This window comes from Ornithorhynchus anatinus, chromosome 2, assembly GCF_004115215.2.
Source record: "Ornithorhynchus anatinus isolate Pmale09 chromosome 2, mOrnAna1.pri.v4, whole genome shotgun sequence".
NCBI lineage: Eukaryota > Metazoa > Chordata > Mammalia > Monotremata > Ornithorhynchidae > Ornithorhynchus > Ornithorhynchus anatinus.
Genome location: NC_041729.1, coordinates 15,504,078 through 15,576,166, shown reverse-complemented (window position 1 = coordinate 15,576,166; position 72,089 = coordinate 15,504,078). Strand labels below are relative to the sequence as shown.

General features: G+C 45.8%; 1 non-coding gene across 1 annotated transcript; it reads right to left on the bottom strand.

Moving 5' to 3' along the window:
• Positions 1-37,900: 37,900 nt before the first annotated feature.
• LOC114809745 lies at positions 37,901-38,037 on the bottom strand. The gene has a single exon (XR_003757523.1). It is a non-coding gene; the product is annotated as a small nucleolar RNA SNORA7 (small nucleolar RNA).
• Positions 38,038-72,089: the final 34,052 nt, after the last annotated feature.

Here is a 72,089-nt window from a genome sequence, read left to right as displayed (position 1 = left end):
GGCTCGTATCTCCTCCTGTCTCCAGGAGGTCTCCACCTGGATGTCTGCCCGCCACCTAAAACTCAACATGTCCAAAACTGAGCTCCTTATCTTCCCTCCCAAACCCTGTCCTCTCCCTGACTTCCCTGTCACTGTGGACGGCACAACCATCCTTCCTGGCTCATAGGCCTGCAACCTTGGTGTCATCCTTGACTCAGCTCTCTCATTCACCCCACACATCCAATCCGTCACCAATGCCTGCCGGTCTCACCTTTACAATATCACCAAGATTGGCCCTTTCCTCTTCATCCAAACAGCTATCATGCTGGTACAAGCTCTCATAATATCCTAACTGGATTATTGTGTCAGCCTTCTCTCTGATCTCCTTTCCTCCTGTCTCTCCCCGCTCCAGTCTATTCTTCATTCCACTACCCGGATCATCTTCCTATAGAAACGCTCTGGGCATGTCACTCCCCCTCCCTAAAAACCTCCAGTGGTTGCCTATCAACCTCCGCATGAAACAAAAACTCCTCACTCTTGGCTTCAAAGCTCTCCATCACCTTGCCCCCTCCTACCTCCCCTCCCTTCTCTCTTTCTACTGCCCACTCTGTACACTCCGCTCCTCTGCTGTTCACCTCCTCACCTTCCCCCGTTCATGCCTATCCCGCCGTCGACCTCTGGCCCACGTCCTACCACTGCCCTGGAATTCCCTCCCTCCTCAAATCCACAAAACTAACTTCCTTCCCCTCTTCAAAGCCCTACTGAGAGCTCACCTCCTTCAAGAGGCCTTCCCAAACTGAGCTCCCTCCTTTTCCCTCTGCTCCCCCTCCATCCTCTGCTCTTCCCCCTTCCTCCTTCACCTCCCCTCAAGTAAGCCTCCTTTCCCTCTGCTCCCCCTCCCCTCCCCTCCCCACCCCACCTTTTGCTCCTCCATCCTTCCCCTTCCCTCAGCACTGTGCTCATTTGTATATATTATCTATTACCCTACTTATTTTGTTAATGAGGTGTATATCCCCTTGATTCTATTTATCGTGATAATGTTGTCTTGTTTTTGTTTCGTTTTATTTTGCTTTGCTGTCTGTCTCCCCTGATTAGACTGTGAGCCCGTCACTGGGCAGGGATTGTCTCTATCTGTTGCCAAAATGTCCATTCCAAGCACTTAGTACAGTGCTTTGCACATAGTAAGCACTCAATAAATACTATTGAATGAATGAATGAATGATTGATTAATTTATATGGCCTGCAGTGGGTTGACTGTGCAAATTGCTTCAAATCTATGAAATAATAATAACTGTGGTACTTGTTAAGTGCTTACTGTGTGTCAGACATTGTACTAAGCTCTGGGATGGATACGAGGCCAACTAGCCTTTCACACTGGAATTGATGAATGACAACTTTGGAAAGGGTTGCAGGGCAATGACCTCCTTCTCCCGACCCCAGGATCCAGATTGAGCAGGAAAGCTGATCCCCTCATTTCTCATCCCCCAAGGGCAGGGGGAGGGGAAGGGCTATAGAGGAGAGGAAAAAAAAGACTCAATATCTGTCTCTCACTGGGTGTCTCCATCTTGTTTTTGGCTGTCCCCACCTGCTTCTCTGTTTCCTCTCGGTTGCTTGTTTGTTCATTCCAGTGTCTCCTAAGTAGTTACTGTTTGCCAAGCACTTTGCTAGGCCCTGGAGTAGACACAAGATCATCAGAAGCATTGGAAGAACAGATAAAAGTAATAATAATGATGGTATTTGTTAAGTGCTTAATATATGCCAAGAACTGTTCTAAGTGCTGGGGTAGATACAAGGTAAGCAGGTTGTCCCATGTGGGGCTCACTGAGGCTGAAGTGAACTGTCTTGCCCCAAGTCACACAGCTGATAAGTGGCAGAGCTGGGATTAGAACCCATCACCTCTGACCCCCAAGTCCATGCTCTTTCCACTAAACCACACTGCTTCTCTAATAATAGCACTTACTATGCACCAGACATTGTACTAAGCGCTGGGGTGGATACAAGCAAATCAGATTGGGCACAGTCCCTGTCCCACTTGGGGCTCACAGTCTCAAACCCCATTTGATAGATGAGAGAACTGAGGCCCAAAGAAGTGAAGTGACTTGCCCAAGGTCACATAGCAGATAAGTGCTGGAGCTGGTATTAGAACCCATGACCTTCCAACTTCCAGGCCCTTTCTCTATCCACTATGCCATGCTGCCAGGCTCAGCATCCTATCCCCATTTTACAAATGAGGAAACTGAGCCCAGAGAAGTTAAGTGATTTGCCCAAGATTATACGGTCTCTCTTCTCTTTCCTGCATGCAGTCATGCATGCATTCAATTATTCATTTGAATTTATTGTCTGCAGCGCACTCTACTAAGCTCTTGGGAGAGTTCTGTAAAGGGATAACACAGAAGGCCTACCCTGCGGGCTGCCATAAATGGGGGGATAGAAGGAAAAATATGGTTGCACTTGATAACTTTGGCTCAATGAATGTCTAAATGATGAAACGACTTGGATAATAAACTGATGGATAAAGACATCACAAAGTGTGGCAGTTGGGATGACCTGACATGGGAAGTTGGTAAGAAAACCCAGATTCAAATCCCAGCCTCACCACTTCACTGTTGTGTGATCTTGGGCAAATCACTTCACTTCGGGGGCCCTCAGTTTCCTCATCTGTAAAATAGGAATTCAAAACATGTAATCCCTCCTACTTAGACTGTGAGCTCTATGTGGAACAGGGAATGTCTCAGGCCTAATTATCTTGAATCTAAACCAAGGATTAGTACGGTGCCTGACACAAAGTATGCATTAACAAATGACACAATTATTATTATTATTTTTTGAATAATTAATTGGGGAGGAAGTGAGGGGTGGAGGTAGGAGGGCTTTGAAGATGGGATGGGTGTAGTTAGGATGATTGGAGCAGGACTGAAACAGGAGAATTAAGAAGTAACATGGCCTAGTGAGTCAGGGGCCTGGGAGTCAGAAGGACCTGGATTCTAATCCCTGCTCTGCCACCTGTCTATGTGACCTAGAGCAAGACACTTAACTTCTCTTTGCTTCAGTTAATTCATCTCTAAAATGGGGATTAAAACTGTGAGCTCCATGTCCAACCTGACTGACCTGTATCTACCCCAGGATTTAGCACAGCGTGTGGCACATAGTAAGCACTTAACCACTACAGTGCTCTGCACATAGTAAGCGCTCAATAAATTTGATTGAATGAATGAAAGAACCATAAAAAAGTGTTGTGGGGCTGGGGGCTGGGTGGAGTGAATATCAGTCTTTATGGAGTACAGACCCAAGTGCAGAGAAGGAAGGGCAAATTGGGTGCGGAAATGAGAGGTGAGTCAACAAAGGCTTCTTGGAGGAAATGCAATTTTTAGTAATGAGAAGTGGTAAAGAGAATCCTAGTGGAGAGATGTGGGGCCAAGAGTCAGGACTTTCTGTTTGACAAGGAGAGAGATGGGTAATCATTAAGAGAGTGGATGATCAGTTCTGATTGTCCTATCTGGAAGAGGATCCAGGCAGCAGAATGAAGGCAAGATTGAAGAGGGGAGAGGCTGGAAGCAGGAAAACCAGTTTGGAGGCTAATGTAGTAGCCCAGCTTGGAGACAGTAAGAGCCTGAATCAAGATGGTGGTCTGATAACTGTGAAGAGGAAAGAGGCAAGCCTGGGAAATACTGGGGAGGAAAAGCTCATAGGAATTAGAATCATGCAGAGTGTGGGAGGTTAAAAAAAGAGATTAGACTCAAAGATGCTGGATGAACTTGGGTGAGTCACTTAACTTCTCTGTACCTCAGTTTCTTCATCTATAAAATAGGGTTCGCTACCTGTTCTCCCTCCTACTTAGACTTGTGAGTCCCAGGTGGGACAGGGATTCTCTCAGATCTGATTAACTTGTATGTAACCCACAGCTCAGACCAGTGCTTGACAAATAATAAGTACTTAACAAATACAAAAGGAATAGTAGTAATGTGAAGGAGAGAAGATGAGGTATCATGTTTGCCTTATTGAATTTAAGGTGCCAGTGTCAAGGGTTTATCTCTCCTCTTCTAATCTATCATTTGCATTCAATCAATCAGAAGTATTTGTTGAGTGTTATTCTGTACGGAGTACTGTATTAAGTGCTTGGGAAAGTATAAAAGAGTTAGCAGACTAGATTCTTGCCTTCGAGGAGCTTGCAATTTAGTTAGGGAAACGGATGCTAAAATGAATTATAGGTAGGAGGAAGCACTACATTATAAAGATCCGGAGATAAGTGCTAAGGGAAGACATACAGGAGGCGGTGAATATCCAAGTGCTTGCACCTACTGATTGCAAATCACCATAATACGATTCTTGGGAGGGTGGAACAGAAGAAGAACAAACATTCCCTGCACTCAGGGAGTTTACAGTCCATGTCTACATCTGCCTGGGGTCTCTGGCTTTGAGTGTCCCTCTCTGGGGACATCTCTTGCTGTGGTTATCTGGCTGTAACTCTTAGTTCTTGGTTCCAGATTGAGTTTCTCAGGTCCCTGGCTGCCTCCCTGGCTTCTCTATGGCCAGGTCTCTTTCTCCTGCCTTTTTCCACTTTCTAGAAGGCCTGCCCCAGCCTTTCTCTTAGCTAGGAAGCCCCAAGATGAAAATTAAAAGTGGTATCCAATGTCTTTTAAAAGTGGGCATAGGGACAGGGGACAAAAGAGGAGGCTTGAGCTCTTTACGAGCAAAGCCTGGGCTTTATTAATAATAATAATATTTCTAAGTGCTTACTATGTGCCAGGCACTGTACTAAGGGCTTGGGTGGATACGAGCAAATGGAGTTGGACACAATCCCTGTCATTCAATCATTCATTCAATTGTATTTATTGACCACTTACTGTGTGCATACCACTTTATTAAGTGCTCGGAAAAGTACAATACAACAATAAACAGTGACATTCCCTGACCACAACATGCTCACTGTCTAGACCCATGTAGGGCTTACGTCTCAATCCTCATTTTAGAGGTGAAGTAACTGAGGCACAGAGAAGGAAAGTGTCTTCCCCAAAGTCACACAGCAGGCAAGTGGAAGAGATGGTGCTCCTCTCTAGGACTAGTAATATTAATTACCCAAGCAGAAATAGGGCCACCTCAAGCCCACTTCGTAAACAATGGATTGGATTTTGGGAGCTCTCTGATGAGGGGTCATTCCTATAGCCTTATAGAAGAGGCCATGAAGATTGATGGGGGTTTTTCACCTGGTTTACACCACCCCAGCAAATCTTCCAGTCTCTCTCCTGTTCAACAGAGGCGCTTCCCTGTGTGAGCAGGTTTTCAAAGGATCAGGCAAACGTTTTGGTGGAACAGGATATCTGGAGCTTAAGAACCACAGGATTGGGTTTGGGGGTCCGGTAGAGGGGACCCAGATGACTCACCAATAGCATTTACTGTTGGAAGTATCCATAAATAGCAGAGGGAAGCCAGTGGGAAAGGAAGAAGGTTGGGGCTGCATCTGGCAGAAGCCATGTGCTCTAGGGACAATATAGGGGTCTGGAGAGTAAAGATCTGGCTCACGTCTCCCACCAAGGAACTGAAATACCAGAATAACAGAAGCTAAATTACATTTTTTGGTCTGCATTATCTGGGAAATAGTGTTTTGTTTTTGTTTTTAAATGTTATTTGTTATGCACTTACTATGTGCCAGGTATTCTACTAAGTGCTGGGGTAGAAGCCCCACTCCCCTCCGTCCCCTCCCTTCCCCTTCCCTTTCCCCTTCCCCTTCCCCTTCCGTCCCCTCCCCTTCCGTCCCCGTCCCCTTCCGTCCCCTCCACTCTACTGAGACTGCTCTCTCTAAGGTAACCCATGACCTCCTTCTTGCCAAATCCAATGGCTCCTACTCCATTCTGATTCTCCTTGACCTCTCTGCTGCCTTTGACACTGTCGACCATCCCCTCCTCCTCCATACCTTATCTCACCTTGGCTTCACGGACTCCGTCCTCTCCTGGTTCTCATCTTCCCTCTCTGGCCGGTCATTCTCGGTCTCCTTCACTGGCACCTCCTCCCCCTCCCATCCTTTAACTGTTGGAGTTCCTCAAGGGTCAGTTCTTGGCCCTCTTCTGTTCTGCATTTACACTCACTCCCTCGGTGAACTCATTCGCTCTCACGGCTTTGACTACCATCTCTTCGCAGATGACACGCAGATCTACATCTCCACCCCTGTCCTCTCCCCCTCCCTTCGGGCTCGCATCTCCTCCTGCCTCCAGGACGTCTCCACCTGGATGTCGGCCCACCACCTAAAACTCAACATGAGCAAGACTGAGCTCCTCATCTTCCCTCCCAAACCCGGTCCTCTCCCAGACTTCTCTATCACCGTGGATGGCACGACTGTCCTTCCCATCTCTCGGGCCCGCAATCTCGGTGTCGTCCTTGACTCGTCTCTCTCGTTCACCCCACACATCCTATCCCTTACCAAGACCTGCCGGTTTCACCTTTACAATATCGCCAAGATCCGCCCTTTCCTCTCCACCCAAATGGCTACCTTACTGCTACGGGCTCTCGTTATATCCCGGCTAGACTTCTGTGTCAGCCTTCTCTCTGACCTCCCTTCCTCCTCTCTCGCCCTGCTCCAGTCTATTCTTCACTCCGCTGCCCGGCTCATCTTCCTGCAGAAACGATCTGGGCATGTCACTCCCCTTCTTAAACAACTCCAGTGGTTGCCTATCAACCTCCGCTCCAAACAAAAACTCCTCACTCTAGGCTTTGAGGCTCTACATCACCTTGCCCCTTCATACCTCTCCTCCCTTCTCTCTTTCTACCACCCACCCCGCATGCTCCGCTCCTCTGCCGCCCACCTCCTCACCGTCCCTCGGTCTCGCCTGCCCCGCCGTCGACCCCGGGCCACATCCTCCCGCGGTCCTGGAACGCCCTCCCTCCTCACCTCCGCCAAACTGATTCTCTTCCCCTCTTCAAAACCCTACTTAAAAATCACCTCCTCCAAGAGGCCTTCCCAGACTGAGCTCCTCTTCTCCCTCTACTCCCTCTACCACCCCCCCTTCACCTCTCCGCAGCTACACCCTCTTTTCCCCCTTTCCCTCTGCTCCTCCCCCTCTCCCTTCCCATCCCCTCAGCACTGTACTCGTCCGCTCAACTGTATATATTTCCATTACCCTATTTATTTTGTTAATGAATTGTACATTGCCTTGATTCTATTTAGTTGCCATTGTTTTTATGAGATGTTCTTCCCCTTGACTCTATTTATTGCCATTGTTCTTGTCTGTCCGTCTCCCCCGATTAGACTGTAAACCCGTCAAACGGCAGGGACTGTCTCTATCTGTTGCCGACTTGTTCATTCCAAGCGCTTAGTACAGTGCTCTGCACATAGTAAGCGCTCGATAAATACTATTGAATGAATGAATGGATACAAGCTAATCAGGTGGGACACAGTCCATGTCCCACAAGGAGCTCATAATCTTAATTCCCATTTTACAGATGAGGTAACTGAGGCCCTGAGAAGTGAAGTGACTTGCCCAAGGTCACGTAGCAGACAAGTGAGAAGCAGCATGGTGTAGTGGATAAAGCATGGGTGTGGGAGTCAGAAAGTCATGGGTTCTAATCCCGGCTCTGCCACTTGTCTGCTATGTGACCTTGGACAAGACACCTCACTTCATTGTGCCTCAGTTACCTCACCTGTAAAATGGGGACTGAGACTGTGAGCGCTACGTGGGACAGGGTCTGTGTTCAACCTAATTTGCTAGTATCCACCTCAGCACTTAGTTCAGTGCCTGGCATATAGTAAATGCTTAACAAAGACCATAATTATTATTGTTACTTTTACTAAGTAGTGGAGCTGGGATTAGAACCCAGGTCCTTCTGACTCGCAGGCCTTTGTTGATCTGGCCTAAGATGCATTTCTTTTTCTTCTATGAATAGGCAGACCCCAATTTTCAGGTTAGACATTCAGCATGCACATGTTCTCACGTGCGTGCATGCGCGCACACACACGCACACACACACACACACAGAATCTCTTTCCTTCCAGCACACCCACAGACTGTAATGTTGTGCTAACACCATTATTTTTGGGTGGGGGGAAAAAAGAAGAAAATCCCCCCTGCAGCTTTACTCATTTCACCACAAACGGAGAGTGTTTATCTTCCACAATACTGGCAGGAGGGGCAGGATTGTTACTTTTTCAGTCTCTTCTCCCTTTGAGAACAGGAGATAAGAGTCTGGATGCTTGGGGAAAAAAACTCAAGCAGAGAACATTTTGCAATGATGAAAATAAATCAACTACAATTTATAATCGCACACTGAAGATTATCAGAGGAAAAGATTTATCTCTCTGATTGCCCTTCTTCTGAAGCTTTTTGGGGTTCAAATCAACCAAAACCCACCATTCTCCTGAGGAACAGAGCTCCCAGGGGTTATAACCCTTGACCTTCAAGGTGACAGGCCTGTAAAACTGGTACTCTGCTTGTGCATCGGGGGCCAAAGAGTTCAGATATCATATTTGACTAGACAGGGATTTCTCTCCTGAGGCACAAGGTATTTGGATGTAGCTTCACACCCAAATTTTACCAAAGACTCTCTTTATTTAGGACAGGAAAATTGCAACAAGTGAAAGTAAAGATTGAGGACTTTAGGATAAGTCTCAACCAAAAAGCCCTCAGACATTGCTGCATCCCAGCTAGAAACAGGGAGTAATTTGCTGAGGAAGAAACCAGCATTCATTCATTCATTCATTCAATAGTATTTATTGAGCGTTTACTATGTGCAGAGCACTGTATTAAGTGTTTGAAATGTACAATTCGGCAAGCGGCAACAGATAGAGACAATCCCTGCCCATTGATGAACTCAGTCTAAACGGGGGAGACAGGCAGCAAAGCAAAACAGAACAAAACAAAAACAAGACAACATCATCAAGATAAATAGAATCAAGGAGATATACACCTTATTAACAAAATAAATAGGTTAATAAATAATATATACAAATGAGAACCATGCTGAGGGGCAGGGAAGGGGGAAGTGCCATTAAGAAATGAGTGGCTTTCTTTGTGCAAAAGTTTTGATTGGAGTGAGAGACAAGGAAGCAAAAGAGAAAACAGGACTGGCACTGCAGACACACACAGCAAGGGACAAGTTTTTTTGTGTGCACAATGTAGCCAGGATTGTGGGACATATTCTCCTTTAAAGCCATACACCCACGCAGAGGTGAACTTCACCATGTCTTCTTTAAATATGAAGATTCTGTGCATGTATCACCAAGCACTTGGACACAAGGCTTTCTAAAAATTACGCTCCAGGAGGCCTTCCCTAAGTCTTCATTTCCTCCTCTCCTACCCCCTTCTGCATCGCTCTTGCACTTGGATTTGCAACCTTTACTCATCCCACCCTCAGCCCCACAGCATTTATGTACAAACCCCTAATTTACTTGTTAATATCATTGCTTTTCTCCTCCTCTAGGCTGTAAGCTCCTTGGGTACAGGGGATGTGTCTATCAACTCTGTTATATTGTACTCTCCCAAATGCTTAGTACAGTGCTTTGCATATAATATAAGTGATTAATGCTATTCCTAATGTCTAGTGTCATACGTTTAGGTCATGATTTACTAATCAGTGTTAAATGTCTCTCCACTTCACTCTGTTGTGCCTTGCCTCAGTTACCTCATTTATAAAATGGGGATTAAGTACCCATTCTTCTCCCCCTAGACTGTGAGCACTATGGGTGACAGGGTCTGTGTGTGACCTGATTGTGTTATATTCACTCCAATGCTAAGCACAATGTTTAGGATACAGTAGTCACTTAACAAAGATTTTATTGTATTTACTCCAGTGCTCTTTTTTATGGTATTTGTTAAGCACTAACTTTGTTCCAGCACTGTACTAAGCACTGGGGTAGATATAAGCTAATCAGGTTGGATAAAGTCCATGTGCCACATGGGGTTCACAGCCATAACCCCCATGTAACAGTTGAAGTAACTGAGGCTGAGAGAAGTTAAGTGGCTTGCCCAAGGTTATATAGCAGACATGTGATAGAGATGGGATTAGAAACCAGGTCCTTCTGATTCCCAGGACAATGGGCACACTGCTTCCTGCTGCTTAGCACAGGGCTTAGGATAAAGTAAGTGCTTAACAAATATCACATTTATTATTATTATCTCTGGAGGACCCTCACACTTCCCAAGCTGGAGAGCCTTTGGCATTCCTCCCTAGGTCAGTCAGTCAGCCAGTCAATTGTATTTATTGAGCACTTACTGTGTGCAGAGCATTGTACTAAGCACTTGGGAAAGTACAATACTACCATAAACAGACACATTCCTTGCCCACAGTGAGTCTACAATCTAGAGGTCAATATGAAGGGTGGTGAGCAGTAGCCACGGCGGAGGGAAAGTCGGCATCAAAAACAAAAATTGGACCTAAAAGCATCCTGTATAGTCATGGACCCAGTAAGGGGATAGGTCAGTTGACAGCCGGACCATCAGCCGGACTGTCAGGATAAAACCCGGCAACCGGCCAAACTGCTTGGCACAGCTCAGTTGTATATTAGCCTCTCAAGTGAGTTGATCTCCTCTTCCTGCCTGCCGACCCCAATCCATTCACACCATTTCCTCCGCCTTCACATTGTGCCTCAGGCCCTGGTCCTTAATGGATGTAAGGAGACAAAGCCCTTCATAAAAATGAAAAATCCTCCAGGTCAGCAAAACCAACAGCTGGGCTGCAGGACTCAGCCTGACACGAGAAAACCCATAAATTGCGGCGCTTGGGAAACAACATCCAAGTTTTCTGCTCTAAAATCTTAACCCCGCCCCAACAACACACCCCTAGAAACATAAGGTAGCTATTCATTCTTTCAATCGTATTTATTGAGCATTTACTGTGTGCAGAGCACTGTACTAAGCATTTGGAATGTACAATTTGGCAACAGATAGAGACAATCCCTACCCAGCTATGACAAAACAAAGCTGGCTGTGGGGACAGAAGGGGCATGGGGGGCTTGTGGGAGGCATCATATTACCATTTGCAGGGCTCAAAGATACAGTACAGGAGAGCCTCAGAGCACTGGAGTGAATGAGAGCAACTTTCAGAAGTCAGGTTGGCCTGGTACAACTGTGGCAAGGCAAAGAGGCCAATCCAGAACGATTTCTTGACAGGGCTGGTGAGAGGTAATGAGAGAGGTGGCAGACCCCCTTATCGAAATATCTTTTAAACTGAGAGAGACCCCCAAGATATTTAAAGTCAGTAGAAAACCCTACCTCAGAGCCTGGAGGGCTCAGAGTTAGGATTCCTGATGCATGATACACTCCCAGACTTTAGATCACACGCATGGCACCAAATGGTTTACATCTGACATCAGCCCTCTTACTGGATTGAATTCCAAGGATTAAGCAAAATAAGACAAGCGTTGCTGTCATCCACTTCGCTTCGGAGAGAGCACGACTGCATGAATCAGACCATTCACGGAGGATGGGGACCGTAGCTGAGATACCGGGAGAAAACAATATGTGTGAAATTAAGTCAGCCATGCCAAGTCCGGTAATGGAACTCTGATGTAGAGAACACGGTGTCCCATTCTCAACAAGGTCTAGGCTGAGGGTCAGGTCCAGATGGAGAAGGCATCATTAAAAAATGAAATAATGGGTGGTCAAGCCTCCAGGGACCCCAAGGCTGATCCATCCCCTATCCATCACAGAAAAAAACGAGGCCATAGAACTCTGCCTTTTGCTGCTCTAACGGCAAGGAAAAATTAGAACCTGGTGGACCGTGGACTATTGAAAAATAGGCCTGGATCTCAGGCATTTTTTGTCAGAGATCCGGGGGAATGTCCAGGACAGAACAATAGTTGCAAATCTTCATGAGGGTTGAGTGCACTTGTCTAGGGACTAAACCAGCCTTGTCCAACCTTGTCCGCTAGACTATAAACTCCCCCACTGGATTGTAGCTCCTCAAGAGTAGGGCTTGTGTCAACTAGCCCTAAAGTATTCTCCCATACAGTTAGTTCAGTGCTCTGCACACAGTAAGGACCCAATTAATACCTTTAATTGATTGTCTAAAACACACACCCACGTGCCCTAGACAATGGCTAGGAATACTTGAATATGATTTTACCTCAAATTTCCCTCTCTAGCTTGCTGTGCTCTCTAGGATGGGTTGGTTCTGGGAGGCTATAATAATTAATAATAATTATAGTATTTTTTAAGGGATTACTGTGTGTCAAGCACTATGCTGAACATTGAGATAGATAAAAGATGATCCAACAGGATACACTGCCTTTACCTCATGGGGCTCACAGTCTAAGGGGGAGGGAGAAGAGGAATTACAGATGAGGAAACTAAGGCCCAGAAAAGTGACTTGTCCAAGGTCACAGAACAGGCAAGTGGTGGAGTCAGAATTACAACCCAGGCCTCCTGACTCCCAAACCTGTGCTCTTTCCACTGAGGGCAATGTTATGGTAAAGAAGATTGAAAGGTGAGAGGAAACGAGAGAAGAGAGAGTAGGGTCTTTGGCCAGGCCAGAATCATCTCCAATTTGGGGTGCGGTAGGTGAAAACATTTGAGGGGGTGAAGCCCTGGGATGCTGACTTATCTCTACTGGACCAAAGAGAAGAAGCAAGGTCGAGTGGAAAGAGCATGGATCTGGGAGTCAGAGGACCTGGATTCTAATCCCGGATTAGCTGCTTGCATGGTGTGTGACCTTGGGTAAATTACTTAACTTCTCTGTGCTTTAGTTATCTCATTGGTAAAATGGGGGATAAGACTATGAGTCCCACATGGGACATGGACAGTGATTGACTGTCCAGCCTGATTAGCTTGTATCTTTCCCATTGTTTAGTACAGTGCTTGGCACACAGTAGGCACTTTACAAATACCATTAAAAAACCCAAAGACAAACAAACAAAAAACCCCAAAGAGGCTGTCTCTGCGCATCACTTCATTTGGGCTGTGAGCATTCTGGAAGGAGAAGACCTTTCCACACAGCTGAGAATGGGGCTTCCTCTGGAACTGTTCCTGCTTCTAGAGACTGAATATTCTCAGCATCTGCCTCTCTCATTGGCTGATAAAATGCAGCCTTTGAGCAGTGGGAGGGGAGGAAAACAGGATGCCTTGGGCCCTTACTATTGTTTCTTCATAAGCTTTTATCCAAGAAACTGACTGTTCAGCCTGCAGAAGGCATCACCCAGTGAAGGCAAGGTAATGAAGTCATGGCGCTGCCAACACCAGATCCATTAGCAGGGAGCAGTCAGCCCCCTCCTCCCTTCCAGACCTCAAGCAGCAGCCCCAGCACTTGAGAATCAGAGGATCGATCCGGCATTAGTCAGCCAGCTTTCTACTTTCCTGAATTCAAAGAATAGGAAGCCAAATTGTTCCCAGCCCTGCTCCTTTCTGCCCTAAGATCCACAGACTGCTGGGATTTGGGAACAGAATTGGGCTTTCCTTTAGGGCCAAGGGATCTGCAACATTGGCCTTAGTTTTAGGGAGCCCATTTAGTCTGAGATGCTACCACTCCTGCCCCCAGCAACCTGGCTGTGTACACAGTACCCCATTTGCTTCCAGGTCCACCATTCTGCTTTAATGGTTCCTGATTGGAGTAGCCCTCTCAGTTTCCACAAACCAGGGCCTCAGTGCTAAAATACAGTGATCCCCAAAATCCCCTGCTCTGGTTGTTTTCCTGGTGGACACCCACTGGGATGGCCCACTGGGCCTGAATAATATCCCAAAGTTGATTGACAAGGGCTTGTTAGGCCGGGGCCAGAGGGGGTTTCTGCAACAGAAGAAGAGCCAACAAGAGATACCCTAGGTGGGCTGAGTGGTTGTCATGGTGATCAGAGAAAGCAATCCCCCCAAGCAGCAAGGATCTGACCTCTCAGGGGCCTTCAGCTAGAGGGCTGGCCCTGCCACGGTGGAGAGGGTGAACCTCAGAGTTAAGATTACAATAACGTTACTCTTTCAAGCGGCTCTCACCTCACCTTTCCCATAGGTCCCACAGAGCTCTGCTGAAGCCCAGGGGATGGGGATGGATTGGGGAAGCAGCATAGCATAGTAGACAGAGCACAGGACTTGTGTCAGAAGGTTATGGATTCTTATCCCGGTTCTGCCATTTGTGTGCTGTATGGCCTTGGGCAAATCACTTCACTTCTCTGTGCCTTCATTATCTCATCTGTAAAATGGGGATTAAGACTGCGAGCCCCATGTGGGACAGGGACTGTGCCCAACCCAATTTGCTTGTATCCACTCCAGGGCTTAGTAGTACAATGCCTGGCACATAGTATGCGCTTAACAAATACCATGGTTATTATTATTATACCTTGGCCAGGCAGGAGAAACTGAAGCAAAGAGAAAAGGAGTGGCTTGCCCAAAGTAACTCCTGAAGTTTGACCAGAATGAGCCATCACTTCATTCATTCATTCAACCTTCCCAGCCCTATCCGAACTGCCTGACCTATCTCTGGGTCCTCAGCAACTGCTCTGCTCTGTATTGCAGGTAGCGCTGTCTCTGCTCCTAGATTAAGACAGAGGCAGAGGGAGGGGAAGGAGGAGGAGGAAGAGAAGGAAGTACAGGAGGTGTATGATTTCTCATGCTCTGGGGAGCACCAATAATCCTTGCAGACACCAGCCATTGACACGTAGCAGCAAGTAGCAGAAGCAACAGAGTCTAGTGGAAAGAGCACAGGCCTTGAAGTCAGAGGACCTAAGTTCTAATTCCAGCTCTGCCAACTGCTTGTTGCATTGCCTTGGGCAAGTCAAGTGACTTCTCTGTGCCTCAGTCTCCTCAACTGTAAAAATGGGGATTAAATACCTGTTCTCCCTCCTACTTAGACTGTGAGCCCCATGCAGGACAGGGATTGCATCCAAGCTGATTGTTTTGAACCTTCCCAGCGCTTAGAACAGTGTTTGGCAGTGTTAGTAAGCACCTAACAAATACCATAAAAAAAAGTCAAAATCCATTGCCAGCTCACTGGCCCATGGATTCTCTGGTACTAAAGGAGATAGGCATGTTCTGATCCTAGGGCCCTATGCAAAGAGATCAAGTTCTGTAAGCTCCCTGTGGGAAAGGAGGGAGTGTCTTTTGCTTCTGTTGTTTCCCAAGTGTCGAGTCCAGAGCCTTGAACTCAACTCACACCACTAGTACTAGAAGCATCAGTTCCATTTCTTAGTTTGTGGTCTCCAACGGCAGTCTGGCCCTCAGAAGCTCTGGCCACAAGCAAGGCTTTTTCTGGGAAAGCTGCGGTAAAGCTGCAACAGAATATGGGTAAAAAGCAACAGCCAAAGAGAAAATAAACAGAAGTCATATCAGCACACACCGGTGCCTGTCTTTCACCTCTGACTAGCTGAGATTTAGTAAACCGAGTTGGACAATTCCTGAGTGTCTTCAAAAATGAGCAGTGCCTGCATCTTCCAACCTGGATGTTGGCCCCCCAATGCCCCTAAGTGAGCAGCTGGAAGCGTGAGAAGCAGTGTGGTCTAGTGGAAAGAGAGCAAGGCTGAAAGTGAGGAGACTGGGATACTAACCCTTGCTCCACTACTTATATGCTGGGCAAGTCATTTCACTTCTGAGTTTCAGTTCCCTCATCTATACAGTGGGAATTAAATACCCATTCCCTCTTCTTCCTTACACTGTGAGCCCTAGGTGGGCTCTATGTGTTTGATTTGATTGCATCATAATTATTATTATTATAATTATAGTTAGTATATTGGTTGGGCACTTACTAGTTGTCAAGCTCTCTTCTAAATACTGGGGTAGATACGAGTTAATCAGATCGGACGATGTACCTGTCCCACAGGCGGCTCACAGTCTAAGCAGGAGAGAGAATAGGCATTGAATCCCCATTTTACAGATGAGGAAACTGAGTGCCAGGGAAGTTAAGAGACTTGCCCAAGGCCACACAGCAGGCAACTGGCAGAGTTGAAATTAGAACACAGGACCTCTTATTTCCAAGCCCATGCTCTTTCAACCAGGCTAATGCTGCTCCTACTCCAGTACTTGACACATTATAAGTGCTAAATAACACCATGGTAGTTTTTGCTATTATTATTATTAATAATAACAATATGAAAGTTGTTATTGTAAATAATGTACACAGGATTATGGTTCTAAACCTACTTGTGCCAAAAACCTGATCTGGGGATTCAAATATGACTCTTCATTCAGCAGTATAAATTTCAGTTTCTTCATCTGAAAGTGGGGCTGAAAAGAGAGCTGGCTCACAGGCTGCTCTGGGAGGGATGATGAATGAATAAGAATGAAACAGTCCACAGACAGAACACACAGCAGAAAGGCCATCCAGTGAACAGAGAGTATGTTTGCAAAGATTTAGTTGGATGATAGCTCAAGAAAATACCACAAGTGCTTAGTACAGTGTCTGCACACAATAAGAGCTCAATGAAGACCACTGATTGATGGATTGATTGACTGACTGAAGAAATGTGCATGCATTGCAGCAGAGAGATTTGTGTTAGGCTCATGGAAGACGCTCCAGTGGATAAGAGCGTGGAAGTGCTAGTTGTGCTGGGAAATAGGGGAAGAGAGAAAGGATGAACCCTGGAGGTACTTTCCAGCCCAGGGATTCCATCAAGACAAAAGTTCCCCAGGACTCCAAACACCCTAAATGCTTCAGTCAGGCTGGAAGCTTGGAGCTCATGGTTTCACCTGTATCCCCAATGCTTTTACCTTCCCAGAATTCAGAAATCAACAGTGCCAGGCAGCTCAACTAGCCGGGTGGCACTCCTGTGGGTAACCTGCCTTCTTGAAACAGGCCAAGATCATCTCCTGGTTGGGGCACGTGCTCTTCTGTGATCTCCAGCAGTTGGCTTCGGTTGGCTGCCCAATATCTTGGTACGCACAGGAATGCAGGGTCTCGTGACACCAAGGACTTGAATCCAATTTGCTAACCATATGGTCAGAACGGTAATTAAGCCAGGAAATACTCATAATCCCTGCCTCACCCCCCAGTGCCCTTACCACTGCCCCTCCCCACTTATGCACATGCACGCACCCACCCAGAAGAAGCCTGGGTGGCAGATGTGAGCTGCTCTTTTCTGGATTCATGCAAATGATCGCTCTGGGCTGTGCTCCGGCTCCTGACAGCAGCTCTTTCCCACCTGACTGTTCCAGGAGCAGGGTAACTCAACAAATACTCCTGACCAGAGATCCTACCAAGGGACTGCTACCAGTCAAAGAGGTCAACAGGAGAGCTACTGTGGGAACCTTGAAAGTGGAAGCCCCTCCTTTTTTGCAGGCCTGGCTCCTCCCCTAGAGCAAAGGAATGGCACTGTTTTTGTTTTTTTTAAATCTTCCTCAGTCCTAAGTAGAAAGCTCCTCCTTTCCAGTGCATTAGTGTGAAATCTAGATCACCTATTAAAGTCTTCCTCCCCTGGGGGAATCTGGCATTTTATGCTGTTTGGAGGGTAATTTGAAACCAGTTTGCAGTTTGGCTGTCTGGGAATGACAAGGTCAAGACCAAAGTCAAGATAAACTGGGGTCTCATTTGTTTATCCACATGCACAGCTGCTTTGGGAACAGTGAGAGGGTGGAGAATAGGGGAGGGAGAATTCCATTCAGGGGACATCTGGTTTGGCTCTCTGAAGGCAAAGACAGCTTCAGAGACAGGTACCAGCTAGGCCTCCTTGTTCCAAACAATCAATCAGTGGTATTTATTGAGCTTTCACTGTGTGCAGAACAATGAACTCTGCTCTTGAGAAAATACAGTACAATAGAGGTGGTAGACATGATCCTCCCTACAAGTAATTTACAGTCTACAGGGGAGATGGACATTAAAATAAATTACATGTAGGGGAAAAGGCAGAGTGTAAGAATATAAAAATAATAATAATGATTGTGTTTTCTGTTAAATGCTTGCTATGTATCAACCATGATACTAAAACGCTGGGGTAGATATGAGATAATCAGGTCCCACAAGGGGTTCCAAGTCTAAGCAGGAGGTAAAACAGGTATTGAATCTCCATTTTGCAAATGAGGGAACTGAGGCCTAGAGAAGTAAAGTGGTTTGCCCGAAGTCGCACGGCAGACAAGTGGGAGAGCTAGAATTAGAAACCAGGTACTGTGACTCCCAAGCCCATGCTCCTTAATAATTAATAATTATAGTACTTGTTAAGCACTCATTATGGGTTAAACGATGTGCTAAGTGCTGAGGTAGATGCAAGATCATCAGTCTGGATACAGTCGCTATTCCACATGGAACTCCCAGTCTCAATTCCCATTTTACAGATGAGGTAACAAGAGAAGTTAACTGACTTGCCCAAGGTCAAACAGCAGGCAGGTGGCAGACCTGGGAATAGAACCCAGGTCCTCTGGCTCCCTGACCCATGTTCTTTACATTAGGTAACCCTGCTTCTCTATGTACATATGAGATTAATGTTGTAGATATAGGGTGAGTATCAAAAAAGCGCTTACAGGCACACAGTCAAGAGCATAGGTAATGCTGAGGGGAGGGCAGGTAGGGGAAAGGAGGGCTTAGTCAGGGAAGGCCTCTTAGAGGAGATGGGATTTTAGGAGAAAATGATGGGCTGCTGGATATGAACGAGGAGGGAGTTCCAGACCAGAGGGAGGAGGTGGGTGAGGATTCTCTCACTGGTCAGAGCAATATTAGAAAGAGTAACGGGCCTACTTCCAATCATGTCCTGCAGATTCCCTTTGGGAAAGTGGTGTTTCCCACCTTCATTAATTAATTAATTAATTAATTAATTCATATCTATTGAGTGCTTACTATTTGCAGAGCACTGTACTAAGTGCTTAAGAGAGTACAATATGACAATAAACAGACACATTCCCTGACCAAAAAGAGCTTAGTCTAGACCAGGGAGAACAGACATTAATATAAATAAGTGAATTACAGAAATGTACATAAGTGCTATGGGGCTGGGAAGGGGATGAAAAAAGGGAGCAACTCAGGGCGATGCAGAAGGGAATGGAAGAGGAAAGGAGGGCTTAGTCAGGGAAGGCCTCTTGGAGGAGATGTGCCAACAATAAGGCTTTGAAGGAGGATTTGTCATCTTAGTGGCTTCAAGATTGTCCACCAGCTCTTCCCATTTTAGGTATCAGCTCTGTACATCCACTACTCCCCAGCTCACAGTCTTCATCGGTTCTTGCTACAACAGTTCATTCATGCTCTTTCTCAGCCTGGAACTCCCTCCCGCCGTGAAATCCACTAGTCACAGCTTCTCGCCATTTTCAAATTGTATCACCTACAGGAAGGCTTCCTCTTGTATTTGTATTTGTATTCTTTATCCCTCCCTCAGCCCCACAGCATTTATGTGCATATCTGTAATTCATTTATTTGTATTAATGTCTGTCTCCCTCTATAGACTGTAAGCTCGTTGTGGGCAGGGCATATGTATACCAAGTCTGATATGTTGTACTCTTCCAAGCGCTTAGCACAGTGCTTGAAATACAATAAGCACTCAATAAATATGATTGATTGATACCCAATTCATTCACAACACTCCAATCATGTCAACCCAATGAGCATCCCTAAGCATTTATGCAACTTAATCTAATCTAACCTAATATATATATATTAATATCTATCTCCTTTGGCCAATTTTATTTTTAATGGTATTTGTTGAGAGCTTACTATGAACCAGACACTGTACTAAGCGCTGGGGTAGATACAAACTGATGAGGTTGGACACAGTCCACATCCCACCTGGGGCTCACAGCATTAATCCCCATTTCACATATGAGGTAATTGAGGCACCACAGTCAAGAGGCAGAGCTGGGATTAAGAACCCAGGTCCTTCTGACTCCCAGGACTCTGCTCTATCCATTTGGCCACACTGCTTGCTTGTCTGGGTTGCTGTAAATGGCTGGGTGCCAGTCATCAACCGTCCAACCAGCCTGGAGGAATGGTCCAGCTAATGCAGCAGGAATGGTTCCTTCATGGGGAGAAGCTTTCTTTGGTCAAAAAGAAAAGGTTCTCCAATACTGATTGGTGAGCCTGTGGCACCCTATGGGCTGGACTCATCGTAGTCAGGACACAGCAACTTCCAACATCCTGCCTTCGAAGAATTGCTGAATGTCTTGGAAATCTCTGCCCTGAGAGAGAGAGAGAGAGAGAGGCAGACAGAGAAAAACAGAGAGTTCTGCTTCAGCATGGTCGTGAACGGATGACTTGTTTTATACTGGACAGGCAAAGGAAGGCTGGGTGGCCTAGTGGAAAGAGCCCAGCACTGAGAGTCAAGAAACCTGGGTTCTAGTGCCGGCTCCACCACTTGCCCAGTGGATGACCATAGGCAATTCACTTATCTCATTGTCCTCTATTGGTAGAACGGGAATGAAATGCCTGTTCTCCTTCCCCATTAGACTGTTAGCCCCATGTGGATCAGAGACTGTGTCCAATATGATAGTATTGTATCTACCCCAGCATGTTACCACAGAGCTTAGTAACGTAAACTCGTTGTGAGCTGAGAATGAGTCTACCAACTCTGTTATACTGTGCTCTCCCAATGCTCTGCACACAGTAAACACTCATAAATGATTGATAGTAAGCAGCTAATAAATACCATCACCACCACCAACATCCTCAAAGGGAGCAAGGTCAGCCTTAGACTCTCAAGCTGGTTGCTCGACACCAAGGCCGCTTGACTCAAGCTGGGCCCCACCCTAGCCTCACCTCAACACATGTCAGAGAGGCAATAGTATTTCCCCAGCTGTGGGGGCTGACTGGCAGATTTACTGGCAGGGAGAATATGCAGAAGATGACATTTTAAAGAAATAATTAAATAAATAAAAACAAAAGCCCTGAGCTTTCACTTACAAGAAGCCCATAAATTTCCAGCAGATGGATGGTCTTCTAGCTAGAAAGCTTTCCAGCTTATCTCTTTGTATGTTCCTCTCCCCATTGCCCCTACTCCCTCCCTCTTCTCTACCCCCGTCCCCTCCCCACAGCATTTGTATACATTTGTATATATTTATTGTTCTATTTATTTTATTAATGATGTGCATTTATCTATGGTTCTATTTTTCTATTTTGATGGTAGTAATGCCTGTCTACTTGTTTTGTTTTGTTGTCTGTCTCTCCCTTCTAGACTGTGAGCCCATTTTTGGCTAGGGATTATTTCTATCTGTTGCTGAATTGTACATTCCAAGTGCTTAGTACAGTGTTCTGCACACAGTAAGCGCTCAATAACTACGATTGAATGAATGAATAAGGCTGGCATTCCTTGTCTCACTTTCTCCTAATATCCTAACCCCCAACCCTGGGATTGTTCAACTTTTCCAGGCAATGGTGCTCAGAGCTGAAAGGGGAATCTGCCTTCAGGCTGCCCCATGGCTGCAGAGTGGTTCAGTGGAAAGAGCCCGGGCTTGGGAGTCAGAGGTCATGGGTTCTAATCCCACCTCTGTCTCTGGTCAGCTGGATGACCTTGTCACTTAACTTTTCTTTGCCTCGGTTACCTCATCTGTAAAATGGGGCTGAAGACTGTGAGCCCTAGGTGGGACAACCTGATCACCTTGTATCTACCCCAGTGCTTAGAACAGTGCTTGGCACATAGTAAGTGCTTAACGAATAGCAACTTTATTATTATTATTCAGAGATGCTCCTACTCTTTGAGCCTGACCTGCTGGGGAAAGTGCTGGTGGGCAGTTTGGCCCCAGGAGCTCTGTGCTTTCCCTCGAAATCTCAGTGGACATTCTGAAGAATGAAGTTTAGAAATGAGTTGAGGAAAGTCAGCATTTCCCCCTTCATCTGCTGACTGTTTGTGGGTAGGACACAGTGAGGCGGTATCAGTTGGGCAGGGATCTGGGATGGGGACCCCGGCCCCTCCAGATCCCTTTGTCCAGCCATGGGGTATCAGCAGGTGATCCCGCTGACTGAACCTCACCTCTCAGCCACCAGCCAAGCCTGGTCTTTGGTCAGGAGACTGGCTGTTAGCTTTCAATCAATCGTATTCACTGAGTGCTTTTTCTGTGCAAAGCACTGGAATGAGCACTTGGGAAAGTGCAATGGAACAAGTAGGCACAAGGCCTGCTCTAAAGGAGCCTACAGTTTTGTTGGGGAGAAAGATGTTAAATTACAAATGAGGGAAGCAACTGAGTAATAATAATAATAATGATAATAACAATAATAATATTTGTTAAGTGCTTACAATGTGCCAGGCACCATATTAAGAACTGGGGTAGATGCAAGGTAATTGGCTTATATACAGTCTCTGTTCCACATAGGACACAGTCCTCATCCCCATTTTCCAGATTAAGTAACTGAGGTCCAGAGAAGTGAAGTGATTTGCCCAAGGTCAACCAGCAGAGAAGTGGTGGAGCAAGGATTAGAGCCCAGGTCCTTCTGTTTCCCAGGCCAGTGCTCTATCCACTAGGCCTTGCTGCTTCTCTAAGTATAATGATAAGTGCCGTCCAGGTGGAGGTGGAGTTTAGTTTCTGGGACCAAGTACATAGGAGATGGAATAGGGAGGGAGACTAGGGTGGGGAAATGAGGCGTTAGTCAGAGAAGGCTTCCTGCAGGCAATACAGTTTGTTGGGTAGGGATTGTCTCTATTTGTTGCCGAATTGTACTTTCCAAGCACTTAGTACAGTGCTCTGCACACAGTAAGCACTCAATAAATATGATTGAATGAATGAATGAATGACTAGGGCTTTGAAGATGGAAAGCATGGTGGTCTATCAGATAAGTTGGTGTGTTGCCATATGTCTACTGTGTGACCACCGGGAAGCAGCGTGGCTCATTGGAAAGGGCATGGGCTTTGGAGTCAGAGGTCATAGGTTCAAATCCCAGCACTGCCACTTGTCAGCTGTGTGACTGTGGGCAAGTCACTTAACTTCTCTGTGCCTCAGTTACCTCATCTGTAAAATGGGGACTGAGACTGTGAGCCCCACGTGGGACAACCTGATTCCTTTGTGTCTACCCCAGCGCTTAGAACAGTGCTCTGCACATAGTAAGCGCTTAACAAATACCAATATTATTATTATTATTATTAACTTCTCTTTGCCTCAGTTTCCTCATCAACAAAATGGGGACGCAATATCTGTTCTCCCTCCTACTTAGACTTCAGGATCTTTTAACTGCTCCAGGTACTAAGGTTTGGTGTTTGACCCACAGTAAGTGCTTAGCAAATACCACAATTATTATAATTATTATTATTATTGTTTTATGAAGGGGGAGGGAGTTTCAGGCAGAAGGAGGGCAGAAGGAGGTCATGAGCAAGAGATCACTGGCCAGTGAGATGAAAGTGATGCATGTTGAATTTATGTAATTTGCAAAATGGCAAACGAATGCTTCCGCAGTAACTAGCTGGAATTTGGGTCCTCTCCTCCCTCTCATCCGGGGCTCAGGAAGCTTGACTTGTTTTTTTAAGGTACTAGTTAAGCACTTACTATGTGACAGTGTCACCAAGCAGAATCAGCTGCCAGGTAGCTCACGAGCTCATGGACTGGAGGATTGGAAATGGAGTCACAGACTCGAGGGTTATGAGTTGATGAAGTAGGTTTATTAAGATGATAGCACAAAGAATACATGATAGGTAACCCTCAGGATCAAAGCTATTTTTTGGCTAATAAGCAATAAGCACACTGGTCAACATGGTACCCCACTTCTAGACGTTGGTAAAACTGGGAAGGAGAAGGATAGTGTGACAAGACCCATAGCAATTTTCTCATTTTGGGTCTAACTGTTTGGCCTTATTGCTCACCCAGCCCTTCTGGGGTCAGTAGCACCAAGAGGTATGGCAAGTGCTAATGCTTCCTTAGCTCCCTGACTGACCCTTCAGTGCTAGTGAGCTAAATTTGTTAGCTTGACCAGGGTGTGACCAATCACAGAGAGGCACTGTTGTAAGCACCAGGGTAGATACAAGATAATCAGGTTGGACCTAGGCCCTGTCCCACATGGGGCTCACAGTCTAAGTTGGAGAGAGGAGGAATTAATCCCCAGTTTATAAATGAGGCACCGAGAAATTTAGTGACTTTCCCAAGGTCACACAGAAAAGTGGCAAAACTGGGATTAATTAGAACCCAAGTACTCTGACTCCCAAGTCCTTGCTCTTTCCACCAAGCCACACTGTTTCTATAAGGACTTGTATAAGGAGATTAATAAAACTGCACCACAAATACCTGCCTGTAATATTGACTTAATTACTTGGTCATAATGAACAAAGAAGAAAGTAAACACCCTATTAATTATAGCTCAAGAATTAGAAATGTATCAGGAAGAGGGAGATGGACAGACTTGCTAATTTGGCTTCAGATTTGTTTTGGATACAATGAAAATTCTAAAAAGAGGGCCATTTTGGGCCTGAGGGAAAAGGACCCTGCTCTCAGCAGGCTTGAGAGGGTCTGATGGCGTTACACTTATCCTTAGATTTGTACCCTTTAAGCATTTAATATTCACCTCATCTTCAGCTCCACAGCACTTATGTATGTCTGAAACTTAAGGCAGTCAAGTCAATCTTATTTATTCAGCTCTTAACGTGTACAGAGCACTGTACTAAGCACTTGGGAGAGTACAGTATAACAACATAACAGACACATTCCCTACCCATAATGAGCTTACAGTCTATAGGGGGAGACAGGCATTAATATAAATAAAGAAGCAAGGTGGTTAAGTGGAAATAGCATGGGCTTGGGAGTCAGAGGTCATGGGTTCTAATCCCTGATTTACCACTGTCTGCTTTGTGGTCTGGGGCAAGTCACTTAACTTCTCTGTGTCTCACCTCATCTGTAAAAATGGGGATTAAAAAATGTGAGCCCCACATGGGACAATCTGATTATCCTGTTTTTCCCCTAGTGCTTTGAACAGTGCTCAGCGCATAGTAACCACTTAACAAATACCATAATTATCATTATTATAAATACATTACAAATATGTATATAAGTGCTGTGGGGCAGGGAGGGGTGTTGAATAATGGAAGCAAGTCAGGACAGTGTAGAAGGGAATTGGAGAAAAGGAAAAGAGAGCTTAGTTAGGGAAGGCCTCTTGGAGGAAATGTGTCTTCAATGAGGCTTTGATGGGGGAGAAAGTCATTGTCTGCCTGATATGAAGAAAGAGTGTGTTCCAGAGCAGATGCAGGATGTGGATGAGAGGTCGGAGTCGAGTTAGACAAGATCGAAGTACAGTAAGAAGGTTAGCATTAGAGGAACAAAGTGCGTGGGCTGGATGGTAGTAGGAGAATAGCGTGGTGAGCTAAGAGGGGTGACTGGGTGCTTTAAAGCCAATGGTGAGGAGTTTCTCTTTGATGACGAGGCAATTCATTCATTCAATAGTATTTACTGAGCTCTTACTATGTGCAGAGCACTGTACTAAGCGCTTGGAATATACAATTGGGCAACAGATAGAGACAATCCCTGCCCATTGACGGGCTTACAGTCTAATCGGGGGAGACAGACGGACAAAAACAAGAAAACTTAATCACAATAAATAGAATCAAGGGGATGTACACCTCATTAACAAAAATAAATAGGGTAATAAAAATATATACAAATGAGCACAGTGCTGAGGGGAGGGGAAGGGAGGGGGAAGAGCAGAGGGAAAGGGAGCTTAGCTGAGGGGAGGTGAAGGGGGAGCAGAGAGGGAGCAGAGGGAGCAGAGGAAAAAGGGGAAGCTCAGTCTGGGAAGGCCTCTTGGAGGAGGTGAGCTCTCAGTAGGGCTTTGAAGAGAAGAGAGTTAGTTTGGCGAAGGTGAGGAGGAAGGGCATTCCAAGACAGTGGAGGATGTGGGCCAGAGGTCAACAGGGGGATAGGCGTGAACAGGGGATGGTGTGGAGGTGAGTGGCAGAGGAGCAAAGCATGCGGGGTGGGCAGTAGAAAGAGAAGGGAGGAGAGGTAGGAGGGGGCAAGGTGATGGAGAGCCTTGAAGCCCAGAGTGAGGAGTTTTTGTTTCATGCGGAGGTTGATAGGCAACCACTGGAGGTTTTTAAGGAGAGTGACATGCCCAGAGCGTTTCTGCAGGAAGATGATCCAGGCAGCGGAATGAAGAATAGACTGGAGCGGGGAGAGACAGGAGGAAGGGAGATCAGAGAGAAGGCTGACACGATAATCCAGCCGGGATATTATGAGAGCCTGTACCAGTAAAATAGCTGTTTGGATGGAGAGGAAAGGGCCAATCTTGGCGATATTGCAAAGGTGAGACCGGCAGGCATTGGTGACGGATTGGATGTGTGGGGTGAATGAGAGAGCTGAGTCAAGGATGACACCAAGGTTGCGGGCTTATGAGACAGTAAGGATGGTTGTGCCGTCCACAGTGACAGGGAAGTCAGGGAGAGGACAGGGTTTGGGAGGGAAGATAAGGAGCTCAGTTTTGGACATGTTGAGTTGTAGGTGGCAGGCAGACATCCAGGTGGAGACATCCTGGAGGCAGGAGGAGATACGAGCCTGAAGGGAGGGGAAGAGAACAGGAGAGGAGATGTAGATTTGTATGTCATCTGCATAGAGATGATAGTTGAAGCCATGGGAGCGAATGAGTTCACCAAGAGAGTGAGTGTAGATGGAGAACAGAAGAGGGCCAAGAACTGACCCTTGAGGAACCCCTACAGTTAGAAGCAATCTCTGCCTCCCTCTAGAATGTAAGCTCTTTGTGGCTAGGGAACGAAGCAGCATGTCCTAGTGGATAGAGCACAGGCCTGAGAATCAGAAGGACCTGGGTTTTAATCCTGGCTCCGCTACTTGGCTGCTATGTAACCCTGGGCAAGTCACCTAACTTCCCTAGGCCTCAGTTACCTCATCTGAAAATAGGGATTAAGACTGTGAACCTCATGTGAGATATGGTCTGTGTCCTACCTGATTAGCATGTATCTATCCCAGTGCTCAGAACAATGCCAGTCACATAGTAAGTGCTTAACAAATACCTTAAAAAAACTCTGTTGTATTGTCTTCTCTCAAGTGCTTAGTACAGTGCTCTGCACCATAAGAGCTCAGTAAGAGTCATTGATTGATTATGCAGTAGAATTGTTCCCTTTTGGGGCATGGGCTGGGTCAGTCTTAAAAGAAACCTTTGAAGGGTGGAATCTCTCAGAGATTCCTTAACCAGAACAAGGCAGAACAAATGACCTCATAAGGCATAAGAAGAGAAAGGGATGGAAAAACACTAGTGACTGATGATGGGAGACTCTAAGCCTGGAAGGAGCGGGCCTTTCCTTGGGGAAATTACCAAGAGTAAATTCTAATGTAGCACTTGGCCCTCGGGGAACCCCCACCTTCTAATTTTCTGGCCAACTTCTTCCTACTTTCCGAAGTACTCTTGTCCTTTCCATCATTCCCACAGTGGGATTCGAGAGTTCCTGAGCCTTCATTTCCTAAGGAGAGATGCCCAAGCTCAAAGAGGTTAAGCCATTGCCTTGCCGTTATACAGCAGATTGGTTATGAAACCAAGAAAAGAATGCTCTCAGCGTGGCTCATTGGAAAGAGCACGGGCTTTGGAGTCAGGGCTCATGAGTTCGAATCCCAGCTCTGCCACTTGTCAGCTGTGTGACTGTGGGCAAGTCACTTAACTTCTCTGTGCCTCAGTTCCCTCATCTGTAAAATGGGGATTAAGACTGTGAGCCCCACGTGGGACAATCTGATTCCCCTGTGTCTACCCCAGCGCTTAAAACAGTGCTCGGCACATAGTAAGCGCTTAACAAATACCAACATTATTATTATTATTATTATGCTCTCATCACACTTCCAACTAGAACAATCTTCCAGCTGTACTTTGCTCTGTATTCGCTCACCTTTGTCCCTTCTGTCACCCTGTTCCCATGACTTTCATTTGTTCATTCATTCATTTATTCAATCATATTTGTTGAGCACTTACTGTGTGCAGAGCACTGTACTAAGCACTAGGGAAATTACTATATAACAATAAGCAGACACATTCCCTGCCCACCACAAACAAAGTCTAGAGGAGGAGATGGACATTAATATAAATAAATTATAGATAGGTTTACAAGTGCTGCAGGGCTGGGAGGGGGAATGAATAAAGGGAGCAAGTCAGGACAACAAGAAGGGAGTGGGAGAAGAGGAAAGGAGGGCTTAGGGAAGGCCTCTTGGAGGAGATGAGCCTGCAGTAAGGCTTTGAAAGGGGGAAGAGTAATTGTCTGTCAGATTTGAGGAGGGAGGGCATTCCAAGCTAGAGAAAGGAAGAGGGCAAGGGGTCAGTGGTGAGATAGATGAGATCGAGGCACAGTGAGAATGTTAGTATTAGAAGCACAAAGTATGTGGACTGGGTTGTAGTAGGAGAGTAGTGAGGTGAGGTAAGAGGGGACAAGTCACTGAGTGCTTTAAAGCCACTGGTGAGGAGTTTTTGTCTGATGCAAAGGTGGATGGGCAACCACTGGAGTTTCTTGAGGAATGGGGAAACATGTCAACTATTTTTGTTATTTATGTTTTCCAGTCAGCAGAGTAAAGTATGGACTGGAGTGGGGAAAGACAGGAGGCTGGGAGGTCAGCAAGGAGGATGAAACAGGCAAAATAGGCTAAGTGTCTGTATTAATGTGGTAGCAGTTTGGATGGAGAGGAAAGGGTGGATTTTAGCAGTGTTGGAAAGGTTGAACAGACAGATTGAATATGTGGGTTGAATGACAGAGAGAAGTCAAGGATAATTTCAAGGTTATGGGCTTGTGAGACAGGAAGGATGGTGTAGACAGCACATCTACACCATAGATAGCAGTGATAGGAAAGTGCAGGGGTGGACAGGGTTTGGGTGGGAAGATGAGGAGTACTGTTTTGACATGTTAAGCCTGAGGTGACAGGAGGACATCCAAGTATAGGTGTCTTGAAGGCAGGAGGAAATGACTTGGAACTTCCTCCTTCCCCTAATCAGATAGAGCCCTCCCTCCTTATATTCAAACTCTCCTCAATGCCCGACTCCTTCAACATGCCTTCCCTGATTAATCCCCAGCACCCACAAGACGTACCAACCCATCAGCCATTTCTAGTATTTATGTAATTAAAGTCTTCCTTACCACTTAAGTACTTATGTTTGTTCAACCGTGGCCACAAGAAGCATCACGACCTATAGATAAAGCACACCGGCCTAAGAGTCAGAAGGACCTGGGTTCTCATATCCCAGCTCTGCCACTTGTCTGCTGTGTGACCTTGGGCAAGTCACTTTGTTTCTCTGTGCCTCAGTTACCTAATCTGTAAAATAGGGATTAATACTGTGAGCCCCACTTGGGACACGGATTGGGTTCAACCTGATTAGTTTGTATCTACCCCACTGCCTAATACAGGGTCTGGCATATAGTAAGAGCTTAACATAAAAAAAAGGACTGTGGGTCCAAAACTGGCCTTTTCAGTCATACCCCAAGGTCAGCTTCACCATCAGTAGTTCTTCTTGAATATGAAGGACAACTTTATGCATGCATGCTCTTCAAATGTATATTCAATTACTTTTCTAGATTGCTTGTAAATGCTTCTATGTCTTTGTCCTACCATTATTCATTCAATCATATTTATTGAACACTTACTGTGTGCAGAGCAGCACTGTGCTGAATATAAGCTTCTTGTGGGCAGTGGATAGGTCATCTGCTTGCTTTCTAGGATGTTCCAGTGGAAAGCACCTGGGTCTGGGAGTCAGAAGACCATGATTCGAATCCCAGGTCTCCATTAGTCTACTGTGTGACCTTGGAGGAGTCACGTAACCAGCCTAAATAATTTATTGAGAGCTTACTCTGTGAAGAACACTGTACTTTGTACCTGGGAAAGTACAAAAGCATTAGTAGACACAGTCCCTGCTCTCAAGGAACTTATGCATAACTTCTCTAGACCTCAGTTTTCTTATCTGTAAAATGGGAATAAGATAGGTTGTGAGTCCAACGTGGTATGTGTCTAATCTCATCACCTTGCTTCTACCCAGTGCTTAGCACTTTGCATGAGCTTGCCTTGTCTTGCCTTATGCTGTCATCTTGGACCCATAGCGATATCATGGAAACATCTCTTCCAGAACGTTCCACCTCCATCTGCAATCATTCCAGTAGTTTATCCATAGAGTTTCTCGGTAAAAATCCGGCAGTGGTTTACCATTGCTTCCTTCTGAGCAGTAAACTTGAGTCTGCACCCTCAACTCGCTCCCATGTCACTGCTGCTCAGCACAGGTAAGTTTTGACTTGTAGAAGGTTGCCTTCTGCTCACTAGCCACTACCCAAGCTACAAATAGAATGGATATGCCTCTGCTTGACTCTCCCTCCCTTAGTCAAAACTGGTGGAGTACTGAAAACTCTCCAGGGCCCAACCTGGGAGTGGAAGCATGAGCTTAATATGTCGTAATTATTATTATGATTATGAATTTGGGGCAATGCACCTGGGGGGGGGTGCTCAATAAATGATATTATTATTCATTCAATCGTATTTATTGAGTGATTACTATGTGCAGAGCACTGTACTAAGCGCTTGGAATATACAATTTGGCAACGGATAGAGACCATCCCTGCCCAGTGATGGGCTTACAGTCTAACTGGGGGAGACAGACGGTCAAAAACAAAACAACATAAACACGAAAAATAGAATCAAGGGCATGTACACCTCATTAACAAAATAAATAGAGAAATAAAAATATAGACAAATGAGCACAGTGCTGAGGGGAGGGGAAGGGAGAGAGGGAGGATCAGAGGGAAAGGGGGCTTAGCTGAGGGGAGGTGAAGGGGGAAAAGGGGAGGAAGCAGAGGGTGGAGGGGGAACAGAGAGGGAGCAGAGGGAAAAAGGGGGGGGCTCAGTCTGGGAAGGCTTCTTGAAGGAGGTGAGCTCTCTGTAGGGAGATTATTATTATTACTACTGTGACTGATGAGTTCTTCAGGGAAAACTGAGGTAAGCTCCTGGAATGCCTCAATTTCCCGTTCTATGAATCACCATAAATGCTGCCACCACAAAGGAGAAGGCCCAAGGTCAGCAGGCCAAGAGATTAGTGAAAGGTCAGGCTGGAGGAAGACTCTTCATGGTCCCATTCCTCCAGTGACTCCGGGGACATGGGTGCAAGATTGATTTGCTAGGGAGAGCGAGAGAGAGTGAGAAGTTAGAAAATAGATCAGGACTGATCTGTATGGTGCATTGAAGACCGAACAGGCTTCGCTTTCTGAACTGGGGGAACTCCCCGGCTTCTGCTCTTAGCAAAGATTGGAAATGGTGAAGAAAGCTCACAGGTTGTTGCCAGCCCTTAATGAGATGCAAGCTCTCCAGCCTCATGTTGTTAAGCCTGAATAACGATCTCATTTTGAGTTAAGAGTGTAATTCTTCCAACGCGCTGTGTGGGACTTTCTATCCAAAACCGCCACTTTTGTGTCATTACCGAGACTTTATCTCCCCAGACCGAAGCATTGGCCACCAGGACCCATGCACCCAAGACCCTTACATTGATTTACTGTTAAAAAACTTTGCCTTGATTGCGCTCAGAATCATTAAACTACAAACCGCACACTAATTATGGCGCCCTTGAGCAAAAATGTTAATCTAAAAAACATAAAATTCTAATGACTTACTTGACATAATTAGAACAAACAAGATAAGCAGGCAAACAGCAACTGCAAATATGGAACATTTAAACTCATAACTGAATTTATGGGGAGGCAGAGGAGCACTGGGGACCTGAGAGCAAAGTACACTTCAGAGAGACAAGATGTCTGTTGGGTGAGTGAACTGGGGGAAGGGGACATGTGCGATCCCTTGGACTCTGGCTGGACAGGGTAGGTAGGCCAGGAGCGGGTCATTAAAAAGAACTGTGATATTTAAGCGCTTACTATGTTCCCAACACCATGGTAAGCACTGGAGTAGCTATAGTATATTAGAATATAGTCTCTGTTCCACATGGGGCTCATAGATGAAGGGGGAGGAAGAACACAAATTTAATCTTCCTTTTACAGATGAGGGAACTGAGGCCCAGAGAAGTTAAGTGACTTTTCCAAGGTCACCCAGCAGGCAAGTGGGGGAGATAAGAAAAGAACTTGGATCTCCTGACTGGGATCGGGATACTGGGCTCTTTCCACTAGGGCCACACTCCTTCTGCCAGCGTCACTCACAGTCACTGGGAGGTGTGATGTATCTCTCAAACAAGTTCAACCTTGGGGTCAACATCCTGAGACCCCTACTCAGGCTGCCCTCCCACCACAAGGTTCCCATGAACATTTCCGATGGGTGAATATGGGGAAATTGAAGAGCCCTTTGGAGGCTGAGACATTTGTTCCACTCTCTAGAAATAACAATCTTGTGTTTACTGAAAACATGGCCATATGCAGACAGTAACATAAAGCAGCGTTTGTTCTGATACCATCCTCAGTGAGAGGCGGAAGAGAGCCCAGATCAGCCAGGACACAGCAGGAGGGGTATTAGAGGCTGTCTGCATTCTTGCCTGGGCTCTGAGTGCCATTCTGTTCTTTGACAAGACCCGCTGACAGGACCTATTTTAGATGATACATGCCTCTTCATTCATTCATTCAATTGTATTTATTGACCGCTTACTGTGTGCAAAGCAATGTACTGAATGTTTGGGAGAATACACTATAACAATAAATGGTCACATTCCCTGCCCTCAGCAAGTTTACAATCTAGAGATGAGCTTACAGCTTCTGTGTCATCAGCGATAGCAACCACCACATGCCCCATTTCATGATACAATTCTGGGGGGAAGGGCCTTGGGCCTGATCCCATTCCAGTGGTTCTCACTGTCTCATGTTCCACCCAAGTGGGTGGATTTATTGATATTAATGTCTGTCTCTCTTCTTAGACTGTAAGCTTGCTGTGGGCAGGGAATGTACCTACCAATCTGCTGTACTGTACTCCCTTCACTTCTCCTTGCCTCAGTTCCTTCATCTGTAAAATGGAGATAGGGATTTGGTCCAACCCAATTTGCTTGTATCCACCCCTGCACTTAGTACAGTGCTTGGCACATAGTAAGCACTTAACAAATACCATCATCATCAGTATTTTCATAAGTGCTTAGTACAGTGCTCTGCACACAGTAAGCGCTCAATAAATACAATTGAATGAATGATAATTTCTCTCCCAAGTGCTTAGTACAGTGCCCTTCTCCACACCGTACAAATCAGTTCAACATTCTTTCTTCATCAGTAGCATTAGAAGCTGGTTCTTGTCCCCTGACAGCCATCCAAATGTCAGGGATTTGGCAGCTATCATCCTTCACTTTTCAAGTAATCAATCTATAGTATTTATTTAGGACTAAATGTGTGCAAAGCAGTCAATCAGTCAGTTGTATTTTTTGAGCACTTACTGTGTGCAAAGTACTGTACTCAGCACTTGGGAGAGTACAATGTAACAATAAACAGACACATTCCCTTCCCACTACAAGCTTACAGTCCAGAAGGAGCTTACATTCTACAATCCTCACCACTTCCCTAACCTTTCCCTCCATAGACCATTATGAACCCTTGTCCACAAATATGAACAAACCCTTCTTGAAACAGATTTTTTCAGCCTGCCACAAATTCCAATGTGCTTGCCTCTTGCTGTGTGAAGAATGAGAAGCATCATGGCATAATGGACAAAGCACAGGCCTGGGACTCAGAAGGTCAGGGGTTCTAATTCTGACTCTGCCACTTTTTTGCTGTGTAACCTCGGGCAAGTCACTCAACTTCTCTGTGCTTCAGTTACCTCATCTGTAAAATGGGAATTAAAACTGTGAGCCCCAAGTGGGACAGGGACTGGGACCAACCTGATTATCCCATATCTACCCCAGTGCTTAGAACAGTGCTTGGCACATAGTAAGTACTTAAATGCCATCATCATTATTATTATTAAATGATCCTTTTTGTTTGTGTTTACCCTAATATGCTCGTTATCATAGTGGTCTCCTCACTCTGGTGTTATGGAGTTGGTCTTACAATTCCATGTTTGTCCTATCCACACACAAGACTTATGCCGACTTGAACAATGTCACCTCTCGGACAGTCTTTTTAAACTGAAAAGTCCTAGCTCTTTCACTCTAGGCTCAATCAATCAATCAATCACATTTATTGAGTGCTTACTATGTGCAGAGCACTGTACTACAGGCTTGGGAGAGTACAACAGAACAATATAACAGAGCTGGTAGATACATTAGCTGCTAGACTCTTGAAGACACTTCTCCTCTGGTCCTCTGATTATCTTAGTTCTCCTTCTTTGTACTGTGGGAGAAAAACTTCACAGACTCTGTGTTGTATTCATAAGGTTATGTCAGAGACAAGTTTATTTCTACTAGCACTTCTAGCACTAGTAGGGAGTGGTGACTGACATAGCAGTTTCCTATGGTAGAGAAGGCTAGCTCAACTTCAAGCAATACTGAGTTTCTTTATATACAGTTGGTTCAAATTCCTAACTTCACATGTGATCGAAGAGCACAAAACATTATATATACCTTAATACAAACAGCAGTAAACTCTACTTAGGGTAATTACTAGGCCCTGCCTGGTTCTCTCCATTATAAGTATCTGGTGGGCATACATTATCGATAAGCGAGTTAGGAATCCTGATCTGGCTTCTTCCTATCTCAAGACCTTGACAAACCAAACTTCCTGATAAACAGATAGGACAGAATAAAGTAGAGAGAAGGATACGTGATGAGCTCTCTTCAAGTAAATGGAGGCTTGGCCAGACAAGATGGAGTTTGGGCCTAAAGGTCCAACACATACCATCTCTTTGTATTCTACCACTTCTAGGGACTCTAGAAACCAGAGTTACTCTTGTTCACTCAAACAAGGTGGTTAGGAGACAATCAAACCAGCCTAGAAACAAAACAGCTCAGAAGGAACAGTAAGATGAGAAGGGGCTAATGCAAGGCCTAGACCACTGTGCTTCCACATACCTTTATGAGTTTATTTCATCCTTCCTGAAATGGAGTGAATACTCCAGACTTATTATAATAACAATAATAATAATAATGTTGGTATTTGTTAAGCGCTTACTATGTGCAGAGCACTGTTCTAAGCGTTGGGGCAGATACAGGGTAATCAGTTTGTCCCACGTGAGGCTCACAGATAATCCCCATTTTACAGATGAGGTAACTGAGGCACAGAGAAGTTAAGTGACTTGCCCACAGTCACACAACTGACAAGTGACAGAGCCGGGAGTCGAACCCATGACCTCTGATTCCGAAGCCCACGCTCTTTTCACTGAGCCACACTGCTTCTCCAATACAGTGACAAAACAAGGTCTTTATCATTATTATTATCAGTATTGCCTGTAATAATATTATAATAGTACTAATGATAATAATAATAGTACTTGTTAAGTGCTATGTGCCAAGCACTGTACTAAACAATGGGGCAGACTCCAGATAACCAGGTCCCACAAGGGCCTCACAATCTAAGTAGAAGGGAGAATAGGTATTGAATCTCCATTTTGCAGATGAGGGAACTGCGGCCCAGAGAAGTTAAGCGACTTGCCCAAGGTCACACAGCAGGTAAGAGGTGGAGCTGGAATTAAAACCAAGTCTGACTCTCAGGCCCCTGCTCTTTCCACTAGGCCATGTTACTTTGGTTTGGTTTCTGATCTCTTTTCAGATCACACCTTTCAGGAGATGAGTATCCATTAAACCAGTGATTAAAAACAACAACAAAGCACTCAACAATGACTCTGGGATCCTTCCAGAGTCTTGAGGGAGAGCTTCAAGCCCACCATCCGATAAGTCTCTTTCATGCAGTCCCCTGGGTGGGTCTCTCTGCTCTTCCTCATGCTGAAGCTCTCCTACTGGTTGCTTTCAGGCCATGGACTCTGCTCTATGATGCCTTCCTGGAGCTGGTCCTATCTGGAGCTGGTCCCCATCTGCTTGGCCTTTCACCACCCAGAAGGGCTCAGTGTCATTGGCAAACCTGGAGATTTCCCAGAGCACACACTTCCAGTTCTTTTATAAAGATATTAATCAAATCCAGTTTAAGCACAGATCCCTGGCTTTTCCACTATTTACACTTTTCTACCCTGAAAAGTAGCTGTTTAAGCCTACCCTTTGATGCCTCTTGTCACTCCAGTATTCTGGACCTCCTAAGTACCACGTTCAAGTGCAGCACACTGACTGGGCGCTCAATAAATTCTGCTGCTACTCCTCCTCCTCCTATTCCTACTACTACTACGCCAGCTTTCTACCTGATGAAAAACATTCCCTCCAATCCCATGATTTCTATTTAGAGAGCCTCTGGTATGGAACTTTGACAACAACTTTTCAGAAGAAAAGAAGCTTCAAGACCTAGTAGAAACAGCCTGGGGCTAGGAGTCAGGGAAGGTAATCAGGTTGGACACAGTCCATGTCCCACATGGGGCTCAAAGTCTTAATTCCCATTTTACAGATGAGGTAACTGAGGCACAGAGAAGTGAAGTGACTTACCCAACATCACACAGCAGACAAGTGGTGGAACTGGGCCTACTACCCATGTCCTTTAAACTCCCTGGCCTGAGCTCTATCCATTAGGTGACACTGCTTCCCCGCCACCTAGTAAGTGCTTAATAAATACAAGAATTATTTTTCTTCTGGTTCCCCTCTATCCACGTAGTTCCTCATAAAACTCCAGCCAATTAGTGAAGCACAGTTGTTTTTCTGGGTATTCATTGATCTTAAACTTAATGAACAATTCCACTAATTGCCCAGGAATAGAAGTGAGTCTCATTGGTCTTTTTATAGAAGGAAGTTACATTGGTGATCCACCAGTCTTCCAGCTTGGTGGCTTTTTCTAGTGATGAAAAGAAACCACATGGGATTGGCCAAGACCTCAAGAGGCAGGGGTGAAGGGGAAGAGAAGTGAGGTTTGAGTTTCTCAAAGCAGTGTCAGGATCCTGGAGTGGATTGGGAGGAGTAGAGCATTATCCTTGTGAGAAGCAGCATGGTCTAGTGAATACAGCACAGGCCTTGGAACCAGAAGAACCTGGGTTTGAATTCTGGCTCCACCACTTGTCTGCAGTGTGACCTTGAGCAAGACACTTCACTTCCTCCTTGCTTCAGTTACCTCATCTGTAAAATGGAGAATAAGACTGTGAACCATATGTGGGACAGGAACAGTGTCCAACCTGTTAAACTTGTATCTACCCCAGTGCTTAGCACAGTTCCTGGCACATAGTAAGAACTTAACAAATACCATAAATAATAATAAAAAATACATCCTTCAACTGTAGTCATAAGGGGGGAATAGTAGTAATAATAGTTTTTATTGTTCAAGAACACATCCCATCTCAACCACTGACCTCCTTGCCTCCAGCCTCTCTCCTCTCCATCCAGACCACTCTGATGCCTAGTTCATTTTTCTAAAAAATTAATGTTTGGTCTACTTCTAACCACTCCTCAAAACTTCCAACTGCTGCTCATCTTCCTCTGCTGCAAACAAAACTCATCACTGGACTCAAGGCACTTAATAGGCTCATCCCATTTGCAGACCCATTCCACTCCCACTAAAACCCAGCCCATACACTTTGTTCCTCTAATACCAACCTACTCCCTCACTCTCGTTTCATTTGCTGTAGACCCCTTGCACATTCCCTCCCTCCTTCCTGGAACTCTCAGCTCCTACATATCAAATAGATGGTTGCTCTCCCCCTCGCCAAAGCCCTAGAAAAATCATCTCTCTTCCAGGAAGCCTTCCCATACTAAGATCTCATCTCCTCACCCTTCTTTCATCCTATCCTGCCTCTCCAATGCCCTTAGTCCCACCCCCTAAGCACTTAGGTACTCTCCCAACCCCATCTCCCACAGCACTTCTGTATACATCTTTGTGTTCAGCTGTTTCCCCTACCTGAATCTTTTGCTAATGTCTCTCTCTCTTGTTAGAATGTAAGCCCCTTGAGGGCAGGAATTGTGTCTACCAACTGTAGTGGACTCTCTCAAGTGCTTAGTGTGGTGCTCTGCACCAAGTTGTTGTTGTCTTAGGCTGTCGAGTTGTGTCCACCCATAGCGATGCCATAGACACATCACTCCCAGAACACCCTACTTGCATCTGCAAACATTCTGGTAGCATATCCATAGAGTTTTATTGGTAAAAATACAGAAGTGGTTTACCACTGCCTCCTTTCATGCAGTAAAAGAGTCTCTACCCTCGACTCTCTCCCAAGCTGCTGCTGACCAGCACAGGGGAGTTTTGACTTGTAGCAGATTGCCTTCCACTCACTAGCCACTGCCCAAGCTAGGAATGGAATGGGTATGCCTCTGCTTGACTCTCCCTCTTGTAGTCGTGTCTGTTGAGTACTGGCAACTCTCCAGGTGCGACCTTGAGAGGGGCCGCACCAAGTTAGTGCTCCCTAAATACCATTTGGGTGGATAGACAGATTGATTGATAGTATTAGTAATATTAGTTGTTGGTTGTAGTAGTAGTACTAAAGAAGCAGAGTGGCCAAGTAGAAAGAATATGGGGCTGGGAGTCAGAGGACCTGGATTCAAATCTTGCTCTACCTTATTTCTTCTGTATGACCTTGGACAAGTCACTTAACTTCTCTGTTCTTCAGTTACTACATCTGTAAAATGGGGATTAAATCCTATTCCTTCCAAGTGGAAAGAGCACAGGCTTGGGAGTCAGAGGATGTGGGTTCTAACTCCGGCTCCACCACTTGTCTGCTGTGTGACCTTGAGAAAGACACAACTTTTCTGTGCCTCAGTTACCTCATCCGTAAAATGGGGATTAAATCTATGATCCCCATGTGGGACAACTTGATTACCTTGTATCTATCCCAGCACTTAGAACAGTGCTTGGTACATAGTAAGTGCTTAACAAATATCATAATTATTATTATTATTATTTAAAGAAGCAGCATGTTTTAATGGGTAGAGCACAGGCCTGGACTCAGAAGTTCATGGGTTCTAATCCCGGCTCTGCCACTTGTGTTGTATAAACTTGGGCAAGTCGCTTAGCTTCTCTGTGCCTCAGTAACCTCATCTATAAAATGGAGATTAAGACTCTGAGCTCTATTGTGGTACAGGGACTGTATCCAACTCAAATATCTTGTATGTGTCCCAGCACTTAGTACAGTGCCTGGCACATAGTAAATGCTTTACAAATAACCACAGTTATTTTTAATATTACATTAAAAAGCAGTAATAGTAGAAGCATTCTCGAGCACCCACTTGGTGCGGTGTTCTGCAGTAGGCTCTTGGGGAATGAAAGAGAATGTTTGCATACAAGTAGGAAGAAAAATCTTAGGAGACTGGCTTGTGGTTTCTGCAGACACTACAAAAATGAATAGCACAGAGCAAATACCTTATAATCTAATTAGACTGGTATGCATTTTGGACTATCTGTAGATACAAAATAATATTGTACCAATCTGATATTTCCCCCTCTAGTTATACATGCAATACATCTTGAGATAGGCAAGTGTAATTGCTTTAATTAAATGTAGCACATTAGTCATCAGGATGAGGTGAAGGGCAAGTGGCTGTGGAGATAACAAGGACTTAAAGAGCTCAGGAGGGCCAATAACTCAGAATCTCAAAGCCGGTCTGGAGGAGGAAAAGATGCAAGTCCCCAGGGGGCCACACACAAAAAAACGGTAAAGGGTAAAGAGTAAAGGGTGAAGATTTTTACCTTCCCCACCCCTACACACTCCACAATCTGCTGGTGCACAGCTAGACTCTTCACTGCCTTTCTAACCTACTGGGGAGGAAGGCTTTTGCTTTCTTGTCATTTGATTGATTGGTTCTGCCAAGAATATTTCATAAAAGCCACAGAGAAATAAGGGAGGCCAACCTTAATTATTTGATAAAGGTTCCAAGCTGGTTATTACTGAATCATCCAGCTAGGCGAACACCTCACCCTCTTGTCGGTGGTTTCCTGAGCAGATAAGAGCCCTCTGGTCTGCAGCTGGTCCAGGCTAGCGCTGCAGGCAGCTATGGACCCTGCTGTCAGAGTTTGGTTCTGATTGTCCGGCTCACCGAGGTCAGCTGCTTAGACACAGCACTGCTGCCAAGCATGGGCCCCATCAACTCGGAGAGAGGACAGCTGTTTGAGGGGTTTTAGGAAAGAGTTTCAGGGAAAAAACCCTTTGGGGGGAAAGCCAAAAGTGCTTTGAGAAGCAGTGTGACCTAGTGGCTAGAGGATGGGCCTGGGAGTCAGAGGACTTGGGTTCTAATTCCAGTTCTACCATTGTCTGCTCTGTGGTCTTGGAGAAATCACTTAACTTCTCTGTGTTTCAGTTACCTCACCTATTAAATGAAGATTAAAACTGGGAGCCCCATATAGGCTTATATCTAACAGTGCTTAGTACAGTAGCTGGCACATAGTAAGTGCAGCGTGGCCTAGTGGATAGAGCACAGACCTGGGGCTCATAAGGACCTGCGTTCTAATCCCAACTCCACCACTTGTCTGCTGTGTGACTTTGGGCAAATCTATAACATGAGGATTAAGACTGTGAGCCCATTGTGGGACATTGACTGTGTTCAACCTGATAAACTTACACCTACTTTAGCATTTAGTACAATGCCTGGTACATAAAGTGCTTAACAAATACCATAAAAAAAATTAAAGTACCAAGTGCTTATATGTAATTCTTCAAGCAGTGGCCAACAACAAAAAGCACTCAGTACAGTGTTCTGCAGTTATTCAATCAATTCATAGTATTTAATAAGTACACTGAGCCAACACTGTACTAAGCATTTGGGAGAGTATAAGAGAAGAGAGTTGGTAGACACAATCCCTGCCCTCAAGGAGTTTACAGTTGAGTGGTATGCAACCATATCAGACCAAAATTCCTGTCCTGCATGGGGCTCAGAGTCTAAGGGGGAGGGAGATGAGGTACTGAATCCTCATTTTACCTCTGAGGAAACTGAGGAACAGATAAGTTAAGTGACTTGACCAAGGTCATTCAGCAAAGTGGAGGAGGTGGGATTATACCTGTCAGGGATAATAACCCTGTCCCTGACTCAACTCTATTGGAGGAATTCACCACCCACAGTCCCAAGACGGAGAAGCTCCACATACCTCAGACCTGGATTAACACAGCAGCACCATTTATGCCAGAAACCTCTTTCCAACTCTTCCTGTCATCATATCTATTACTACCTAGCAATAAATAAATAAATACCTTAATAAACTGCTGAATATATAACAATATTATTATCCAGAAGTTCTAAGCATTTAGCATGGTGCTTTGTACACAGTAAACACTCAATAAATATGATTGAATGAATAAATGATTATCTACTGATGTTGCTCTCTCTGGTCTCCTCCACTTAATCTCATCTGTTGTTTAGCAGGTAAGCAGAGCCTCTAGTATGTTTTTAACGATTCCAAGAGTTTGATTGAATGAATGAATGAACGAATATTCACTAGATCTCTGTCGACGGGTGCAGATAGGTGTCTTGGAGGGTCTGATCACTTACAGCTCTCCAAGCTTTTCCTGGGCCAAGATATCCAGTGCTGAGTCTTTCCCTCTCCTGCCAACCACCTGGAACAAGAGTTTCCCATCTTTGGAGAACCTCTGTTCTCAGCAAACTGCAATGCTCCTTCTTCATCATGGGACTGGACCAAATTACCCATTTTGTTTAATGGAAAGGCCTCAACCAACTGAATGGGCCTCAAACAAAGTCTCTGGTGGAAACTTTGTGCTCTTCAGGCTTTGGGCCAGCATGGTTTCCAACCATAATAATCAACCTCTCACTCTCATACATAGGCTCTCCTTCCACCTCTACTTCCCCAGAATAATAATAATGATCATGGCACTTGTTAAATACAGTCCACAACCCACAAGTGCTCTTTAGCTCACTATGGGCAGGGAACGTGTCCACCAATTTTGTTATATTGTACTCTCCCAAGTACTTAGTATAGTGCTCTGTACACAGTAAGTGCTCAATAAATACAATTGATTGATTAAAAATGCTTGATAAATATCATTGATTGACTGATGCAGTGAGATCAGTTCTCCATTTTGAACTTCACTTTAACCACCTTTTAAATAGGGAAAATAGAGAACAGAGATGTTGACCAGGCCAATATCATCACAGCTGAGAGAGCTCTGAGAAATCTCTCTCCCTCACTCTAAATCCAGGGAGGACTGCCAGAGTCCAGGCAAGGTTTGAAATGGAATGGATGATTTGTCCAGGAGATTTCAGATCAGCTGCTAACAGAATCAGACCAAAACGTCTGCCTGGATCCCAACTCCTAATTGCTTTAATGAGATGGAGGTCGAGAAGCTGCCTCACCTGGTATTCCTTGGCTCCCTGCCTGGCTTCCCAGACGTGACGTCACTCTTCCCGGCTTTGGAGCTCTGCAGGCTGTGAGCAGGAGGGAGAGACGCTTCAAGGACACGACGGCAGCACAGCCGGAGGAGGGAGGATATCGACGAGGATTGCTGGGAAAAGCCGGCAGGAGACAGAGTGTGCTGGCACGAAGCGGCCTGAGATAGGGATGGGGAGGGGAGTGGAGGAGGGGATGAGGGGATGAGGCCAAGAGGGTGACTCACATGAAGAAAGAGCAGCCTGCAGCCCTGGAGACAAGGACCCAGGGGTACAGGGAGAGGGGGAGAGAGGGAGAAGGAAAGCAAAAGGCAGGAAAAAGGAGGGAGGGAGGGAGGGAGGGAAGGAGGGAAGGAGGGAGGGAGGGAGGGAGAGACAATCACTTTTCCCCCTTTCAAAGCCCTATTGAAGGTGCACCTTCTCCAAGAGGCCTTCCCAGACTAAGCCTTTTTTCCTCAGCTCCCCCTCCCTTCTGCATCACCACAACTCGCTCCCTTCGCTCTTCCCCCCTCCCCTCCCCAAAGTGCTTATGTTTTTATGTATATCTCTATCATTTTACTTTTTTATATTGATGCCCATATGCTTGTATTGATGTCTGTCTCTCACCCTCTAGACTGTGAGCCCACTGTGGGCAGAGATTATCTCTATTGCTGTATTGTACTTTCCAAGCACTCAAATATGAACAAATGAAGCCAAAAACAGGGATGTCCTTTGCCTTTTCCAAAATGGAAATCAGAGTCACTCAGTCAGTCAGTCGCATTTATTGAGCATTTACTGTGTGCAGAGCATTGTACTGAGCACTTGGGAGAGTCTAATATAACAATAAACAGATAGACTCCCTGCCTGCAAAGAGCTTGTAGTTAGAGAGTTCAAGATGTTTCCATGCCAAGGAAATAGAGTGAAAGACTAAGTAAATAGGCTCTGAGTATACTCTTGCTAATGAATCAAAATAACAAGTCCTCGAATATTTCAAGTGTTCTTGGATAAAGAAATTCCAATCTTTCTCACCCTGATTCCCACAGCACCGCCTTGGGGCCAGGAGGGAGGAGGGCTCATCGGCCTCATTTAACAGTTCCAGATTGGTGCAGATAGATTTTTTTAATGGTATTTAAGTGCTTACTATGTGCCAGGCACTGTACTAAACTCTAGGATAGATACAAGCTAATCAGGTTGGACACAGTCTCTATCCCACATAGGTCTCACAGTCTTAATCCCCATTTTACAGCCGAGTTAACTGAGGCACAGAGAAGTGAAGTGACTTTCCCAAGGCCACACAGCAGACAAGTGGCATAACTGGTCCTAGAACCCAGGTCCTTTTGACTCTCAGGCCCTAACCACTAGGACACTAGTGGTGGGATTGGGCGTAAGGGTCTCAGAAGGCTCCCTGCACCCCCAGATGCAAAGACACCAGTGACTGGTGGGACCCACAAAGACAGTAGATTCAGGCTGATGGGTGGGCAATATGGTTTTGATCCTGAGCCAGTGATCAGATTACATTGGTGGGCAGTGATCCGAGCCCCTCCATACCCCCATATCGACCATCCAGGCACTACATGAAGCCTGAGAACACAGAGAGCTTGAAGAACATAATAATAATAATGTAATGATAATAATAATTACTATGGTGGAATTTAAGCACTTACTATGTAGTAGGTGCTGTACTAAGCACTAATCCCCATCTGAAAGATGAGGTAATAGACACAGAGAAGTGAAGTGACTTACCTAAGGTCATATAGCAGACTTGTAGCAGAGCCAGGATTAGAACTCAGATCCTTCTGACTCCCAGGCCTGTGCTCTATCCACTAGGCCATACTGACTGTGGGGGGTTTAACCCATGGAAGCTAACTGCCTTGCCCCCTGCCTCTCTCCTGCCCCAAGGGTGGGAATCCCAGTTCCTAACTAAAGCCTGTGTTCTCCCCACAAAAGACTCCCCTCCTGCTGGCTGCCAGGCCTGCTTTCTCCTTTAGGCATCCTGGACATTCCTAAGAAGGATCCCACCCTTTTCTCCCAGTATTTCCTGAGGCCCCCAGAGATCGGTCCAACAAAGAAGGTTCATCAGTGCTAGTCTTCAACTCATATCCCCGTCACTTCACTAGATCCACCCAATCCAGTTCTGCTGTCAGAGGAGCAGGGGCTGCTTTGTAGGACTAGGGGTTGAACGTGCATCTAGGGAGAGCAGGGTGTGGCTGAGTTTGGCCTAGGGACCCCTTTAGCTTCTACCACACCTCCTACTGGTTTACCTGCACACTAAGCCTGCTGTCCTGATTAGCAATTAACAGTCAGCCTCTCTGATCCTCGAGTGGGATTTAAATTGTTTATAGCCCAAAATACAAATGAGGGGATCGAGGGACAATGGAAATGGGAACCCCAGTTGGGACAGGGACTGTGTCCAACCTGATTATCTTGTATCTACCCCAGTGCTCATTACAGTGCTTGGCACATTGGAGGCACTTAGCAAATACCACAGGTATTATGAGAACAGCATAAGGAACAGGAAGCAGCCTAGGCTCAGATACCTTACCTAACAGGCTGAGCAAATCCCTATAATGTCAGGCCACTGGGGAGCAGAGGCTTCCAGGGGTGGGTCTTCTGGGGGCAGCACTTCCAGAAACTGAGATAGTCTTGGGCAGGGATGAGGTTGGGAGCCCCTCCCTCACAGGAAAAAGCTGCTAAATCTCTGGCCATTGGACTAATAGGGAAGCCACATAGCCAAGTAGAACGAGCACCAGCAGATTTGGATTCTAATCCTGTCTCCACCCCTTGCCTGCTGTTTGATCTTGGGGAATCGCTTAACTTCTCTCTGACTCGGCTTCCTCATCTGTAAAATGGGGATTAAATATCTGCTCTCTGCTCTCTTTCCACCTTACACTGAGAGCTCTACATGTGAGATGGGGACTGTGTCTGATCAGATTGCACTGTATCTACTCCAGGGAGTAGCACAGTACTTGGCAGTTGTAAGTGCTGAACAAACACATCATCATGATGCTCTTATTATTATTGTTCATATTGTTTTACCTGAATGTCCTCTGGGGCAATCCATTCCTGAGCAGCTGAAATGCTCATCTGTGTCTTCCGGGGAAAAGCATGTGATGCCAGCCTACCAGGACAGGAATAAATCGACTCTGAAATAACCAACTTTTAATGAGGCTCTTTTCTCCTTTTCTCTAGCGTGGTATATGAAGTGTGTAATCTCCCAAGAAGATTTGCTAGGCATCTCGGTGACTAAGGCAAGATGTAATTGGAATGGGGAAGGATCATTTATCTCTGGCTGTAATGAATTGGCGATTTTCACTTTCCAAAAAGACCTGGACCCAGAGAGAAGCTCACATGTCTTGCACTGCTCCAACCTGAGGTTCAGCCCGAAAGCACACAAGACAAATCGATGTGCCTGGCCCACCGCTCTGGCATTATTACCAATTTTTAATTGGTTTTAGCTCAATCAATGCTTCATGTGGCACAGCAGATCAGGTCAACTTTTCCACTCCATTTAAAAAATAGCTCCTAAAACGAGGGTATTGCTGACACATTTATTCATTCATTCATTCAATAGTATTTATTGAGCGCTTACTATGTGCAGAGCACTGTACTAAACGCTTGGAATGAACAAGTCAGCAACAGATACAGTCCCTGCCATTTGATGGGCTTACAGTCTAATTGGGGGAGACATTGAGCACTGTGGTCTTCAGCTCAGAGATGAGAAGAATCCCAGGACAGGAAGGGCCTTGGAAAGGCTATCTAGTCCATTTCTCTGCCCCCACCTAGACCTGTCCACAAACCTCCTTGGACAGCTGAGTCTCTATCCTGTGGTTAGGCAAAGCCAGAGAAGGAAATTTTGGAGTCACCTTTGTTCACCGATTCCAATGAATAACAGCCCAAGTTTCAGAAATTTCTTCCTTATAGCTCTATCCCGAATCCCTAGTGCTACAGCTTAAGCCCTTGCTTTTCTATCCTCCTCAGTGGAAAGATGAATGAGTGGCACTCCTAGGCTTTCAGGTTATCGTTAGCTTCCTACATGGGAAGCTGACCTTTCTTACGACAATGAGTTGGGATGGGACATAAATAATGAAATACAAACAGGAGCCTATTCCCTGCCCACTTAGAAGGAGAGATGTGGATGGAGATATACCCTGAGTTCATTACAGAGTAGGAGAATATGCCTGGTGATGTATGAATGTTGACTTAATAGCCTTAATAGCTATTAAAGCATTCACACAGTTGGATCCCATTACGGTTGGAAGTCAGAAGCAGTCCAGCTATTACCTCGATCTTTAATTGCGGGGGAGATTCTAGAATTTGGGCTCCCACGATCCCAGGCCCAGAATTAATAACAACAATGATAATATTAACATTAATAATATGTGCCCTATGGGCATGTCTATAGTAGCCAGAAGGCACTTTCGATAATAATAATACATATTTGCTTGCCATCTGTTCCACCAATTCATTTTATTCCTTTCTAGGGGCATAATTTCATTAAAAGTTCTGGGAAAATACATCGCATTCTTCAGGCGATTTTGCTAGCATGGGGAAAAAGAAGTGGGTGCGTGTAGATCAGTCTTGAAAATAATTACAAAAAATGGGTGGTAAAATAAATGGAAATCACAGTCCTTATTACTCTTCTCATGTACAGCATGTGACAGGACAGATAAAATATCCAGTTAACTGGGGCCAGAAAAGATGTTGCTGCCTCAATTAGTCAGGTCTATCTGTCCAGAAAATTCAAGGGTTTATGTACTTCCTTGCGTGTAGAAACCAGGAGTGTTGTGTGGCATCCGTGCGAAATGTTATCTGTAAAGCTAGTTCAATCAATTAGTCAATCAGAAGTATTGATTGATTGCCACTGTGTATAGAGCACTGTAATAAGTGCTCAGGAGAGTACAGTATAGCAGAGTTGGTGGACATGAACCCTACCTGGAAGGAACTAATAGCCTTATGGGGAACACAGAGAGAAAATAAGGGCATGTAAATAAATATTTTGAGGTTGGGGGTGGGGTGAGTATCAACAGGCTTAAGAGGAAAAGACTCAAGTCCACAGGTGACATAGAAGGGAGGGAGAAAGAAATAATAATATAAATACTGATAAAAATAAATATATTTGCTAAGCACTTACTATGTGCTAGACACTGTACTAAGCACTGGGGTGGATACAAGCAAATTGGGTTGGACATCGTCCCTCTCCGACCAAGGGCTCACACTCTCAATCCCCATTTTACAGATGAGGTAACTGAGGTCCAGGGAAGTGAAGTGACTTGCCCAAGGTTACACAGCAGACAAGATTATTCTCTATTGCAGAAAAGAGAATAATAGAGACTAGAGAATTGCAGAATTGCCTGCATCATTTTTCTACAAAAACGTTCAGGACATGTCACCCTGCTCCTCAAAAGACTCCAGTGGTTGCCCATCCACCTCCGCATCAAATAAAAACTCCTCACCATTGGCTTTAAAGCAATTGCCCCTTCTTACCTCATCTTGCTTCTCTCCTACACCCCAGCCTGCATACTTCTCTCCTCTAGTGCTAACCATCTCACTGTGTCTCCTTCTCCCTCTCTCACCACTGACCCCTAGCCCGCTGGCCCTCCTCAAATCTGACAGACAGTTACTCTCCTCATCTTCAAAGTCTCTGCTCTCCCTGACTTTCCTGTCACTGTGGACGGCATGACGATCCTTCTCGTCTCACAGGCCCGCAACCTTGGTGTTATCCTTGATTCAGCTCTCTCATTCACCCAACACATCCAATCTGTCACCAACACCTGCTGGTCTCACCTTTACAATATCACCAAGATCTGCTCTTTCCTCTCCATCCAAACGGCTATCATGCTGGTACAAGCTCTCATTATATCCCGACTGTATTATTGTGTCAGCCTTCTCTCTGATCTCTCCCTTCCTCCTGTCTCTCCCCACTCCAGTCTATTCTTCATTCCGCTGCCCAGATCATCTTCCTACAAAAATGCTCTGGGCATGTCACTCTCCTCCTTAAAAACCTCCAGTGGTTGCCTATCAACCTCCGCCTGAAACAAAAACTCCTTACTCTTGGCTTCAAAGCTCTCCATCACCTTGCCCTCCTACCTCACCTCCCTTCTCTCTTTCTACTGCCCACCCTGTACACTCCTCTCCTCCGCCGCTCACCTCCTCACTGTTCCCTGTTCACGCCTATCCTGCCGTTGACCTCTGGCCCACGTCCTACCACTGTCCTGGAATGCCCTCCCTCCTCACATACACCAAACTAACTCTCTTCCCCTCTTCAAAGCCCTGCTGAGAGCTCACCTCCTCCAAGAGACCTTTCCAGACTGAGTTCCCTCCTTTTCCCTCTGCTCCCCCCCACCCTCTGCTTCTCCCTCTCCCCCCTTCCCCTTCCCTCAGCACTGTGCTCATTTGTATATATAATTTATTACCCTACTTATTTTGTTAATGAGGTGTACATCCCCTTGATTCTATTTATTGTGATAATGTTGTCTTGTTTTTGTTTCATTCTGTTTTGCTCTGCCGTCTGTCTCCCCCGATTAGACCGCGAGCCCATCATTGGGCAGGGATTGTCTCTATCTGTTGCTGAATTGTCCATTCCAAACACTTAGTACAGTGCTCTGCACATAGTAAGCGCTCAATAAATACTATTGAATGAATTGAATGAATGAATGAAGGCACATCATTTCCAAGAGGCCTTCCCAGACTAAGCCCCCTCTTTCCGCACCTTCCACTCTCTTCTGTGCCTCCCTGACTTGCTTCCTTTGCTCTTACGCCCTCCCAGGCCCACAGCACATGATTTATTGTTATATTTTCACAAGTGCTTAGTACAGTGCTCTGCACACAGTAAGTGCTCAATAAATATGATCGAATGAATGAATGAATAAAGCTTGGCAAATGTTTACCTTCACACTTGCAGTGAAAAGCAGCAGAGGCAGAAGGGGAAGGAATTCTCTTTGTTCTCCTTGGCCTTATGCATAGTGAAGTGCAAACACAACACTCCGTTTGACTTATGGTGTGGTCATAAGCCCGAAGTGGCCTGGGGCCTCCATAAAGCCTTTTCTTGAAAAGTGGCCATTCCCACTATTTATGTAGCACTTGGCTCAGAGGACTTCCTGCAGGCTTTTCCGAGCCAGCTTCTAATTCATTTTTCTGAAGCCCATGGAGTCAAGGGAAAAGGCGGAGGCACAGAAAAAGAGGGGAAGAAAGAATAGGAAACAATGGATCCCAAAGTTATTCTAGGTCAGGGGCCGAGGCAGGGTTGGAACCCAAGTGACTCCACTCCCAGCCCCGCATTTGATCAGTAGAATAGAAGGCCTTCTAGTGCAGAGTACTGTACTAAGTGTGCAGTAGAGGTAGACAGCCCAATTCAATTATTCACTTCCATTTATTGCGATATTTCATCCTACTTTATTCATTCCCTTTCTCTGACACTTGCTCTTACCACCCCTCCTGTATGCCTGCCTCCTACAAGAGGGCAGGGGATGAGTTTTTTTCCTACCATTATACTCTTCCAAGTACTTAGAAGCAAGTTTATACTCTCAATACTCAATCAATCAATGGTATTTATTGAGCATTTACTATGCGCAGAGCTCTGTGCTAAGTCCATGGGAGAACACAGTACAACAGAGGTGGTAGACATGTTACCTGCCTAAAAAGAAGTTAATGTCTAGAGGGGGAGACAGTCATTAATATAATCAAATAAAGAAATTACAGATATATACAAAGCTTGTTGTGGACAGGCTATGTATCTGTTCATTGCTGTATTGTACTGTCCCAAGTGCTTAGTACAGTGCTCTGCACATGGTAAGCCCTTAATAAATACAGCTGAATGAATAAGTGCTGTGGGGCTGAGTAGGGAGTGAATAAAGGCTGCTAATCCAAGTGCAAAGGCAATATACAGGGGGATGGGATAAGTGGCAGGTGCTCAGTAAGTACTGTAGTCAAATACAGTACTACTCTCCCCTGAATACATTTTCTCTGGAAAACTAAAGAAAGGCTGAGAGTCAGAGTGGGGTAGTGAAGAGGATCACAGGAGATGTTGGAGAGTTTTTTCCTCCTAAACTAAGCCTCCAGGGGATGAAAGCAAGTGAATGTGGGACAGGGACTGTGTCTGACCTGATTATCTTGTCTGTGCCACATAGTAAGTTCTGTAAGGCCGTCATTGGGCAGGGATTGTCTCTGTTGCCAAATTGTACATTCCAAGCATTTAGTACAGTGCTCTGCACATAGTAAGCACTCAATAAATACTATTGAATGAGTGAATGAACAGATATCACAATAATTATTATTCTTTTAATTATTCTATTCCATTTTGCCCATGGTGGGAGTCACTGCCTCCTGAGGCTGTTTTGCTGTGTCTCCTGTCATGAGATTTGCCCCCTCCCTCACCTCCCCACCCAGCTGTCTCAGAAGAAGGTCGTACCTTCCTTGTGGTTTGGTTGTAGATCTGAGAGGGGAGGGAGGGAAGGAAGGAGGGAGGAAAGAATGGGCATGTTGAATATGACAGTCTAGGGTCGATTGGCAGATTTCCTCTGACCTTTTCCTGATTCATGACACACAAAGAGGGGAGAGGGCAGAGTTCCAAAGCTGTGAGGGCAGATTCAGCCTCCCCGGGCCTTAATCTCAGGAGCCACTCCTGTACCATCAATCTTATTTGCCATTTAAGTCTTTCTCCCCCTCTTCCCCACTCACCAGGGATCTGCTCCTGACCTATCCGGACAGCTGTGTGTCACCGGGGAAAGGAAGGCAGAGCTAGGAAGACAAGTTCTGTCCAAACACCAGTGGGACCTCTGCTGTCGGGACAGTTTCCACCAAATCCCACCACATTCAGGGAGGGCAGTGAGAAAGGTCCAACCTGACTTTTCCGACTTGGTCAGTGGGCAGAATCCATCCTCTGGCTGCCTGGAGTGGAAACTGGAAACTGAGAGGGCAACCCCGATCTGTGGAGATCAGCACCACCTCTAAAGCCCCCTCATCCTTCCCGTCAGGGCTGATGGAGCATCACAATATATGACTGGCTGTCTGTCCCTCCAGCTATATTTAGGGCCCTCCTCCTGGGGGCTCAGGCTTGGCTGGGAACTGGGCTTCCCAGACTGCTGAAAAGAATAAAGTGGCAGGGAAAGTCCTTGGGGCTGGTCGTGACTGGGACAAAGGGAATTTCCATCCTCAGCAAATGGTTAAGGGAAGGCATTAGGAACACGGTGAAGCCCCAGGAGGATCTGAGACTCTGGCCTGGGCTTTTTGAAGGGCCTGAGTTTCTCGGCAGGCCTGGAAGCTGCCTTGGCTCCAACAGTTCAGGAAGATGACTTCTGGAACCTGGGAGTGTATCTGTGTGGTGGCACTTTGGATTGAACCCCATCTGGGGTTGCTGGACTAGGTGCTGTGGGAAGGAGAAGGAAGATGTTCCTTGAGGAACTTGACATCTCTAGAGAGAAGCAGGGTAAACACAAGGGACAATACAGAACCATGTGAATCCCAAAATTCAAAAATTGAATTTGAAATTAAAGGCAGCACAGAAGAAAATGCTGATAGCTGTACTAGAAATAAACATCTCTGAAGACTGTAGGTTCCTCACATGATTGAAGTCTCCTGAAGGGCTCCAAGGCCTCAGTACAGTGCTCTATCCACAGTAAGTGCTCAATAAATACCATTGATTGATTGACTGAAAAAGGACTTATTGCTCAGTGAAAGGAGGGCAAAAGTGCAAAACTGGGAAGACTTTCTGGAGTAAGTTTGAAGAAGGGACAGCTGTGTATATGGGAGGGCGGGGGTGAGGTATGGGGAGGGAGGCACCAATTCAGCCTTACCTGCAGCTCTGTGGACACACATTTGACAGGTATTGAGAGGGATGTTATGAGGTGGGAGCAAGATTGATGAGTGATAAGTGGCCTGGAGGCTGCTCTGGAGGACAAGGAGGAGATCATCTAGGGCCACTCAGGAGCTGAAGGGTCTCCTCCACCTCACAATGAAAAAAATGTGGTGTTTGTTCAGTGTTTCTTTCATACCAGACACTGCACTAAATGCTGGCATAGATATGATCTAGACAGTGCGGACACAGTCCCTGCCTAAGTAGAAGGGAGACCAGACAATTCCCATTTTACAGGGAAAATAACGGAGGCACAGAGAAGTGAAGTGACTTGCCTAAGGTCACACACAGCAGGCAAGTGGCTGAACCAGGATTAGGACGCAAGTCCCCAGATGCCCAATCCAGTGCTCTTTCCACTAGACCACGCTGTTTCTCGATTCCTCACTCCTCCCACCACATAAGGAAACTGAAGAAGCTCAACAGAAATAAACCACACAGAGGAGTGAAGCCCAGCTCAAAAGCAAGTCCCCTGACCTAGAGCCCTCTGGCTTCAGCAGACCCATAAGTCTCTCCCTCAACAGGCACCTACTGAAGAGGAAGGAGGAAGAGTTTGAGAGAAGAACTCAGGAAGAAGCCTGCTTCTAAGAGGCTTTGAGACCCCAAACCACTTCCAACAAAAAAGTTGGGTTCTCCGTAAGGAGTGGGGCTCAGTGGAAAAGCACACAGGTCTGGGAGTCAGGAAGCCCGAGTTCTAGTCCAGTCTTTGCCACTTGTCAGCTGTGTGACCTGGGTCAAGTCCCTTAACTTCTCTGCTCTTCAGGGGGCTCCTCGGTAAAATGGGGATAAATAGCTGTTGTCCCTCCCTCTTAGATAATGAGCTCCAAGTGGAACGGGGGACTATGACAAATCTGATAATCTTATATCTACCCCAGTAGATATATCCTTGACTCTATTTATTGCCATTGTTCTTGTCTGCCCATCTCCCCCGATTAGACTGTAAGCCCATCAAACGGCAGGGACTGTCTCTATCTGTTGCTGACTTGTTCATTCGAAGCGCTTAGTACAGTGCTCTGCACATAGTAAGCACTCAATAAATACTATTGAACGAATGAATGAACCCCAGGACTCAGAACCATGTTTAGCACATAGTAAAAGCTTGATATATACCCCGATTAGAATTATTTTCCTGGAGGGCACACAGGATGAAAAGCTTCTGGAAGTTCTGACAGCTATCAAACCAGTGTAAGATTGGAGCTGTGCTCAGAACTCCCACCCCTCCTCCCCAGAGGCTTAGTACAGTGCTCTGTACATAGTAAGTGTACAGAAAATACCATCGCTTGATTGATTGATTAACCCAGTGAGCTGGCTGAATGAAAGGAATTCTGCAAGCCTACACTTTGGCCTCTGGCTTTTTAGACTTTACCCTAGAAGAGGTGTTTCAAGTATGTTTTCTCCTGCCAACTTGCCAAAACAGGAAGAAAAGTCCAGTGGAGCTAGGCGACGTGCACGGGCCCTGCCTTTGGTGTGCCTACCAATGCGAAGCTTGGCTTAGAGTACAAGTTCAGCATTGGGCAAGGAAGTTCCACTGCCAATGTCACAGTGATATAGTTGGATTAGCCAAGCCAAACCTAGGTGGTCCTGCTCTGGAAGTAGGAAGCATGTTGGCAACCTGTTAAAAAGCAGCATGGCCTAATGGATAGAACACAGGCCTGGGAGTCAGAAGGATCTGGGTTCTAATTCCGGTTCCTCGGGCAAGTCACCTCACTTCTCGGTGCCTCGATTATCTCATCTGTAAAATGGGGATTAAGATTGTGCGCCCTAAGTGAGACAGGGACTATCTCCAACCTGTTTATCTTGCAACCACTCTGGCATTTAGTACAATGCCTAGCCCAAGTAAGTGCTTAATAAATAATATAAAAAAAGTGGGTCCCACTTTGGAGCGGGTTTCTGCCTCTTCTCTCCATCCCCTTGTCCTAGAATGAAAGTGGGCCCTGTCTCCTTCCTGTTCTCTGCTCCTGCCCCTGTTCCCCACTGACCTCCTTTCGTGGGATGAGCCACTTGTCCTCAGGAGGCAAGAAGGGCAGTAGAAACTCTGGTGGTCATTGTGGAGGAGGCAGATCAGCGGCAGTCAGGGAGAACATCCCTGCTGGTCTAATCCTTATATATCACCACACCTACCGTGCCCTTGCCAGTCTCCCACTTACCACCCCAGGATGGTGGTGTGACCTGTTTCATCTCTGCACCCCTGCTCGACCCTCCTTGGGTGAGTTAGCTGCACTGGTTGCTGCGGTTTCATGCGACAACATTGTTGTGTTTGGGGCAACCCCGGGGGAGTTGGTTACCCAGCTCCAGTCCATCATCCTTTCTAGAAAATATGGGATTAATATTCACTTCTGAGAGCGGAGGAAAGCAGATCCCCCTTTACTAAATCAAATGTTACAAACAGAGTAATTCAGGATAGATGGCGTGGAGTTGTAAAATAACTCGATAAATTACAAACATCCACAGCACCGCAGTTTAGCAGATCGGTAACTCATCTCTGCCTCTCTCTGTACACAGCGGGTGCAGGTCAAACATGTTTTTGAGGGTTGCCTGTGTCCTGATGAGATCTAGGCACCCCACTGCTGCAGAGAGTGGCCATAAAAACAATAAAACAGTGAATGTAGGACCAAGTCGTGGCACTGCTCAATGATAGAATACAGTCCTGGGGAATGGGATTTCCTGAGTTTGCTTGTCTTGTGTCCCTGAGGGCACCTCTGGAGGAGGGCTTTTCATCGCTCAACCTCAGTTTCTCGAAAATCTCACTGGTTCACACACTTGGGAGTACCCTCCTCGAAACTTCTGTAGATATGTGCATTCAATTATTTATTATGATGGCTAGAGACATCACTATTTTTATAGTTGTTTCCTCAGTTAGAGGATAAACTCTATGTGAGCAGGGAGTATATCACTTTGCCATTCCGTACTTCCCAAGTGTCCAAGTGGATAATAATTGTGGCATTTGTTAAGTGTTTACTGTGTGTCAGGCACTGTACTGAGCTCTGGGGTGTAAACAAGCAAATTGGGTTGGACACCGCCCCTGTCCCACGTGGGGCTCACAGTCTCAGTCCCCATTTTACAGATGAGGTAACTGAGGCCCAGGGAAGTGAAGTGACTTGCCTAAGGTCACACAGCAGACAAGTGGTGGAGCTGAGATTAGAACCCATGAGCTTCTGACTCCCAGTCCCATGCTCCACCTGCTATGCTCAGTCAATGCTATTTCTCCTCCTCTCCCTTCTCCCTCTCCTACTCAAGAGATATTGTAGAACAGAGAAAATCCAAGTCATTGGAAAGGTAGTCAGAACTTTTTTGTCTCCACATCTTGTCTGGCGAAGCCCTCTTGGGGCTTGGGGTACAGACTCGCCCCTTCAAGGTTGGTCTCATGTGCATTCCTGGCCATGCAGCTGTACAGGGAAATTCCACAATCATTATTATTATTATTACTATTATTAATACTGGTATTTGCACTTACTATGTGCCAGACACTGTACTAAGCACTGGGGTAGACACAAGCTCATCAGGTTGGACACAGTCCATGGCCCACATGGGGCTAACAATCTCAGATCCCCATTTTACAGATGAGGTAACTGAGACAAAGAGAAGTTAAGTGACTTGCCCAAGGTCTCATAGCAGGATGATTACAACCCAGTTCCTACTGACTCCCAGGCCTGTGATCTATCCAGTAGGTCATGCTTTGTCTCACTAGGCCACACTGCTTCTCGTTGTTACTGCTGTTGTTATTCATCATCATCATCATCATCAAGGTACTTATTGAGTGCTTGTCATGTGCAGAGCACTATACTAAGCATTTGGGAGAGTACAATACAACAGAGTTGGTAGACATGTTCACTGACCACAATGAGCTTACAGTCTAGACGGGGAGACAGGCAATAGAAAGAAGTAATTTACATTGTAGTTTTATTATTATTAAGAAAGGTGGGATACCAGAAGGTATGAAAGAAGGGACCTCAAGAGGTCATTTCATCTATCCTCTGCCTCTGAGCAGGCCAAAGTCTAAACCACCTGGGGAGAAAATTGTCAGATTGCTTTTCTGTGGCAGAAAGTCAACAGAAGAGTTTAAAGTGGCATGCCCACCTGGTAATGTTGTGGGCAGGGAATGTGTCTTTTATATTGTTATATTGTATTCTTCCAAGAGCTTAGTTCAGTGCTCTTCACACAGTAAGCGCTCAGTAAATACAACTGATTAACAGCTGCCTATCAAATGAGCCAACTCTGTCCTGCCCTTCTGTCCTGATGGGGCTTACCTGGTGAAATCGAATGAATGAGAGTTTCTAGGTAAGTTTACATTCACTCTAGAAATCCAAGTTCCCTAGATTGGGTCTATGTTGAAGCTACCTGGAAAATTCCAGGAACTGGAAGCAGGGTCAGGCTTTGGAGGGGGAGGGTTTATAAGAATATCCTTCCTTTCTCCTGCCAGGTCAGTGAGAAATCGCAGAATGAATCCCGTAGAGAGGTTTTCTGCAAGGAAGTGTTCCTTGTTCTTCCACGACAGCTGTTCACGTAGGGACTGTCACTGTGAAAGAGGGAATGGATTTTTCTTAAGTTATTCCCAAACAGAATTGATGGCACTAGATCATAAGTTATTCACGTGGGTGGGAGTGGTATTCATGGTGATGTAGAGGAGATCCAGATATATATTTTGCTTCATCTCAGTATTGATTTGTCTGTGTCTGTCAGAACGCTGTTTGCTTGAGGCTTGTCTCCCAATCTTTAGGACTTGCTTGTAACGAAGTATACTTAAGGAATAATGGGGGAAATAGAGAAATAATGAAGAGGCTTGATTTAGTGTGAGCAGGACTTGGGAATGAGAGGTTCAGCATTAACATCTTTTTGCAGAGGCATTGTCTGTGATCTCTCTGCCTCAATTCTTCTGCCTAAGAAAGGGGGATTTATCTCAAGGGGCTCCACGAGGGGAGAGAACTGAATTAAGACTGGGGAGTGGGGAGGAAGGAAATGCACTTCCTTTTGCTATGGTTTCCTCTTAAGCATTTTCAAGGTATTAGTAACAAGGTCTGGTCTCTGTCCTCATGGATTTGCTGTTCTGAAATAGACAAGATCAAGATGAAGAATCTGAAAAAAGGGGAAAACGTTTGGTTTCTAAGTGCTATCCTTCTAGGGTTACATAGGAGGGATGCACCTCTTCTTTCCTCTCTGTTCTCCTCTCCTCACACACGTCATCCACGGGGCTCAGGGGCTCAGGAGAAAGCTTATAGGTGACTGCCTGGGGAGATTTATGCAATGTATCTGGATATTGTTCTCTGAATTTGTGGGGAGGCCAAGGCCAGACGTTCTGCTGACTTAATCTCAGGAGGGAGATCACAGCTGAGTGGACAATGTTCAAAACATAATGCTACATCTTCCCACCCTAAAACCGCTTTCCTTGTGACTTTCCCATCACTGTAGACAGCACCACCACCCTCTCTATATTACAGGCCCATAACCTCAGCATTATTTTCAACTCATCTCTCTCATTCAACCAACAACTTCAGTATGGCACCAAATTCTGTCAGTTCAACCTTCACAACATCGCTATAATCCATCCTTTCCTCTCCATCTAAACTGCTACTATGCTGATCCAAGCATTTATCCTATCCCTGTATCAACTGTCTTGCTGATTACTCTCCCCACTTTTTGAAGCCTAAATAATGGCATATCTCCTCCAAGAGGTCTTCCCAGAACTGTACTAAGAGCTTGGGAGAGTAAAATATAACAGGGTCTTCCCCTGGATTCAGGAACCCCCTAAACCTAGGAGAAAGCAAGTCAGGACAATCTCTGAGAGCAAGATCCTACCAAAGATCATCATCCATGCTCTCTCATATTGAGACTGTGAGTCCTTAGTGGGACAGGGACTTTATCTAACCTGAATACCTAGTATCTACTGCAGAGTTTACAGTGGTGTTGGACACAGTAATTGCTTAACAATTACCACGGTTATTATTAACAGTATTATTATTGTTGTTCATTCAATTCATTCATTCAAGCATATTTATTGAGTGTTTACTGTTTACAGAGCACTGTACTAAGCACTTGGGAGAGTACAGTACAACAGTGAATAGACATATTCCCTGCCCACAATGAGCTTATAGTCTATCTTGATCATCAACCAAATCATTAGCAGAAATGAGGACCAGCTGTGAGCAGAGAGCAGTTGGAACCACACTAAAGAAGCAAAACACCCTGTCCCTGCCCAGAAGGAACTGACAACCTAATAAGGAAGAGACAGATTTCCAAATAATAATAATAATAATGTTGGTGTTCGTTAAGCGCTTACTATGTGCCGAGCACTGTTCTAAGCGCTGGGTCAGATACAGGGTAATCAGGTTGTTCCACGTGAGGCTCAAAGTCTTTATCCCCATTTTACAGATGAGGAACTGAGGCACCGAGAAGTCAAGTGATTTGCCCAAAGTCACACAACTGACAGGTGGCGGAGCTGGGATTAGAACCCCTGACCTCTGACTCCTAAAACCATGCTCTTTCCACTGAGCCATGCTGCTTCTCTATGATGATGGAGTTTCCCATCCAAGACAACAGCTCATTGTGGGCAGGGGATTTGTCTCTTTATGGTTGTTTAGCATTCTCCCAAGTGCTTAGTACAGTTCTCTACCCCCATAAGCACTCAATAAATATGATTGAATGAATTGAATGAAAGCCTGATGCTTTGGGACCAAGGACCTACACAAAGGAACGGATTACAGTGAGAGGGCTCTGTGCATTGATACTCTGGGCAGTGCCACTCTGGACAACACCAGAGTGACTCTCTTTCATCCCTGCACTTAGTACAGTGCTCTGCACATAGTAAGTGCTCAATAAATACAATAAATACTATTGTATGAAAATTAATGAATGAATTCCTCTCTGTTGGGGGTTCCCACACTGTGTAAGAAACAGGCAGGCAGGCAGGGCTTCAGAGGTTTTATATGCACAGGCACCATTTATGGCCAAGGTGCTGACTGTGGCAAAGACTGGTAACCCAGGAGGTGGTTGCCTTGGTAGCCATTGCAGCTTTCGCTGTCCACACTAAGCCATCTATTTTTCCCAAATCCCCACTGCCCTGCCCACCCTGTCCACTTCATGAAATAATAATGGTAATAATAAGAAGCATGGCTTAGTGGATGGAGCATGGGCCTGGGAGTTAGAATAACCTAGGTTCTAGTCCCGGCTCCTCCACTTGTCTGCTGGGTGACCTTGGACAAGTCACATGTCTGAACGGGCCACTGTGCTGAAGTGAGGAAAGAGTCCACCCAGAAATAAGAATAATAACGATGACAATAATAATGGCATTTGCTAAGCACTTACAGTGTGCCAAGCCCTGTACTAAGTGCTGGGGAAGGTACAGTATAAGCATATCAGTATAGTCCCTATCCCACATGGACATTCTAATCAAACAGTGGTATTTCCAACAGAACTGGCAAGTGGCAGAGCCAAGATTAGAATTCAGGTCTCCTGACTCTCAGTCTTGGCTCTTTCCATTAGGCTGCAAGACATCTCAGGAAAGCCCGTTCCCGCCCTCCCGTTGCCTCACAAACTCCTTTTGGGCCATAACGTCGGAAAGTAAATACTCATCTCTTCAGCACTTGATTCTTCTCTGTCAGAAAATAATATCATTACCACAGACAGATTCCCCCTGGGTCCCTTGAGCCCTCCGGCCCCTTGGCGTGCCGATTTTGTTTCCTGAGCTGTATGCGAGCGAAAGCTGATTAAGATGGCTCAGCCTCTCGGAGGGGGAACGTGGCAAGCAGCAGAAGCGGAGGGGTGTGAAGTGAGCGGGTTGGAGGATGCGAAGCTTCTAATGAAAATTAGGGAAAACTGATGGGGCAGGGGGCAGGTTGCTGGGGAGGGGAGAGAAAGCAGGCTCCATGCCATGAAATCATTGAGAAAGAAAGGTCAGGAGAGCTGACATGGCCCGAACGTAGTAATAGAATCATTATCAATAACACAAAGCCTTTCATGCCAAATTGGAGCAAGTATTTGATGGTCCCCAGGGAACCTCGTCAGCTTCTCTTTACCCAAAGTTCTGATTATGGAAATCTCCATGCCATGGCTCGATGTACTGAATGAACAAACAGCTTCTCCTTGTGAAGCCCAGCAGATTTAATTCTTTTCCCTCATTTCTTTTTTTTTTTTTTTTGAACAGCTCTTTGTGAAGCGGGGAATGTTTCCTGGCCCCATCACACCCACTATCAGGTGCTACCTGTGGGGAGAGCAACAATCCGTCCTTTACACCCTTAGTCAGACAACCGCTCATTACCTGCACAACTTCCCAGCATCAGACATTGACGGTGGGTGGGTGAGGGTCCCTGGGTTGTAAAATGTCACGGTATCTTTCTCCCTTTTTCATACGAAAATATGGTTTGAAAGAGATTGGAAACAAGCCACCAGAATGAAACAGCCCACAAAAAAGCACTCCTTTTGGTGGAAAGGGGTTGTAGATGAAAATGAAAACAGCCAACACTCACAAGCACACACATATCCACCCATATATTTACATTTACATTACACATACACACTTCCGCACATCTTTAAATCCTCTCACACATTCATTCCCCTGAGAAGGTGGCAAGGGAGCCAGTCAGTATTTCATAACTTCTCCCACTTCTCCCTCTCCCTTCAGTGTTGCCCTTGCAATTTGCACCCTTTATTCACCCCACCCTCAGTCCCACAGCTCTTATATACATATCTGTAATTGATTTGTTTATATTAATGTCTGCCTCCCCCTTTAGACTATAAGCTCCTTGTGGGCAGAGAACGCCTATCAAATCTGTTATATTATGCTCTCCCAAGCATGTAGTACAGTGATAGGCACTCAGTAAATGCTCAATAATTATCATTGATTGATTGATCATAACTCTGACAGTAATCTCAACACTTAAAAGATAGTTTTGCTCTCAGTAGTTGTTCAAGAAATACCACTGATTGATTGTCAGAAGGAAAAAATAAAGTAATAAGTCAATCAGTCAATTGAATTAATTGAGTGTTTACCATGTGAAGAGCACTGTACTGCACTTGGAAGAGTACAATGTAGCAATATAACAGACATATTCCCTGGCCACAATAAGTTTAAATTCTAGAGGGATAGTCAGACATTAATATAAATCAATAAATCACAGATATGTACATGTGTTGTGGGGCTTAGAGGGGGCATGAATGAATGGAGCAAATCAGGGTGATGCAAAAGGGCGAGGGAGAAGAGAAAAGGAGGGCTGTGCATATCCGTAATTTATTTATTTATATTAATGTCTGTCTTCCCCTGTAGACTGTAAGCTCGTGTGGGCAGGGAATGTGTCTCATATTTCATCTCCCAATTGCTTAATTCAGTGTTCTGCACACAGTAAACATGCAATAAATACGATTCATCGATTGATCCCTGCCCTCAAGTCACTTACACCCTAATGGAGGAGACGGACAGATAATAATGATTTAGAAATAGTGTAAGAACAAGGGTGCAACCTCTCCAGTTTACCTCCTAGCTGAACCTCACTCTCCACTCTCCTGCCTCTGCCAGACACAGCTCTTCCCACTTTCAAAGCTCCCCTAAAATCCCGTCTTCTCCAACAAGGCTTTCCCAATGAACTCCTGATACCTCAAGTCACAACAACCCATCAGCCACTTCTGTAATTTATTCTCTAACCATAACTGATTTTAATGACTGTTTCCCCCTTTAGACTATAAGTTCCTTGTTGACAGTGAACATGTCCACCAACACTGTTGTATTTTATTCTCCCAATCTCTTAATACAGAATCTCTTGCCTCCATGACATCTGGGAGCTCAATTCCCAGGCCTTACTCCTGGCATTAACCCTTGAGTAAGGAACAGCTCTGAGGTCCAGTGAGATCCTGTCTGGATCGAGATGTTCTGTTTTGGCTAGGAAGGGCAGGTCTGACTCACCCAATCTGGCAGGAGGTTTTAAATCACGCTATGTGAAAGCAGCAGTGGTCTGGAAATGACTCTGCCTCTGCCAGATGTCCCCATGGCAGCTGGGAAATAATCTATCTGTGGTCAAATCAGAGGCGCCTCTTCCAGCTCAGGGCTGGCAAAAAAGCACTGAGTGATACAGAGAAAACCCCCGAACAATCCATTTTCCCCTCCCTAAATTCTATTTTGACCACACTATGAGAAGCAGCATGGTCTAGTAGATAAAGCACAAGCCTAGGAGTCAGAAGGACCTAGGTTCTAGTCTCTGCTCTGCCACTTGTCTGTTGTAAGATCTTGGGCAAGGTACTTCACTTCTCTATGCTTCCGTAACCTCATCTCTAAAATGAGGATTAAGACTCTGAGCCCCATGTTGGACTTGGATTGGGTACCACCTGATTAGATTGTATCTACCCCAGTGTTTAGTACAGTGCCTGACATGTAGTGCTTAACAAATTCCATTTGAAAAAAAAAAGTGAGAAAGGAGGGAAAGGATGGACGATTTGGGAAACAGTGCTTGGCAGGATCAAGAATTTTACTTCAGGTAGTAAGGTCCCTCACTCCCAGTGCTGAAGTGTGTAGGAGGTTGGCTTGCATGGGGACCACAAGATTGGGGCAATAAGAATAGCCTCTCTCACACTTGCCTGGGGCTAACACTTCTTCGCACCAAGCCTGATATCCCTCATTGCCATACTGTTAGGATGCCACATATTGATATGCCCATCTCCACTGCCCAAGAAGCAGCGTGGCTTAGTGGAAAGAGCACGGGCTTAGGAGTCAGAGATCATGGGTTCTAATCCTGGCTCCGCCACTTATCAGCTATGTGACTTTGGACAAGTTACTTAACTTCTCTGTGCTTCAGTTACCTCATCTGTAAAATGGGGATTAAGAATGTGAGCCCCACATGGGAGAACCTAATTACCTTGTATCTACCCCAATAATAATAATAATAATGATAATGGTATCTGTAAAACGTTTACAATGTACCAGCGTTTAGAACAGTGCTTGGTACATTGTAAACGCTTTACAGATACCATCATCATTATTATTATTATGATCACCACTGCCACCATTACCACTGCTGTTATCATAACCACCACTCACAACTCCCCTGTCACCACCACTACCACCAGCACCACCGCCACAGTGACTTGCCAGGTATTAGCATCTGACACAACAGAAAATGGAAACTCTAGTTCATGCTAAATCTCATTTCCTACAGGCCAATTTCTGACCAACTCAGTCCTGACTCTACTGAAAGTCCAGGGTCAATACTTTAAAGTGCTTAAAAGCACTCAACCACTTTGCCCCTTCCTACCTCACCTCGCCACTCTCCTACTGCAATGCAGCCTACACACTTCATTCCTCTAATGCCAATCTACTCACAATACCTCGATCTCATCTGTCTCAAGCATCGATCTCTTGCCCACATCTTGCCTCTGGCCTGAAATGCTCTTGCAGTTCATATTCAGCGTGGCTCAGTGGAAAGAGCATGGGCTTGGGAGTCAGACGTCATGGGTTCAAATCCCGGCTCTGCCACTTGTCAGCTGTGTGACTGTGGGCAAGTCACTTAACTTTTCTGTGCCTCAGTTACCTCATCTGCAAAATGAGGATTAAGACTGTGAGCCTCACACGGGATAACTGATTACCCTGTATCTACCCCAGTGCTTAGAACAGTGCTCTGCACATAATAAGCATTTAACAAATACCAACATTTATTATTATTATTCTATCCGACAGACAATCACTATCTCCACCTTCAGAACCTTATTGAAGGCACATCTCCTCCAAGAGGTCTTCCCTGACTAAGCCCTCATTTCCTCTTTTCCCAATCCCTTTCCATTTCCTTTTCTCCCACTTCCTTCTCCTTTGCTCTGACTTGTTCCCTTTATTCATCTGCCTCCGCAACCTCATGGCACTTAGTGTACATATCCGTAATTTATTTATATATTAATGTTTGTCTCCCCCTCTAGACTGTAAACTCACTGTGGGCAGGGAATTAATACAGTATTCAGCCATAGTAAGCACTCCATAAATATGATTGATTGATTGACTGATTGAACACTGTCTTTTCCCAATCTCTTTGGATCCCCAAATCCACACACCACCCACTCTTCCATTTCTCTTAGTCTCCAGGGTTTCTGCAGGGAGAGATGTCCTGGACCGAGATTTGGTGGGGAGAGGGGGATAAGGGCAGCTTGGCCTAGTGGATAGAGTACTTACTGGGAGGCAGAAGGGCCTAGGTTCTAACCCCATCTCTGCCACTTGTCCACTGAGTGACCTTGGGCAAGTCACTTCACTTCTCTGTTCCTCATATTCCTCATCTGTCAAAGGGGGATTAAGACTATGAGCCTTACCCTTCAAGATGAAATCTGCAGGGCCTTGGCTTGGATGGGGACCACAAGATTGGGGCAATAAGAATAGCCTCTCTCACACTTGCCTGGGGCAAACACTTCTTTGTGCCAAATCTCATTTCCCTTATTGCCATATGGTCAGGATGCAACATACTGACGTGCCCACCCCCACTGCCACATCACTATTGCCACCATTACAACCGATGTGATCATAACCACCACCCACACCGCCTCCATCACCGCAGCCACCACCGGCACCTCTGGATTGGGACATGGGACATGGATTCTGTCCAACCTGATTAGCTTCTATCTACCCCAGTGCTTAATACAGTGCCTGACACATAGTAAGTGCTTAACAAATACCACAATTATTACTATTACCTGCCTTCTAACAGCAACCAGACCTAATAATAATAATTGTGGTATTTTTTAATCAATCAATGATATGTATTGAGTACTGATTATATGCAGAGTAAGGTTAAGCACTTACTCTGTGCCAAGCACTGTGCTAAACACTGGGGTAGCTACAAGTTAAGTGGGTTGGACACAGTCATTGTCCCACAGAGGGCTCATAGTCTAAGTGGGATCTCACAGACGCGGTTCCAGAAATGTATGAGGTTTGGGGAGGAGAGTCAGCCAGCTAACAGCTCTCGCTCCAACATTCTGCAAGTGGCAACCCACCCAAGGCTGTATTTATCTCCTCTGGGAATTCTCCTTTATTTCCTGTAACTTCCCACAGAAGCACATTTTTAAACGTAGCATTAGTGCCGTCTAATAGATGGTTGCTTCTGGCACAGAAATCACAGTTTGTGTCCCATTGATTTCACAGTGGCTAAATGCTTTGATGGCAAGCAATTCCTGGGGTAAAGTCTCACTTACAGTATATTGGCTTACATAACCCCCCAATTTAATAATATCCATCAACTGCTCTCCCGATCCACCCTGGATATCTACTGTGTGCACTGTTTATACGTCAGCCCAAGTTAAGATGGCCTTAGTAGGGGATGTTTAATTACCGACTGTGTGTGAACATTGATTTGCTTTGCATCATTGTACAGGAGGATTTTTCTATTTCTTCTCATCTTTTGGGGCATGGGGGAAGATTGGGGGCCTGACCACAAGGGGCTCTGTCTGTCAAGATGCTGCCTATGTCTTTCTGAAGATCAAAAGGGTGTTTACAGGGGAGCCAGTGTGTTTCGGGAAGAGTGATGATGAGGGTGCATGATTCTGTACCAAACATGGTGCTAAGTGCTGGGGTAGACGCAAGATCACCAGGCTGTGCCCTATACAGGGCTCGCAGACAGGAAGCAGTACAGGTATTGTGTTCCCATTTTACAGATGAGGAAACTGAGGTGGAGAGAAGGTGTGTGATTTATTCGAGGTCACATAGCAAGCAAGTGGAGAAGCCAGAATGAGAACCTGGGTCTCTTGGCTCCCGATCTGTGCCCTTTCCTGTTTACACTAAAATTTCCAAACCTTATCAGCTGAACCAGCATGAAACAGTTTGGCCTAGTGGATAGAGCATGGGCCTGGGTTCTGATCCCAGCTCCAGTAATTTGTCTGCTGAGTGACCTCGGGCAAGTCACTTAACTTCTCTGTGTCTCAGTTGCCTCATCTGTAAAATGGGGATTAAGAATGGGAGCACCACATGGGACAACCTGCTGCTCTTGTATTTACCTCAGGGCTTAGAACAGTGCTTGGCACATAGTAAGCACTTAATGTGGAACATGGACTTTGTCCAACCCGATTAGCATGCATCTACAAGCTGCGTGGCTCAGTGGAAAGAACACGGGCTTGGGAGTCAGAGGTCATGAGTTCGAATCCCAGTTCTGTCACTTGCCAGCTGTGTGACTGTGGGCAAGTCACTTAACTTCTCTGTGTCTCAGTTACCTCATCTGTAAAATGGGGATTAACTGTGAACCTCATGTGGGACAACCTGATTACCCTGTATCTACCCCAGCGCTTAGAACAGTGCTCTGCACATAGTAAGCGCTTAACAAATACCAACATTATTATTATTATTATTGTTTCTAGGTAAGCTGGTCCCATGTCCATATTTACAAATTTTAAATAACTGCTTATTATAACAGTTCCTGACACATAGTAAGCAATTAGTAAATACCTTAAAAAAGAAAAAAATAGTTCCTTCACTCTAGCCTGAAAAACAGTCCAGGATAAAACAGATCCCAGGATTCAACAGCTCAAAGAGACTTTGCTTTCTGAGGAAGTTCCATTTCAAGTGTGGAGAGAGTTCCTTTGCACCCTTCAGGGTTAAATGGGCTCCAAGCTCACCAGCAGCCACAGGCGAAGTAGGGAAGAGCTCTTCACAGTCATGACATGAGATTGTCATTCTGTTTGAAAGAAATGCCTGCTGGTCACCAGGGAGGATGGACTGAGGATCTGGGCAGTGTCCAAACTTGAGCTCGGAAAATGACATGGGGGTATCCAACTGGGCAGAGCGGGGGGCCTTAAGCCTGTCCAACGTCCTCTCTTCAATAAATCAATCAAGTTGGTAGACACATTCTCTGCCTACAATGAGCTTACAGTCTAGAGTGCTCAAGCAAATCTGAGAAATTATAATATCTGGGTCCGGTGAGTAATTTTGGATGGATAAGGCAACAACTCTAAATCTGAAACATCCTTGCTGACAGCAAGTCCCGGGGAATGTTATTGCTCTGAGCTCATCCATCCTTCCCCACGGCTTCCTCCTCTCCCTGCTGCCCCCACTCCCGCCGAGCCCATGAAATAATCTGAGCTGGAAAGAATAATTTTGTGGTTGAAGGAGTAAGATCGTCACTGAAAAGCCAAATCTTCGAATGCTAAAGGAACGCTTTGGAATTCCGCAGCACAGCTGCTTCTGCCTGCTGCTGAAGCAATCTCTGGGTTCTGGTAGTAAGAGTAGTAAAAGTATTTACTGAATGCTTACTGTGTGCAGAGCACGGTACTGAGCTCTGGGAAAGAGCATGTAGGTGGGAATTAGAAGTGAATCCTGTCTCTTGAGGGGCTCACAGTCTAGACTGTAAACTCGTTGTGAGCAGGAACATATCTGCTAACTCTGCTGTGTTGTACTTTCCCAAGTGTTTAGTACAGTGCTCTGTCCAAAGCACTCAGTAAATACACTGATTGATTGACTGAATGTGTGTTGTGGGTCGGGGTGGGGGGAGGGGGATGTGGGATACCTCTGAATTCCTTGCTTTTCTTGTATCACCTCTCCTGCTCCCCTCTGCTTCTCCCCTTCTCTGAGCTGCCTTCATGTCTGCAAGGCAGAAGCCACATGATAGAGAGAGAGAGGTAGCAACTTTTAACGGCATTCCTCTTGTGGAAAGGGGAAAATGACCACATTGAAGTTAATCAATCAATCAATCACTGGTATTTATTTGAGCTCTTACTGAGTGCAAAGCACTGAACTAGGCACTGGGAGAGAATAATACAACTGAGTTGGGGGACACATTCCCTGCCCACAAAGAGCTACAGTCTAGATGGGGAGGCAGACATTAAAATAAATTAGGGATATGGACAGTGCTCTGCACACAGTAAGCGCTCAGTAAATACGACTGAATGAATGATATAAATGCTGTGGAGTTAAAGGTGGGGAGAAAATCAAGTGCTTAAAGGGTACAGATCCAAGCGCATTGATGATGTGGAAAGGTGAGGGAGTAGGGGAAGTGAGGGCTTAGTTAGGGAAGGCCTCTAGGAGATGTGATTTTAGTAAGACTTTGAAAGTGGAGAGACTGGTTGTCTGTCAGACTTGAAGGAGCTCCAGTCCAGAGGAAGGACATGGTCAAGGGGTCAGTGGAGAATCAAGGTAAAACCCCCACAAACCATCTGACTGGGCCAGAGAGATCCATTTTTAACCAGGGGGAATTGGGTCCCTCTCCGCCTCCAATGGGAGCACTCTAATTGAAAGGCACACCACTCGGCAGGAGAGGCTCTAATTGAAAGGTATGCCACTCTGCAGGAGAGGCTCTAATTGGAGGCTTAGACTCCTGCAGCCTGAATAATTATATCAGTGAGTGTCAAGGCTAACTTTTTCTAGATGGCACTGGGCAAATGTGAAGCGAGAACCACCTAGTCCGGCCCTACAATGCTTTCTCTAATGTCTGTGCCTGTTTTAGACTATAAACTCACTGTAGGTGGGAACTGTGTCTACCAGCTCTGTTATATCATACTCTCCCAAGTGCTTAATACAGTGCTCTGCACACCATAAGTGCTCAATAATTGCTATTGATTGATTGATTCCCAGATGCCTTCATCACCAGCATCAGCATCAACCACCCCAGTCTCAGCTCCCTGAAGGGGCATGATGTCACTCTAGACAAATGAGGTTCCAGACTCCAGGTTGGGTAGAGCCCCCGACTTCAGAAGGCTTACAATCTAGGAGGGAAAGGAGGTACACATACCAGTATGGACTTCAAAGAGGTGTAGAAAAGCCTGTCCTTAGCATGTCCCTTGGTGACACACTTCCTCCAGCAAAATTATTGATTGGTACCACTCTTTTAGAATGAACAAAAGCTACCTTAAAGACCTCCATGCTTAGACAGGATATACCAACCAGGTGCAGAGCTACCTGCAGTGACCTAGAATCTGAAAGGCTCAAAGCCAGGGTCAAGGCAAGTTCAGAATAGAGCTGGGAATGAGAGGACTGGGCCGTGCTACAGTGGAATTTCTGCAGCCTGAAGGTGCCAAGTTCCTGCCTCCCAGCTCAGCCCCTACCCTGTGCTGCAGACCCTGCTATGAGGAAACTTGGCGACCAGGCTCAGAGTCTCTCTAGCCTAGGGAGAGAACTGGATGGGGGCAGGGTGGAGAAGGAAATGATTGTCTTTCCTTCATTCAGTTGGCCCTGCACTGTCAACTGAGCTTCCGAGTCCCCTGGGGGCCTGGCAGATTCGTACTTTGCTCTCTCTCACTCTGCAATTGGGTAGTTTGAGACCCCAGTTGACTGGATTGCCCAAGGCGGCCCAGAAAGCCGAAGGCAGAGCCTGAAGTCCCTGCTCTATTAGCTGTAGGCCCCAGGACAACTAGGAAGAAGAACGCAGCTCCTGGAGCCCAGAGAGGCATCATGGCCTAGTGGAAAGAATGCAGGCACGGGAGTCAGAGGACCTGGATTCTAAGCCCATCTCTGCCACCAATCCCAGCTTTACCACTTGCCTGCTGCATGACCTTGGGCGAGTCACTTAACTTCAATTAATCAGTGGAATTTATAATAATGTTGGTATTTGTTAAGCGCTTACTATGTACAGAGCACTGTTCTAAGCACTGGGGTAGACACAGGGGAATCAGGTTGTCCCACGTGGGGCTCACAGTCTTCATCCCCATTTTACAGATGAGGTCACTGAGGCCCAGAGAAGTGAAGTGACTTACCCACAGTCACACAGCTGACAAGTGGAAGAGCTGGGATTCAAACCCATGACCTCTGACTCCAAAGCCCGGGTTCTTTCCACTGAGCCACGCTGCTTCTTTATTAAGCACTTACTGTGTGCAGAGCACTGCACTAAGCACTTGGGAGAGTGCAATATAACAGAGTTGGTAGACATGTTCCCTGCTCATAACTTCTCTGGGCCTCAGTTTCCTCTTCTGTAAAATGGGGATTAAATACTTGGTCTCCTGCCTACTCTATTGTGAACTCCATGTGGGACAGGGATTGTGTCCAAAGTGATTAACTTGTATCTATTCCAGTATTCAGAACAGTGGTTGGCACATAGCTGTGTGACTTTGGGCAAGCTTCTTTGTGTCTCAGTTGCCTCATCTGTAAAATGGGGATTAAGACTGTGAGCCCCACGTGGGACAACCTGATAACCTTGTATCTACCCCAGCACTTAGAACAGTGCTTGGCACAGAGTAAGCACTTATACCATCATCATCATCATCATCATCATCATCAACAAAGTAAGTGCTTAACAAATGCTGGAGTTAATATTAATTATTTTAGAGGCAGCCAATTAGGCAGAAGATCCTGATTATGAACCCTAGCAGACCTCAAGCAGTAGGAGAAGTTCCTCTCAGCACTAGGATCTGGGATTACCAAAGTGGGTCCAAAAGGCATCGGATTAGGAAGGAGAGGAGTGGAGATTTCTCTGGGAAGCTTTCTTCATGGCCGGGTGAGAGCCCCTGTTCCCTTGACCCAGCTTAGCTGCCAAGCGGAGGGGAGAAGGCCCATCTCTGACCTCACAGCTGTCCATCAGATCACCACATAGAGCAACATCCTTGGCCCTGGCTTGAAAACGTCGGAAGGCCCAGATGGCACCATGCCCTCTGCGTCACTCCAGGTTTTGTTTGTTTGCTTGGCTGCCTCTCCGGCTTTTTCACAACATATGAAATATTTAACTTTCTCTGCACAGCCAGAAGCGGAGCTGGCCTCCACTGTCCTTTGGATGAAATCATTTTATCTGAATCCTCCGCTGAGAAAATTAGGTCATTCAGTCATGGTGTGGGAATGGAACACAGTGAACACGGTGCCTCTTCCGCGTTGCACTTACTGTCACTGCCTCCCTCCCTCCTTTCCTTCCTCCCTCACTTTCTCTCCCTGTCTCTCTCCCTGTCTCTTTCCCTCTCTCTCTCTCTCTCTCTGTCTTCCCCACATTTGCTCCCACCCCCAAACCAGGAGTTCCAGCACTGGAGGATCTGGTACAGACAACGCTCACACCGATGACTCTTCCACTGACAGCTGTGACTGACAATGGCTAGAGCCTCTCGGTCCATAATAGTTGCAGGGGGTTTCTTCCGCTTTTCTCTATCTCTCCAATTCTCTCTACCCCACATATCACAGAAATGGCATCTTGGAGGGAACTGAGCCAAAGCAAAGGAGACTGTAGCTGAGAGTCCTGTCTCCTGAACCCTACTGGATCCCCAGTACTAGGCTCACACACTCTGCCTTCTCCGGAAAGCCTCGGACTCGGGGGTGGGAAAGGCAAGAACCCAGCTAGAGAAGGAGCCCCTAAGGCTTCCACTAAGGAAGTGGGATGAAGAATGGAGGGTTAATGGAGCTGGCCCAGCAGGGACTCCCTAGGTTAGTGAACTAAAGGGGGATGAGGAGGGAGATAGCTGAAGGGAAGACGGGGAGCGGATGGATAGGTGGTGATTTCAAGACAGGCCTAGTGGATAGAGCGTGGGCCTGGAAGTCAGAAGGACCTGGCTTCTAGTCCTGGCTCTGTCACTTGTCTGCTGGGTGGCCTTGGGCAAGTAACTTCTCTGGGCGTCAGTTACCCCATCTGGAAAATGGGGGTTAAGACTGTGAGCCCTTTGTAGAACAGGGACTGCATCTAACCCAATTTGCTTGTATCCACCTCAGTGCTTAGAACAGTGCCTGGCACATAGAAAGCACTTAACAAATAACACAGGTGCTATTATTAGTATTGCTATTATCTGTCTGAGTCCAAGCCTTCTGTGTTTTTGGCCATCCTTGAGCCCCTCCTCTGTGAATGGGAGAACAGGTAGGTAGGATGGGGAAACTCAGAGAAGCAGATGGGCCACTCAGGTGGTTATGACCAAGTGGTAGGCAGGGGTGGGTGTGCTTGCCTTTGCCACTCAGCTACAGGTTGCTGAGACCTGGCCATAGAGAGACATTATATCCAATCCCAGTCCTGCCAGCTTTCTACAGTAGGGCCACAGAGAGGTTCCCCCATCAGCTGGACTCTGTAAGGTCTAAGGTTTGGGGCTCTGTGAGGGCAGGGGCATTAAATTGATTTGCTTCATCAGTTTCTCCTGGGCTCAAAAGGTTCAACGTGCTATCTCAGGATTCTTCTTCTCCTGGGCACCAACCCAGCCAGCAATCCTTTTGGAGGAACAGAACAACATGGGTCCCTCTTCTAATTAGTGTATTCACTGCAGGGGTAGGGTGCTGCCTGTGCTTTTTGTCTTCTTTCGCTGCCAAATCATCAAAACAGCAGTTGAGAACAATGCTGAGTTGCTCATAATTGGCTGGCTCTGAGCAAACCAACTTTGCTGGGTTGTGATGGCAGTGGAATTATCCTCGCATCAGAGGCGCCTTTTGAGCCAATTTAGCCATGAACGGGAA